The 55,197-nt window shown below is 37.2% G+C and overlaps 2 protein-coding genes across 5 annotated transcripts; both read left to right on the forward strand.

The window, feature by feature from the left end:
• The first annotated feature begins 2,173 nt into the window (after positions 1-2,173).
• Positions 2,174-45,942, forward strand: LOC117216319 (5-hydroxytryptamine receptor-like). Of its 3 annotated transcripts, none has more exons than XM_033462934.1 (6): positions 2,174-2,584; positions 14,941-15,074; positions 41,270-41,413; positions 42,547-42,702; positions 43,498-43,658; positions 44,755-45,942. In XM_033462934.1, exons 1-6 carry the CDS (start codon positions 2,467-2,469, stop codon positions 45,239-45,241), a joined length of 1,200 nt encoding a protein of 399 aa, XP_033318825.1. In that variant the 5' UTR covers positions 2,174-2,466; the 3' UTR covers positions 45,242-45,942. The 3 variants fall into 3 exon arrangements, with proteins under 3 accessions (XP_033318825.1, XP_033318829.1, XP_033318828.1); XM_033462938.1 differs by lacking the exon at positions 2,174-2,584 and adding an exon at positions 14,587-14,744; XM_033462937.1 differs by lacking the exon at positions 2,174-2,584 and adding an exon at positions 14,588-14,748.
• Positions 45,943-48,866: 2,924 nt separating this feature from the next.
• Positions 48,867-53,805, forward strand: LOC117216469 (neprilysin-1-like). Of its 2 annotated transcripts, XM_033463176.1 has the most exons (18): positions 48,868-49,044; positions 49,155-49,246; positions 49,325-49,486; positions 49,543-49,626; positions 50,117-50,325; positions 50,385-50,606; positions 50,681-50,773; positions 50,836-50,977; positions 51,053-51,164; positions 52,036-52,129; positions 52,244-52,420; positions 52,489-52,589; positions 52,695-52,753; positions 52,840-52,891; positions 52,964-53,031; positions 53,103-53,242; positions 53,344-53,511; positions 53,602-53,805. In XM_033463176.1, the coding sequence occupies exons 1-18, from the start codon at positions 49,025-49,027 to the stop codon at positions 53,782-53,784; spliced, it is 2,178 nt and encodes a 725-aa protein (XP_033319067.1). In that variant the 5' UTR covers positions 48,868-49,024; the 3' UTR covers positions 53,785-53,805. The 2 variants fall into 2 exon arrangements, with proteins under 2 accessions (XP_033319068.1, XP_033319067.1); XM_033463177.1 differs by lacking the exon at positions 52,244-52,420 and having other exon boundaries at positions 48,867-49,044.
• The last annotated feature ends 1,392 nt before the right edge of the window (positions 53,806-55,197 follow it).

Genomic DNA, 55,197 nt, shown 5'->3' on the forward strand with positions numbered 1-55,197 from the left:
AGTTAGAGGAAACTTCTCGACGCTGTTCCCCGTAAAATTGATGCGGGGAAATGGACGCCAACCATTTGATGAATTTCTTCGGAACGAATTTTAATTGAAATTACTTTTTCGCAGCGTTCATTACGCGCTGCGGATCGCGATAGTATTAGTTACGAATAGCACGCGCGCGTTAAAAAATTATTTCTTCAGCAGAATTTCGACATCGCTCGCACAATTTATGGTATATGGCTGTTTCGTTGCGTTATTTTAATCGGAACGTCACTGATTATTACGGGCGCTGGCGTGGTGGTTAATTCGCCGCTGTGGTACGGATGAAAATGAGAGAAAAGGAAAAAGTGGAAGGAAGGATGAACAAAGGCGAAGAAAGGCAAAATAAGGGAGGTGCGAGGGTAGAGAAGGAAGAATGGGAGGCATGATGAAGAAAAAGGAGGAGAGAACAAAGAAAGGAGGGAAGAGGATTGCAGATTTTTTGGGAATCGTAGCACGCAGGCGAGTTAATAACGGAAGAAGGAAAGGAAGGGAGGAAAAGAAAGGGAATCTGTAAAGAAAGAAAGGAAAATTGTGAGGAGAATGGGAAGAAAAGGAAGATAAAAATGTAAAAAGGATAGAGAATGTAAGAAAGGAAAACCGGATAGAGAAATATCAATAATCGAGACATACCAGCGAGAAAAATGAAGGAAATAAAAAAGAGAAAATCGGGAGAATTGAGACCGGTGAGAAAGAAGGAAAAGTGTAAGAAAGAGGGAAAATAGATGAATTTGCATCGGTAAAAAAAACGAACAGCAAAACGCGTCAACGCGTATTAAAGTAAAATGGAAATAACGAAGGGAAATAGCGAAGCGACGTTTCTCGCGCGGCGAATCGCCATAAAATTTATTTAATAACCCGCGAAAGTGGCTGTTTTATCTGGCGCATCTTTACGAGTACTTCTCTTCGTTCTCCTTCACCTTTTCTTACACCCCTTTTTAACTTTTTAATGGTCTCGAAGGAGTGGAAATTTCTTGACCTGAAACGATCCTCTTCCTCTCGTTTTGTACTCGCCTGGTGTCTCTCCAGTATCATCGATGTCACTTTGACCGGCGGTTAATTCGCAACGAAACTCGCGATGGAATTTTTCTGCGTGCAGTCCGACTACCAAATGGACGATGGATATCTGATGAAGTATTTAAAAGTGTCATCGCGCGGACACGGATCTATGAAACGGTAATTCACGGACCTGTCAATTTGATTCCGCGCAACAATTGAATCTAGACAGCGAGCCAGAATCGTTTCACTAGCTCCAGAGTTAATGAAACGTGTCTATCGAAAAATTAAATATAGCGCACGTGACCTCGGCAAGCAATTTTATGATGCTCGTTCATCGTGGACACACACCTCTTTGCCTCTCGTTCTTTTTTCTCTTTTTTTATTTTTCACTCCTCTATACTCTCTCCCTTTACCTCGTTTCTCTTTTGCCCATATTTATAACCGAACACGGTCTGCACCGGCAGTCAGCGTTTCAATTCCAATAATTGTCGATCGATTACTCCAATTTCGTTACTTCTGCGTACCACCGTGAAGGTGATACTACTCGTTCATTTCTTTCGATCGTTTTTCCCAAAGAGACTTCGTCTGAATAACGTGACTAATTCGATAAAAAAATAGATCCGCGTATGTATATTCAGTGAGCGGAAAGAAATTTGTAGTAGCGTAATTCTGAGCGATTGTGAAAGATTCGTGTGAAGCGACAGCGAACCGAGTGAATTTAGAATAACGTGCAGCTTAATACACGAGAAACTATAGGGCTTATGAGAAAGAAGTACGAGACTTTTCTAGAATATTCTGCTTTTTTATTACAAATGCCAACGCTTATGTAAAAAATTCACTGACATGAAATTCTCTGCATTTCCAATATTTAAATTGTATTAGTTAGAAGCGAAAGAAAGGTACAGCTTCCATATTCATAGGTGTAAAATTTTATTACTGCAGATACTAATTGATGGTTTTGTAGCACGTTTGAAAAAGCGATTTGATTTTGATCGATTCTCAGCTGGCTTACACAATTTATTCCTGTAAACCATAGTAAAACCTCTTCAATCTTCTTCCATCTGTTTTTCAAATTGATACACCAATTCTACCAATTAAAATTCATTTCTTTCTCTGTTGCAGAGCTCACCTCCGACTCGAAGGAAAAGACTTTAAGTCGTTGGGCAAAATTGTGACCATTGTCCGCGAAAAATGGATAACGGTGAAAATTCTGCGCGACGAATGAGGATATTAGCCGACGACATTCGTATTACAATTTCAACAAACAGACACTAACTTGGCGAACTCGAAGAAGTCGACTGGCCAAGATCGCCTTGAATAGAAGATTCATATCTCGCGGATCTCCTCGTACCGGTGGACCATGGTACGCTATTTAAGGAGATGATAACCGACATACATTGAAGAGCCTGCTGGAACTGAGAGGATTATATCTCGTACGTCATGGAGGAACACGTAAACCAGACTGCGAATTCGTCCACCGACGGGTTGGCGTTCACCGATGCCTCGATCATCCTCACGACTATGGTCCTTGGTCTCCTAATATCCGTCACCATTATTGGTAAGTTCTGCTTCTACTCTTGGATTCGACGCTTCGACCAAGAAATTTGATAAGTTGTTAAAAATGATCGGGGAAAGTTTTATTTGTTTCGTGGCCTCATTTATTGGCGAACTTCCAACTGGAAAAGTAAAAGCTGTTGAACGCAGGACGAGTCTCGAAGTAGGTGTGTACGTGTGTGTGTGTGTGTGTGTGTGTGCAGGGTGACACATTAAAAAGTATCGAGCATAGACGGGGCAACTTATTGACGATCTGATGGTCCAGTTCGCTCGGGTGTTCGATATTAATCTATCGCTGCGAATATTTTGGAAAGTACGTTCGGTAGAAGGAAATGGTTTTTGGAGTTGCTGGAGATTGAGAGAAACTTCGTAAGTGTTATATATAGAAACGAGTATACGTGTAAATAGGGAAAGTTTTTATACCGAATTCAATTCAATTTACGCTGCTCACCAAAAACGTAGCAACATTTTATATACGAAATCGCATCAAGGTGTTGCAATTTTTTTGTCGAACAGTGTATTAGTGGTATTATTACTCCACTTATTTTGTTTAGTTTGTAATTATTACCAGAAGATTGGAAACTATTGTATATTTATAGTATTTCAAAGTAGGTACAACGGCTACAAAATTATACCGATTATTGACTCACCCTATATTTATGGCATTTACGTGTTAATTGGGTCTAAGCGTAGTAAATCTGATATCATTTGGTAGTACCTTTGTAGTATCTCAATTGATACTATGGAAATGTCAAATGCATTAACTCCATTGACTGCCACGTGAATTTTATATATTTCTGGCATCCGCAACAGATTTAAACGTACTGTATCACACAGTTGAAATTTTGCAGGATATATTGTATTTTGCGTAATTCTGTCTGACAATGCTATCCAAGTCACTCATACTGTTAAACATCTTTCAATCCATGAAATTTATCGTATTTTAATCATTCTAAAAAAAATGTATTATCGTCGGTTATGTTGACAGTCAGCGTGTTAATTGTTTTTGAATTCCCTTTCACCAGACAGAGAACTGGCAAAATTAACCTTTCGATTAATTTAAATTGCCAAAGCAGGGGCGTTCGAGTGCGTTTGATTATCGGATGCAAATCGACGAAATGGGACATCAATTTTACAAAAACGGCTCAACATATACACGAGTGAGTGGAAACTTCGAATCTGGTTGTCGGTGTCTAATCAATTAATCGTTCTCCTTCCGCTTACTGTACAAGCAGCCTGCACGTGCAAGCTCTGTCTCTCTGTTGGTCGATGTAATGGTGTCTGTTGTTAACGTGTAGTTTCGCGGACGGCGTGAACGGTGCACCACACAAGTACAATGGGAGATTAATCTAAAGCTGACACGTTTCCGCGCCGCGTAATGTATTATCGGGAATGACGAGGGTAACCGTGTGACGCATCCACGCACGCATCTACGCGGATAGAATCGGTCGAAAGACTTGGAAAGTAGCGCACGGAGAGGAAATATCCGTTTCGACGGCGACGAAATGAGCTAGGAGAGCTATCAGGCGCCTCAGAGTTAATGGTTCGATTAGAATTTCATGAGACCTTCGTTCGGCATAGCGAACGCGTGTTTAATGTCTCTGAAAAAAGTGCCAATAAGAATCTATTATTCCTCTCCATAGACCTGTGCATACGATGGTCTCTAACATATTTGCAGAAACATTAATTCCATTTTTAAATGGATACTTGAGTTATATGTACAGTATGTACAAGCTTACGAAAGTATTCGAACACTCGTAGATATATTTTACGAATGTATTGTACGTGTTAAAGAGATGTTGGAGTTTCATTAGCTGCTGTGGAATTAGACTGGTTAAGCGGTTATATTGGAAAAGTTAGAAACGTGCCTGAAAATGTACGACATGGAAGTTAGGAAATATTTAGTGGAAGAATATATTAAAAATATTTAATATTAATCAATATATTCAGTGGGATCATATTTAATAATTATTATGTATTAAATTATTATATATTAAAGTACCTTAAAACAAACCTTTAAAAAAGGACAATAAATATCTTGTCATTTCTTCACCGTGGTACTAAAATCGTGGCACAAGTAAGGTCAGGGATATTCTATGTGTCAAGATGAAACAACAATCGAGAATAGCAAAATCGCCCCAGGGGCATCAATTTCCAGTTCCTCAAGATCATCTTATGATAAAATTTTAGCGTCCAATGGATTAATCAATATCGAGTCAACGATTGCCATTAAGAGATAACCTTTATCCCATCCGCCGTTATAAATTCAAGATGATCGTCCTTCTAGAAAAATAAACGATATGATCTTAAATAATTTAGAGAGTCGAAGAAACTAAGTTATAACGATTATATAGGGAGATAACGATTATATAGGGATTTAGATATCAGACCCTTCTTTTGCGACACAGGAACAGTTCGCTTCATAAACTGGAGATGCGATGCAGATTACTTAATTTCTGGCTGCTTCGAAGACGAATAGAATTTGCAAAATTTAAGACAGCCTCTCCTTGGGATGTGCCATTTCTGAGAATGGCTAACGGGATTCGGGCCATCTTGGAAGGATTGTTAATTACGTTTTTTGCTGACATCGGTAATTTTCTGATAGCCTTTCTGCTCTTGATCGAGAAAAGAAGAAAATAGATAGATAGAAGATAATAGATAGAATTGTATTGCGCCGAAATGGCATTATCAAAATTGGCCAAATATTGAGAAAAACTGAACCACTGAGCAATTCAGTGGTCAAATTGATCGAGTTGTTTTAAAATTCACTTTCATTCTGTCTCTCTGCTTCGCCCATCTTTAATGCGATTCGAAACAACCTTTTTCCAATCTGTGAGTCAGTCTTGCACCTTCGAATTCGAACGTCGGGGTCAATACTATGGAAATTTAATTATTGGCTGGACATTGCGAACACTTACGGATTTACGCAGTTTCCAGTTCATCATGTAAATCGAGCAGCTGTGTGAAAAAAAACTCTTTACGAACGTATTACGAACATTGTACAAAGCGTTTTAAATTTTCATTAATTTTAATTAGTTAATTTTCATAAGTGAGATACTACTGCTGAATTGCAAATAAGGAACGTCCGCTTTTGGCGTAGACTTTTTTACATAAAAGCTACAGGATATCTAGTTCGTTGGATAATTGCCAATTTCGTACAGTAACGATCGCGGGGGCATCGGCAATGATGATTGCTTCACCTAAATCTAAAGCGAGCATCGGCGTTACTAACGTGCACGAAGTTATCTACTAGTTCCGATTAATTAATTTCGTTAGCGAATTCCCCTCGCCATTAGTAGATTGTCATTAATCAAATGTTGAACGTAGGGCACGTAATTGAAACACGAGCCGACGATCGATGAATCGCCCAATTTTTGTCCTCATTACCGTGGAAACACCAGAGGAACCTAAAAATTTCATCGCCGGGCTTTGTCTGCCACAAAGTAGAATTTTTCTACTTTCAATCGGCGAATTCAATTGGAGCACGGCTCGCTGGTTTCCTCTAATTCGTGGAGTCGTTTCAAAGGGCGAAATGTTCTTTCGGCCATAATAGCAAAGAAATGACATTAACGTTTTAGTTGGGCGGATCGCAACGTAGCTTATCGTACGTGTCAATAAAAGCTCGTCCTGCTTCTTTAATCCTCCCGCAAATCGTAGAATTTTTGCTGCTTTCAAACGGCAGATTCGATTTCGCCGAGTCAGACACCGATATAGGCAAAATCACGATTTTTCTTTAATACGTATATATATATAGAGAGAGAGAGAGAGGATGTTCTTTGGAAAGGTAGGATGTCTTTTTCACGTCAAGGATAGCGAGAAGAGACGCTGTCTATATCGACCGCGTCTCCTTTATACGTCTACGATGACCAAATAGAAAGAAGGTAGTTTACTCGTCCAGGATGGTGAATGGCCTATTTAAGCTGTATAGAAAAGGTTCGTAAACCTTTATGCCTCCTCTGTACTACTTTGCCATCCCTTCGCGTAATATCATTCTATACTGAAGGATTCGAGCCTGTATCCGGTATCTTGATGATTCACGAATGTTACTGGTAGTTTCGTTTCGTTTGATGATGATTCGATGAACCATCTGCGTAACTCTTATTCGAGTCGTGGAAGTTGACAGGATTGTTTTACTATCGTCTCCTTCATTTTAGTGTCGAGCCTCCTTTGGATTTGAAGCTTTCGTATTTTATTACATTTTTCTTCTCCTTTATCTACTTCTTCTATAATTACTTTCGTTATCCATTTGTTAGTTTTGGCGATATTCTCTAGGATAGTTTATATCTTAAGATGTTTGTAATCTTTATATTTTTGGGACTATGGCTACCAATTATAAGTAGAATATTTTATTTTGTTAATCTTCAATAATACTGGCTGGAACTTTCAGGGATTATTTTATCTCTTTTAACCACTGCAGGCTATTACTTGGAATTGTACTTATTGTTCCTTCTTAATCCTTCCGTTTTCCTGCAGCGTCTTTTTGTGCAGCTTTTTGGAATAGTGGATTAAATTAGAATATTTAGATTTTTCATTTAAAATTCAGAATATTTAGATAAAATTATTAAATAAAATACTTTCATTTAATATAGTACTTTAAATAAGAATTTAATCTACTCAAGCATAAAATATTCTTCACGTATTATCAGGATTCTTAATTCGATAGATATCGTTTCAAAATGATAAATTTTTATTTAATCATACAAACGCCTATATCTCATCGCAAAATTCAAAATGTTTTTTAATATTATGGATATACTTAAAATACCAATTAAATCTGATTATAATTTTTTTCTATTGTCTCCAATAGTTCTTGTATAAAACTTTTTTTCTTACCATACCGTATTGTCCATTAATTCAAAACGCGTTCCATTATTCATTACTCTACCCCTAATACTAAATGCTTCCATTCTCATCGAAACAGATCTACCTTTCTCATCAATTTCCACGAGCAAGAAGAAGTTCTTGACCAACATCGTATTCTATATATTTTAACATAATTTAACTCGGTCCGAAGGATAACAGTAGCGAAGAAGGAGAGGGACAGTGGACGAAACGAAAGAGGATCGTGTAGGATATGGCGAAAACCCGGGGGAAACTAACGGGGGAAGAATAAGAAAAGTTTCTTTGGAAATATGAGTTGTGGCTAGTTGAATGCAACCACGAAGTAGTTTAATTAGAAAGAACAACGTGTTGGACGTTCGTCGGTCGACCGCAACTTCTTTAGAACTAAAGAAAAAGTTACATGAAATCAATGAGTTGTCTCAGAAAGAATTCGACATTCTCGAGCAGGAAGCATTTGCCGAGAAGTGGAAGATCTTTTTCTGGAACGTTTATTCAAACCGGAGGGGAGAGGGATTGTTCGAGAACCGTCGGCAAGAACAGCGAGAATTCAGCTACTTCAATCTGACTAGCGTGTTCGGGGTTGGAAAGTTGGAACGCGCCAGTGAACGTTCCACGGAGCCGGAAATAAATATGACAGTAAGTTTCCGGCTCGTAGTGCCGGCTAACGCTCGAACGCACATCGCGCACGCCGTTACTCTGCGTCCTGGATATTCACTTTAGCAAAATGTATCGCTGATTCGTGACGAAAATGCTCGTTGATTCTTGTATGAAAAATCTTCACTCAGGTGTTAATACCGTTAATCAGGCAAACCTCGTTTAAAGAATTATTCGTTGATTTTGTTCCGCGAAAATTAACGATTCAACGAAAAAAATATTTATTCTTCCATGTAGATTTTTCTCTTTATATAAGTACGTACACGATTGTTGTATTTGTAGAAATATTGAACAAATTTAACGAGCAACAGTATCATAATTGGAGACGGTTCCAATTCAAGATTAATTCGTGCATTAATACTTTTAATCAGACAAGCTACGTTTAAAGAAATATTTGTTAATTTTGCTCGCTGAAATATTTCGTTCGAGCTAAAATCGACGATTATTCAACGAAAACGTATTTATGCTTCCGTATTGATTTTATATTTTTTGCTTTAGATGAATGGACAGTTTATTAAAGAGCAGACAGAATGGTATCACGTTTGAAAACCACCTTATTCAAGATTAATTCATACGTTAATACCTTTAACGAAATAAGCTGCGTGTAAAGAAGTATTTGTTGATTTATTCGGTGGAAATTTTCTTTGATATTAAAATCGACAATGACTAAACGAAAACATATTTACATTTCAGTGTCGATATTATATTTGCCTTTTATGAAAGCGGAAAATTTGAATGGCGAACAAAACGGTATCACGGTTGAAAACTACCGTATTCAAGATTAATTCATATATTAATACTCTTAACGAAACAAGCGGTGCATAAAGAAACATTTGTTGATTTATTCGCTGAAAAATGTCATTGAAATTAATTTCGACAATGATTAAACAAAAGAGTATTTACATCTCAGTGTCGCTATTCTATTCTTCCTTTTTAAAAGCGAAAAATTTGACGGACAAACAAAATATACTATCACAGTTTGCAAACTATCTCGTTCAAGGTTGGCAGTGATTTATTCGAATTTCACCAGGCTCATCAAATTATCAAAACCAACTTACAGTTCGTTTATGTTCGAAAACTTGGTTGGTGAAGTTTCGTTATTTACAACCGGTGACGGTAATGCTTGCATTGCTAATGATCGCGTACCAATTGAATCGAATCGCAAAGACGAAGTTTGAGGACGAAGTTCCTATCTGAGCTAATTCGGAGAGCTCGTGCAGTGTGTCAGAAACATCAAATGCGATTAAGCTTGGGTAGAAAAGTACTTCGATTAGCAGTGACCAGCGCCTGAGGGGGACGATGTCAGTGTTTGACCGGCATACATATTCATACGTAGACCGAGGCTTCTCCTCCTTTCTCGGAGTTGTCTGACTGTAAATTCTGTTATTAGTACAGTTCGCTGCCTAACTAACGGCCCGTTGAACATTGCCCAGGTATCCATATCTGTGTCGAAATTAGAGTAATTTTACGGACGCTTGGCAACGACCAAAACGCTTCGCGTAATTATGTCACAATTTTCACATGTTGTCACATGACGTGTGATTATTGGCTTTCAAATAACACTTATCAAACCATAATATTAGTTATTGCGCATTGTGATTAAATGTCGCACAATGGAAAATGTCTAAATTGCTCTTATTATTTTGGGAGACCATTTAAGACAGAGGCGGTTGAGACTGTGAAAAAATGACGATTGTTTTTAATTGATAAACGATTATTTCAGACAGCCATTATTGTTTTGTAAAAATTCTTAGACGCTAAAGGCTGTACCAGAACCTATTGCTGAATAATATCAATCGTTTCTGAGCGAGTCCAACGAAACTCTAACGCACCGAGATGTTTATCGTTGATGCGCGGCTCGTTTCGACCACTTACGATGATTACGAGAATAAAAATTAATCGTCGACTAATCAGTCGAATATCAGCTGGATCGCGTAACAACGGAAAATCGTGTCAGTTTTTATTTCAGCCCGACTATTACGTCAATCTTTACACGTGAGTAATCGTCTATCAAAGTGCTTAAATCGTTGATCTAGAGCTATACTGGTTACTCGATGTCCATAAGCTCCGCGTTATTGCCCAATAAATATTGAGTTGGCTACTCAATACTTCATCGTATTGCTAGCGAATAACTACGCCTATGGTAATTGACAGCTATTTTCATTTCGCTCTCTGGGTCCATTAAAATATACTTACTGCTCTTCGTCTAAATTTAAATGACTTTCAACTCCATCCATTCAAAAGCAGAGAATAAAAGTCAAATTTTTCTCAACCCATCGACATTTACCATTCTTTTGGGACAAGTTCGACTTTCATCTTCTTTATTCCATGATCATTTCAATTGCACGATTCGCTTGTTGCTCTACTGTTCTAAGGAATATTCCCTCGGAACAATTACCAGAATGATTACTCAAAAAATAATGATTATAATCGATAAGTTGTTCTCTAGAATGAAATGTTCTTTGAATGGATTGAATCGCCGTTCTCGTATATAACGTTAGACATGCCGCTCTTATTCCACCTGAATTTGAATGACTTTTGACTCGTGCATCGAACAGGAGAAGATAAAACTCGAATTTCCTCCAGACAATCACCATTTGCCATTTCTTTAGTCAGCTTTCATCCCAGTTTCATCCCCTACCATCACTTCGACCGCGCGATTTCTCGAACGTTCTTTCCACTGTTTTACGATTACCATCTGGAACGTTGAGGTTTTCTCTTCGCTGATCCTGGCGCAATTTTATTTCGTGCCTCATAGTAATAGAATGATGGAGGAGGAGGGGAGGGGGGAAACAGCACGTACTGTAAGAGGTTGGTGAAAGTAGCCGTAAAGTGCAACAGCGACGTATCGTGAAGAGAAAAGAATTATTTCGCAATAGCAACCGCGTGGATCGAAAACGTTGATGCGTGCAGCCGCGTATCCCGTGGGAGAGAAATTGAATAATTTAAGAAGAATGGCTCTCGACCACAGGTGGTACCGGCTTACGTATTCCACCTGCGTTCGTACAGTTCGCCTTGAAAGCAGAAACACGAACATCCCGCTTAAGCCTGTGTGCATGTTGAGCTTTCGCGTCACGCATCTTGTATTCTCGAGTGAAAGCGGTGTGTCGTCTATTCATTTATAATAAAACGTTGTACTGCGATTAACGACCACGGTTCAATGCTTCTAACGAACGTTGGATACCGTCACGAATTCCTTGTTACAGAAAAGAGCTGTACGAAGCGAAGAGAAGCGTCGTTACGAATGAATGAATGCGGGATAAAAGATGGAAAGTGTATTTCCCTGGTTTATTTAGTAAGACGTAGAGGTTGGAGAGCAATGAGATCAAGAATGAATTCGTGATTGCGAGGAGACCTCTTTCAAACGACTAGTTTTAAGAATGAAACGGTGAAAGCGTGAAATTCTATTGAGCGGAGGTGATTTTTTTGCTCGCAAACGTGAATTAATATTTGAAAATCACTTTAACACTAGAATTATCTGTTCTTCTTTCATTTGGAATTACGCAACGAATTGGTACATGCTATTGATAGAGTTTTGAATCGAAATATGATTATGTGAGTTTTCTAGAAACGAAATTGATCAACTGCAATTATTCAGAGGGCTGTTCATAATTATTTCGCGTTATTTATACATTTCCATGACCGATAACGTGTCTATATAGATTGGGGTTAGGTAGAAACACTTTATTTCATATTCTAAAGGCAAAATGAATGATCGATGTCGAGTTCAGCTCGACGTAGAACTACAAACGAGGATAAAGTAAACTATAAACATATAAATGTTTCTTAACAGATGATGTAAATGAATACTTTTATTCCTTAATATACGATAAAAATTAATGTTTTTTAATATTAAACAAAAAAGTATTATGTGCCTAAGATTTCTCAAGCACGAAAGCTAATATTCCAGAAATTGTAATATTCATTGGATGATCTTCGATGGATTCTGAAAGGAGTTCGCGTTTACTAACTACGCCAAGCTCTCAACCTATTCTTTTTTTATTTTTACTTTTTTTCTATCGAATTCGTAACCTTAAAGAAGAATAAAGTACCGACTTAAAATCTCCAAGAGACTTTGACTTTGATCGTACGATCTTCCAACGATCTCTAGCTTGAGCCCTTAAACGAATTTCTCGTCGATGCTGCAATCCTCGCACGATCTTTCCCCGAAGCTTGCGACCTTTTACCGACTTTACTACCCAGCTTACGATCGCGCTACGGTTTAAAATAAGAAAGAAAATAGTCTCTCATCAGTCGAATTCGACTAAAATTCTGACGCGCACTGTACTATATCCACGAAACGAAGGATAAGTTTAACACCATCTTCAGGGCAAACGACCGGAACGCGACCGCTAATTTGAAAATGCTCCTCGCCAAGCACCGTTCATTTATTCGTATTAAACGCTTTACGCGGAGTCTGGAGTTTACGGTGCAGTAAAGTGCTTGTGACGGCTTCGAGGCTCGATTTTCTGTCGCTCGAACAATTTAGTTCGCGAAATCGGCGAGAGAAAAATGTGGGAGGGCGAAAAAAAGAAAAAGACAGCGTGTGCAGTGAAACTACGTTCCCTCTGATCCGCGGATTCAACGCGACTTTTCCGGTGTACACGTGTTACAAATCGACGATTCTCGTGATATAAACGTCGGTTTACTTTATACCCGCCCACCAACGTGAAAAAAGATCGGCCATCGTAAAAAGGATTCAAACGTGCAAATTACCGTGGAAAATTATTGCGTTAGGACGTGAAAACTACTCGCGCCGTTATTAACAAGCACGAGTGGTCGAAATGGAGTGAAAACCGTGTAACGCAAACCATGATGCCTATAACACGGGAAACTGTTAATTTCAACATTGATTCAAACTCCGTGGAAAGCGTAGAAACCAATCTACTCTGCAGCGATAATTGAGTCGAACTTCGATGAATTATAAAGAGTCTTCTGGATTTTTTGCGAATTCATATGTTCGAAAACATGATCGAAAAAGTAGAACGTTGGTAAAAAATTGTGTTATGTACCAATTGTATTATGAAAAATACTAGATACTGTTGATATTTTCTATATTTTTTCACGTTACGCGCGTTCTCTGCAATGTTGCGTTTCCAAATTTCCTAGAAATGCATAGATATATCCGCGATGTAATTATAAATACGGAACAAATATCTAACCATATTCGCGCGCGCGTGAATATCCTCGTGGCACGTGATTCGAGAGAAGAATGGAAGATCGATGAGGCGTGAAGTTTGGAAGAACGTGCCGTTTCAAATTCATCGTTTTATGGGACAATGTCCGATCTCTCGATTCTTCTCGGTTTGGCAAACGATAGATAAATTTACGAATTTTCCTGCAAAATATTCCAGACGTGTGCGTTTTGTATCGAATAAACGTTTCGCAGAGAGCGCGTGTTATTTATTCCGCTGCGAGTTTACGTCAATTGCTCGTTGTACGTTCGCTCTGACAGAGATCGACACGCGTCGTCCAACGTTGTAAATTAATTTTTCAAAAACCGTCACGTTAATAGGAAGACAGGCCGAAACTGGACGCGTTTGGCAAATCGTTTTCGCAAAACGATGGTGCTGGCGTGTCTGTTTCGTTTAAAGGCTCGCTACCTGGCCAACGAATAAACTGATTATACGATTGTCAAAACGTTTGCTAAGCCTTCAAAGCGACGACAGCGTCGAAAGACTAATTACAGAATGTAACAAGCTAGTTGCCTCTGCTTCAACGTCCACCGTTTGCTGACAAATGGATGCTACCTGCAATACCTTCGCCACTGACTGCGGATAATTAGCACGAGTGTAACCACTACTCGCTAGTGGAAGTGAAATTCAAAGGATAACGAAGATTGATGACGTTGACTAGGAATTTAGCTTGAAAATTGTCAAATTTTAGGTACTTTGTCTGTAGGGCGAGCAAGATGCCATATCATTATCCATGGAAAATGTTGGAGAGTTCCGTTAGGCCAGATTTATGATACGGTAAAATATAATTGTTATTTTATAAATAACTTTAATAGTTCGTTTCATGATACGTAAGTAGAAGTTTAGATTTGCCACTCAATAATAATTTAATTGACTTGTAACATTATTTGGATATATTTTTAGTTCATTCACATCACTAATTTCACACGACATAGTTAGGCTATAAATTTCAAAATTGAATTATAAAGAAAATTGAAAAATGTTGCGCCCAATTTTTATTCAAACCAGAGAATCGAATTTCAACTACAAGGTAGTACAACACACCAAGTTGATCAATTTTTATTGCACCTACTTGGAACTGTAATCGATCTTTTAACGCTTAAACAAATCAAAGTTAAACTATGCATAATTACCATATCTATCGGTGTATCTATTTATCAAAAATTTCCCCCACCCCCACTACTTTCGACATTAATCTACTCGAAGAGTTTACGCATCCGGAAAATCTGCTACCAGCGACCATCTTTTATCCGGAATTATTAACCGAAGAAAGTAATATGTGGAATTTTCATCGAAAATGAAACGAGAATCGTTCAGCTTCGTGCTTTTCGGGGTTCCTTGGTAATCAGCTTATGAATTATTTACGCGAGTTCCGAGGACCGTGCGCAACTAACCGGATGTATGATTAAAACGGCGACTCCCGGTGAACCTAAAAGTTGCAGCGAACCACCTCAAAGCACGCGCTAAAATCGTGTAGGTAGGGGATCTTGATAACGTCACCTATTTCAATGCTGATGAAACAGACTGTGAAATGTTTTGAAAGCATACGATTTAGAGTTTCCTACGAGTAATTATGCGGAAAGCTTAAGTCGCTGTTTTAGGGAATGTTTGCTCGATCTTCACGCGATGGAGTACTTGGGGGATTTTCTAAAACAAATTTTTGTTCCAGGGAACCTGTTCGTGATAGCAGCGATCCTGCTCGAGCGAAATCTACAGTCAGTGGCGAATTATTTGATCGTCAGTTTGGCTGTCGCTGATCTTATGGTCGCTTGCCTGGTCATGCCCCTTGGAGCAGTTTACGAGGTATCGAATTGTTGAATTTTTACCTGTTCATAAGTAAACCGCGGATGTGTAAACTCATATTTTCGTAAATACGAGTGAAGAAATATAATACGAGTGAACGAGTTAAATATTGCAAAGGATGTTATATTTTTATTATATGTATTTTTGCAGCACGAAATTTCCCAAAAATACATAAAATACATCCGCAGTCTATTTATAATTTATAACTGTAATATTTATAATAGAAAACAATTCCATCGCGAAAAAAAAAACTCGCGTGGTAACGATTTATGAACGATGCTTAATGTTTTATTTGTTGTATTATTAACTAACAAAGTTATTATGAAAGAAGAAAATTTTAATCGACCGATCTTTAAATTCCATGGTAATTTAGCGTATTGCAAGACAAACTGAATGAGTCCAAAAATCCCAAATTTCTCGTATTATACCGTTCGTGTGGTGAGTAGAATTTAATTTTAATTTCAACGTTGATGAACGCTTTTCGCCGAAAAGGGAGAAGGACGAGGCAACTCGGCTCGTTAATTTCTTCTCTGGTGGCTAAAATTTTTCAGAAATTCATTCGAAAATTCGGTTACCGCGTATCTTGTCAAGCTACGGGTAATTTAACGCATTCATTTTACAAATACGTACAGTGGCTCGGAAAAATATTTGAACTCTTAACATATGTATTATACGAGTATAAAACATTATGAAATTTTATTATCACCGTAATAAGACAAGACTGTCCGCATTATAAACTCTAACTCAATTTCTAACCCCTATATACATTTTCAAATTGGCTCCTTTGACCAATATGATCATGATAATCGTGTTTCATTATAGCGCTAATAGAATTTTAAATTGTTTCGTATAAGACACATAATATATATTCATAAGAGGTTTCTTCAAGTATTCGCATACTTTCCTAGGCAATTTCGTAGCAAATGTAGATCGATCATAAGGTTTCTTGCCTCTAAGTTTTACGACGGAACGGTATTCGTTCAAAGCCAGCTATCGAAGATCGTTTGCAGTTAGTGGCTTTAGCCGTTCGATACAATTTGCGCCGGATTAAATTCCATGATTTAACAGAGAATTAACCAAGTAGTTGGCCGAACTCTCGTCATCTCGAAGAAGTACTCATCTTGTGCACTGGTAATAGACCAGTTTAACTTTAATTGAGAAATTGAAAAAAGGATAAGAAAATAAATGGAAGAATGGACCAAGTTAATAGGAAGTTTTGGGAAAATTCGTCATTCTGAGAAAATAATCGCGGAACTCACTAGCACTGTTTTCAACAGTGAACGAGATTCAATTTCAATTTCATTCGTTTCCTCTTCCAGAGGAGCAGCAGGATTGTTTCGGTTTAATGTATTCCAATGGATTTACGAAATCTTAGAAGACTCGAGAGCTCCTGCAACTTGCAGACGATGATGTATAATTAAAACGGACTCCCCATTATGTAAGAAACTCGTTACGCCCGTCGTTCTATGAAAATTAATTACCGTTTTGAAGTTGTTAAGACGATTACCAGGCAACTTACACAATCGTTTACACCGGTCTCGAATAGTTGCCTCGTCGTTTCTATTGTCCCGAATTTCGCGTGATATGATTGAAGTTGCTTCGAAATCCTTGCATCGTGCAACTTGTTGTTCCGAAACCTATGAATCCAGAAAATAGGGAAATCGATTCTTTCGGTCGATGTTGCTGGAATTTAAGAATCTAAGAAATGAAAAAATTAATTATTCTTTCTGTCAACACGGTACTGTATTTAAATAACTTTTATGGGAAAATAACATTCCGTAGCTAGTTATTCGCTGGAGAGGATTTACGTGGGTCGTCGTTAAAGCTTTACTTTGACTTCTCGGATTTGTGACACAATATCTGAAACTTATGAATGTCCCAATCATTTATTTACCTCCACTCTGACCCGGCTCGTTGAACAGAGTACAGTTAAAGATTCTTAAGGATATAGAGAGAACCAAGAATTGAATAATAAAAAGTGGGGAATAATGGGATCTAGAAATGCAAAAATGTAGGGAAGTTAATAGCAAGGGAACGAACATTTCAGGGATTTGGAACTTGGGAAAGTAGAATAATTGGTTCTTTCTATCGGTATTACTTGATAATGAATATTTCAGGGATTCAGAAGCCAAATTGAAAATCTCATCTCATCATACTATAGGAGCTCACTACAGAACATTTAATCTAAATTAAACTGCAGCACTGAAGCAATTTAAGGAATTCGATCATCCAATTAATTATAAAGCCGCGAGATTAGTCGCTTCTGGAATAAAGTTTCGAAAATATCAATAGAATTATTGTATTAACAAAGTCAAGATTAGAATAGATTAGAATAAGAGGAAAAAATCAGTGAACGAAGATTATATTCTTGTAGCTCTGCTGTTGTCGACATATTTCCACGAGAACAGAATAATACTGCGCTCCGATTTCAATGAATTCACACCACATAGGAGCTCCGGAGTCTTCGTTTTATGTTCTTTTCGGAACTTCATCGTACCCGAGGGTCTCCCAATTCGAGCGTTCTGCGAGCAGAGTATCCAAGCGCACGTCTCTGCAAAGAGTTGCGAATGTATCTGCAACGTCTGCGTAACGCGTTCTGCATGTTACGAGAACACCGCTGGAGTTGGAGATCTTTACATTGTGTTCTCAATGCGTTTACTAAAAATGGACGATTTTTAACCGACAAATAGTAAGAAATGCAGAAGCTGTGCGTATGTATAGAAATTCGATAAGAATTCACGATTTATTACGAATTTATTACTACTAAATATAGAAATTAACTTGGTGCTGCTTTCAGATGAATTTACCATTTATTTATCAGCTTTTAGATTAATGCCTAATTCGTTGACACCAGTTTGTTTTTTTTCTATTATTGAAATCTTAAGAAATTGTTTTTTGTTTCTTAATTCACTGGAATCATAGGAGGATACATGAGAGAAATTTCTTCATCTAATAGCTATTAATTACACAGACTAATTAATTCGTCAAACTGACAAACTAGTATTTAATATTTAAACACCGATTACCATTTTATTCCTTTCCCTTTAAGCAGATGTTTTATAAAACTTTTTTCGTATGTAAATTCTACGAAATCCATCTAAGTGTAGAACACAATCTAGCTAAAGTAGGCGTCTACGTTTATCCATCAAAGGGGAGATATATCAGAGGAATTCCAGGGCCTGTAATCCTCCGAAGTGAAGGTGCTCGATCTCAATCTTCGAGCAATTCCTCATTCCGTAATGCACGTGACGGATATACAGCTTCCTAGCTAGACGTCGCAATGAGCAGCTTCTTATTAGCCAAAGAAACTTCTCTACGTTATATTGTCTTAGAAATTATAGACCGCGTTCAACGCTTTCAAGATGATTTACATACGGCCTCTTGACTGTTACTGCCATTCCAATGTTAAGTTAGGTTCCCGCTTAGTTAGACGGTTACTGAAATTCACGTTCTTCTTACCGGCAAACAGCGCCTTTAATGTGTTTCACCATTCTGACGTGTAGTCTTGCCTCTACTCTAAGCTTACGTGCACGCAGGCAAACCGTGATAGCGATTCTTCGCTTTAAACTCGTTTAAAACTGTGCAGCTACTCAAACAAAAAACGTGCGCTGCTGGTCAAAAGCATCTGAACACTTGGCTATTCCTGGCAGGGTGTAATTTAATTACAGAATCGCAAGTAAAAATTATACATTGACCAATGAATCACACAGAAACTGACCAATTCATCGATCGAACTTGATGAAATCGTAAATGGAAACGCAGAGGAAAGTGAAAATTACAAATATTATTTTGAAAAGTTCATCTCAAAATTCGCGATTGTTTATACTATCTCCGTAACGAATAAACTCATGAAAATAAACCCTACATCTGTTGAGATGTTGAATGCTAATTGCGTTCTTGACTAATAAAATTAGGGGAAATTAGTATGTAAAATGATGTTGATCATGGAGTTTGGCTTCTGAGAGGCTCAAATAATAACTACGTTCTGCATTTGTTATTTTATATTTTCTAGCTGTTAGTTGCTTATTAATTCATATATTTCACGTTCATGCATTGTTGCTATAAAATATACGTAAAATGTCCAGATACTTACAAACGGCAATGTAGCCGAATGTGAAAAGCAATTCTAGAAAAAATTCAGTCCAATTCCTGACATTGAATCTTTCGAGCTTTACGATAAATTAAAATCTCCGTTCTATTCATACGTTTAAATTTTTAAGTTTGAATTTGCACAAAGCACCCAACGCGCAACACAGAACCACTGTCACGTCCTTCTCGGAAACACATCGCAGCCCAGTCGGAACTAAAGCAAAGGCCCGCCGGTCACAGACTACACGCCGAGGATTGAATATTTTTGGGAAGCTTTGACAACGTCAGTCGACTCAGTACAAACAAGGCAAGTTGGTCAAAGGTTGAGCGAGCAAGTATTTGTATCTGTTTCTCGGAAGGTGGGAAAGCTGTCTGAACAATTTCCTGTTTCTGCACTTACCAACCGGATTCTGCAAGCTCCTAATTAGAACAAACTATCTTGCCGAACCCGCGCCTTCCTTCCGTCTTTAAATGTTCTCCATTCGATCCTTATTCGCCGCCTTTCCTCTAATCGTTCCCTCGTATATTTGCCTTTCGCCTAATCGTATTACTTCAACTGAACGCCACTCTTGATATCATTCGCCGTCTATACACGTTCACCTTGGTACGTAGCAACAATCCATTCTCTGCTTTTCGCCAATTTATCTCAACTGCCTCGTTGCGACGAGGGCAAGAGAATCGCACCGACACATAGACTCGTTCAATTTTCTATTTCTTACTCGCGAGGATACGGCCGCGTTTAAAGCACATGGCGTGGAAACGCAGTCGCCTTTCTTGCTTCCGCCACTTTTCCCCTCTTCTCCTACTTTCTATCCGACGGTTCTCCGTCGTCTTTCCGCTTGATGGCCGCTCTGCCCTGTGTGGTAATGTAATTGGAAAGCTTGGCCAGTCAAGCCCGGGTGTCGAGCACGCAGCGGTTTCCCGTTCTGTTTTTCCCTGTAGCAGCGTGAGCCGCGTTTGGTTACACGGCGAATTCCTGATGTCCGCGAATTCCTGATGCGCGTTCCACTGCATACCTCGAAACGCTAGCTGTTACTCTACTTATCTAGCTCGTTTCGTTTCAATTTTATTAAGGATGCCGGCAGAATGTTCTTTGAGGATGTAGTCAAATCGTATTAAATGAATGAAATTGTTGGATTTATTTAAGAAGTGTGGTGAACGCCGCAACATGTCGCAACATATATGCGGTTATACTACTAGTTTACACACTTTTGCTTCTACACGTGGTCATTATAATTTAGGCTACAATTTTGTAACTTTTCAAGTGGATATTACGGTAATATACATCACATACTGTGTTGTATTAAGATATTCGTTCGTATGGTGCTTTCATTTTACGTTTATATCACTAGCGTCTGTATTTTCACTCGTGCAGATCCCCACGGCGATTTTCTCCTACGCTCTTACTTTTTTCAATAAATATCAAGGCAGTATGTAGTGTTCAGGATATAACACAGTACTATGAAGGTTCTAAACGTGTTAGAGAAGTCTGTACGCTCCATAATGTGTCGATAAAATGTTTTCTAGTTTGCCACTTTAATTTTATACTACTGGTTTCTACAGTTTCATTCGCGTGTGTTCTCGGCATGGTTTTAGCTCCAACTTTTTAATTTTTTTAAAGAAGTGTCTCGGTAATATTTAATATTGTGTATAGTATATATATGTAGCGAAAAAGATTCTAACACTGTGCTGTAAAAGTAGTTAGCTATTTTTAATCATTGTTCGTTTTCCAAGAATAACAAAATTTTCCGCCGGAAAGTTTTGTCGTGTATTTAAATTGCAAGACGAAGGCTGCTCGTCGTGGCAATAAAAGCTAAGTTAAAAAACGCTACGCTGAAGGAATATTCGTAGTATAAGAATGCTACGAATTTTCTGTTCGACTTCAGGCAGTTCCATAAATGAACGTGTATCCATAACATTCCGTTCGTTCTGAAATTTAATTTCATAGTTCCAGAACTTATATTGTTTGTGCTCTCGTATCGAATAACTAGTTTGCTGGCCGAGTTTTCGCGACTCAAAAGTTTCATTTTTATCGCCCTGTGCTCGGCCTATCTTCTCAAATTCTTTTCTCTTTTCTCCCGTTGTTAGCCAAATTTACGTTGCCTCCTTCCAATTTCCTTCAATTTCCTTTTACCTCCGTTTCTTTGTCCTTCAGCTCATGTCCCTTTTATGCTCTCTTTCTCTTTCATTTCACAGACCAAGAAAATTTTACCTTCTGCATACAGTATATTTTTTTCATGCTTCCTAATGCCACTTTCCCTCGTTCCGAAATTCTTTTCATAATCTTATTTATCTCTTCTTCCATCACCGAATCGTTTATCTTCTGTATCTTCCATAATTCTCTTTAATCGATACTATTATCCGTCAGAATTTAAAACGTTATATTTATCCTTTATTTTATTTCGGATCGTATACGTAGGATTTATCAGATTTTCGTCCTCCTTCAATAAACGTTTGATGAAAGGTATCGATAAAGTAAGAATGGAACGAAATTATGGGAGACAAAGCGCGGGTTAATCGCGCATCTCATCGGATAGTCGATAGAAAATTTCGCGGAATTAATCGGGAATGCGTTCGATTTGGACGGACGATCTAAATTGCCATGTTATTGTAATAACGTTACAAATCGTTGGAATCGCGTTCGCATGACAAAGATTAATTTTATCCTCAGAGATATGAAATAGCAGAGATTTACAAGGGGATTCACACTATGGCGAAATTTATCGGTTCGGCAGACTGCGAATCTATTTAATTTAGTCATCTGTAACTTTACATTGAAGTATGTATTCCCTTTCGTTTTGTGCAGCTTTACATTATTTTAAAATACATACGTCGAATATTCGCACGATGACATTTTCAACGAAGAACGATGGACGAATCAAAGGTAATCAATGGACGAGGCAAAGAATGTCACTCGTCAAACATATGATATTTCATCGACGAGGCGACATGGAGAAGTCTGGCTGGCACAAATTTAATGGAATATTGAGAATAAATCGGCGCTCGCGTAACTTATTGCTCGCCACGACGAATGTATCATTACGGACAGATATATCATACATGCAGAGAACCGAAATTTACAACACTTTCTATCCATTTCCACTAATTCTCGATTGAAAACCATCAAAATGCATTGTGAAGGCAACGTTCCATTTAGGAAATTCTATCTCACAAAAAGGAAAATACTCGTACACTTGTCGTAGAAAACTTTTATATATTGCGTGTCTGACACATTTTCAAATTTCCTTAGCATTGTATTAAAAAATTAGTATATATTAGGTTGTCCGGAAATTGTCTTTCTTTCGCAAACGTGTTTTTTATAACAGTGCACCTTCGTACAAACGTGAAGCCAAATCTGTGAAATGTCACGGTGTTTATGTCAACAGAACAAAATGGATCGTACGTAATTCCACAAAATGATATAAAACGGAAAACGTTGTGCGTCTATTATTTCTTCATAAAACAAAAGATACTTTTCGGACAACCTAATAACACGAATAATATTCTTAAACGTATAATTGGTGTTAAAGATGGACTGAATAAATATCGTGATTTATACTATAATTTATAATTGACTTGTTAAATGCTTCGATGATTGTTGTAAAACGTACATTTGTGATAAATATCTTCTAACTTCTATATACATTTTCTGATTCGTTTCAACTCTCACCAATATCATCGTGATATTGGTTTCTCGTTGCGATTCTAAAGAAATTTCAAAACATTTTCTACAAGACGCATAATACAGTCGTAACATATTCCTGTAAGTGCCTGGATATCTTTACCTTAATTTACGTAAAAATCCAAGACGTTAATTTGTCTGCAGACATAAGCTATCCATTGAAAAAATTGAAGCGAAACGAGCGCGCAGAATTAGACGAAGTAAGAAGGGTCGAAAGAAAACGAGAAACTGCTGAGAAACATTGCTATGCTTCTCAAGGTAAATGCACTTATTTGAAAGCTCGTGATATTGCGAGCTGCTCTTAGTGTGTTCCAAGGATGCGATGTTCATGCTGAGGAGCAAGCTTAACCCCGTGTAAAGAATCTGTGTCTGTGTCTTGAGAACGTGGCAAGCTTATTTGTCGCGACTCGTCTCGTCTACAATTTTCCTTAGCTATTTCCTTTCCCATTTCGCGTCGACTCCGTGTATCGGATGATCCAACGAAGCTTGACTGTATCCTTCGCCGCGGCTCCCTCCATTTCGAACGGTATTAATACACTGATTGGAATTGCTGGTCTTTCCATCCGCGAAGATGGGAGCTTGGATTAACCTTATCTTCTTCCATTTCAAGAACTGTGAATTATATTGTGAATCAGTGCACTGGTAGTTTTTATAAAATAGTTATGATATACTGTATTTATAATTACAGCGTATTTAATTCTAGCATTTACGTACTAATTAATTAGGTCCAATATATATTCGTGTGATATGGTGGAACTTGCGTACAAAATTGCCTAGAAAAATTTGATAATACGAAATGGAGACGTATGAAGTGTAAGAATAAAACGCTTCGTTGCGAAATAAGGGTACGTGTCAGTTCAAAAATTAGTTACGTTTTTCCAACTTGTAAGAGCATTTCGTTGCAGAGGATGGAGTTGTTAATTAATCATGAAACTAAAAAGATGATACGTTTCAAGGTTAACATACAATTCTCAAAATCTCGGCCCACATCGCTATGATCTTCAATTCACCATTCAGTCTTCTTACATGAAAAGTAAGAAAGATTCTAAGTGGAGGCGTCTGTATATTTGATCGTCTTAACATATTCTTCGGACGACAATTCATCACGACACGCATCTGGTGTAGCCATAATCTAACATTCTCATTTTAAATATGGAGTTCTGTGACTACAAAGTCTACTGCAAATTAAATGGTTCTTGTGTTGTAAATGTGTATAGGTTTCCACGCTTTGTCGGCTAGAGCAGATATTAAATTCGATGCAAAGTCAAAAAGCATTCCCCGCGATACTACAGGAACGTTTACTTCCAGCATCTTCACCTTTCTGCACGAAGCTGTTCCATTTGTTTGTCGAAGAGTTTAGCTCCCTTTGGTGGGCGTGCCAGTGCACACATTGTGCCAGCATTTCCACTGAAGTATGCTTCTGCGCATAAAAGTAGCTGGAATGACTGCTTTTCTTTCCCCTCTTTCTTTTCTCTTTACCTTCCTTCTTTTTATAATCCTTTTTATTTTACGTTCTCCTTCTTATGATTATTTCGGAGCGTGGTGCTTGTGAAATTTAAAGGTGCATCGGTGGCCTCGTTGTCTCGTTTTTCCACGCCTCGATCAGAACTGTCGAGAAATCTACTCCGAGACTCGAGATAGTTGTCTTTAAATTGCAACACGGGGATCGACCCGTTCCTCGATAATGATCCCGTTGTGGCGTCATTATCCGGAGAAACGAGTTTCGCGTGTTATTCGCGAATTATCGATACGTGACTGTCATCGCTGACTGTGTTTTAACCGTTGAGAATTCGCGGCCAGCACGGTTCATCGATGAAAGGTCGCGACAGATGTACGATAATAAAATACAATTCTATCGAAATTTCTAGATGATTTAATATTGTGAATTCTATTATTTTCGATCAGATACCTGACATCTATATAATTTTCACTTAAAATTTCCAAATTTCCGGATTGTCTGAAATTGTGATAAATTATGGCCCTGTGTTATCAAAAAGATGCTTGGGAATGCTACAATTTCACTGTTTTATGAAACTCATATCTGCTTTTGTTCGGCGCGAAATTAAATTCTTCATAACTTGAGAAATGAGACTTAGACAATATTTTTGTGCATGAAATTTCTTCATTATCTCGATGTGTAAAATCATATAAAAATGTCGCTCGTTTTTCTTAACATATTGTATGGTTTCTTACGAGTAGAATAAAAAAAAAAAAATGATTCCGAACCTTTACGTAATAACGTACATCACTTAACGTCATTTTCTGCATTTACTATTTGAAATCTTTAAACGGAAGAAGCTCAGTCTCTTTCAGAATATTTCTCCCTTTCACAGATATTTTTCAATTTTGTCGCTAATTACTCGCCTCCTGTTTAATGAATTTTTAATTTAGCTGAAATTCCTATCAAAGGAGAGTCACAGATAAAGCCGTGCTTCGACCAATGATTCATGAGTCTTTCAAATATTAAATTCAACCAATCGAGTGAATCGGTTTAACGAACGATACCGAACTGTACATAACGTGGCACGTTGCTATTTGACGTTAACAAACAAATACGCAAACGGCAGCGAAATGATAAATTCAAAATCAAACAGAACGAAATACACCGTGTGTTCGACCTGTCGACTTACATTTCGTCTTCAGAATATAGAGACGATGATTTCTTCCTACTTGCAAGATTTTCAAACGAGTTATTCGCACTGTCTCGTTACGTATGAATTGCGTTTGATAGAGTTTGATTCGATGATGGAAGTTCGAAAAACGATAGACACGTACAGCGTCTGGAAAAATTCATTCCATCAGGATTCGCGATGGTGATGCCCCTTGAGAGTTAATAAACGCTCGTGCGAGAAGTTACCATTGAAATATTTACGAGGCAACCATATTTTCGCGGTGAAACATGATTCGTTGGATTCTACTTTACTCGAACGATCTGTAGGAAAGTTGTTTTTTCCTAATACGATATTTAAAAATATTGCTAAGAATTATTCTTTAGAATTTTAGAATTACTCCTCCTTGGTTTATAATTGCGTGCAAAGTTATAAAAAATTGTAAAAAAATTAAGTAGATGACCTACAAAAATAATAGAAGAATAATACTTACCTTTGAGACAAGGAAGAAGGCGCGCCCGTGAAGTCGGCAATAAAATCAAGACGGACACGTTTTGGATTATCGTCGTGTTTACGAGGATTTTAAAACGAGGCTGCCTAATAGGTTTACCCTGACGAGGTCGCCGTAAAGCTTCGTAAAACACGGTTAAACCCGCGGGATCCTTTCAACGCGAAATCGTCATAAGGACTCTTTACGTTAGCCATCACGAGAAAGCTCCGGCTAGTACGAAAATATTATCCAGCCTTCTTGTCACATAAACGACCGAGACATAATCTCAAAGAAGAGAAGCATATCGATCCAACAGTGCATCTGCTTCATAGAATTTTCAAACTCTTTGCCGTAATTGAAGTATTAAAATCCAACGGGACGTTCGACGCTTGGAATAGAATTCCAAATTTTCCGTGAATTTGAAAAGTTTGCTACGAAGATCTTGCAATAAAAAGCAGAGAAGTTTCCGAGTAAAACAGTGTACACACGTTGAAGTAGAATATCAAAGAAGCGGTTTAACGGACGTTGTCAGAGGAGCTAGAATTTATCTAAACGATGATAAAACGTGGAAGCTGACTGTTAGCGCTGTGAAAGGAACAGAACTTGCAATCGTTAGAATCTTCTGTATCGTAAAAATCCAACGAAGATATCGTCAACTGTAAATGCTCTTGGATCCTCTTGAATGTGGACACGTCGAACTACGGAGTATTTGTCGAGAGCTCCCAAAGAATGAGAAACTTATCCTAAGGGAACGACGCGACAGGTCGCGTTCGAAATTCACGGCTGAAGTTGAAAGTTCGAAGTCTCGAAGTGGTGAAAATTTCGCCAACGTGTTACTCCAATACGCTATGAGAGCTCTCTATCAGTGATAGCAACATCTTTGTCGTGTTAGAGCACATGTAGATGATGTAGGTGAATTTGCAGGTTGTGGAGATTACGACTACTCGTTGATCGTGGGTTTACGAGTCATTCGTTTGTAAGTTTTATTCTCTATGGGACGATACAGAACGTGTGCAAGTGATCTATCGATTTTCATAGCGAGGAATATTAGCGTTTAATTCGGATAAAAGTAGTATTTTCTTGGAATATTCTTCTTACAATTTTTAGTATTCATCTTCTCATCTAACTTCAATCTGAAATTTTGGATAAAAGAAGATTCGCTTTATCATTTGTATAATCGTAACTATCGTTCGTTGATGAATTTCATTCCTTGTACAATAAAATTGTACGAAACGACATGCATGGAAATGATCTTGATTCTAATGCATTGATTTTAATAATAAGGATAATTTTAATAATATGATTATAATATTTATATTATTTATATTTATATTTGATTTAATAATATGAATAATATGATTTTAATAATAAAATTCGCGCTTCAAACACTGAAGGTGCCATTTTCTTCAAGTGTGTTCTTCTTTTAAAAGCCGTTTTTCTTTACAAGCTACGCATTCCTCTCAACTTGTAGCATTTATCACCGTCACCGAGATTTTTAGATATTAAAGTGAAAGAGTATTTTCTGTCATTCGTAAACGTGCGAACGAGGATGCAATATCGTCGACTTTTTCTGGTCGGATAGCAACGCGATCAATGAGAAATCACGCGCGCAGCGTCAAGGGAAACCGTAACGAATTGAGAGAAAATAAAATCGGGACAACTGGTTCGACGGGAGAAAGGTTTATGTACACATGGAAAGAGAATGGCCGACTTGGAGCAAGAAAAGCAAGCGAACGTTCCACGTGTGCGAAAAGCTTTCAAAGGATCCGACGCTTATCCGTGAATCCAGCTGGAAGCCATAGAAGGATGCAATTGAAATTGAAGGTCCTATGCAGTCTTCGAAGGTTTCGATACAGACGCACGTAAAACTTTTACATTCGAATCAAGGACGCTCTGACTAAGGGAATGCGGATCATATGGGCTGGCAGCTAAGGAAATGCGGATTTTGTCGATACCGACTAATCCGCATTCCTTAGTTGCGAAACCATTCAAATGTACATAAAATACATAAAGACGTACGAAGATACGTAAAGATTCGTAATACGTCGAGTATACTCGTCGAGCATTTGCTAGCATTTCATCCCCCGCATTCTACCCGAAATTTCTTCTTTTGTCTTGTGTCACATATTACTCTCGATATAATCGGCTGACGAATTCTTCGAAGAAAAGATCGCAAACGATCCGACTCTGAGTTGAATGAAACACTGTAGCGTAAAGAACAGCGAAAAATAGTAGATTGTAGATAATATTTAATATAAATGTCATGAAAGCTGTCTTGAACAAATAATAACAAGTGTTAAAAATGATAGATAATAATAGATCATAATGGGATATAATGAATAAATGGCTGCTGGAATATCTTTTTCATCAAGTGTTTTGCAGTTTCAATGTACATCTTCGTTTCGTATTTTATAATTATATTCATGACAGTCGTGTCTCATTATAACGCTAATAAAATTTCAGTACATTTCTCATAACTAAATGGCAAACTTTTATGGGAAATTCAAAGCTAGAAAAATGCACAGAATGCAAATAATATGGAAAAATCTATAAAATATGGAAAACGTAGCTGCCGTTCATAATATTTCACTGATTTTTGATTCTTTCATGAAATTTTGCATAAATATCTGTCTACTTATAACGCATGATATATTGACAACAGATTTTTATAAATAGCCAAATATTGCCAAGCATCGTACTTTCGAACTATTACCACGCTATCGTTTTATTATTAATGCTGACGCATATTTTCGAAAATCGAACGATGCCAGTAAAAAAGTAGACACGCGTGACTTATCGTTCCTCCTTTTCGTTCTGCCCGATTTCCTTTTTACGCGGAGTAAGCAAGCGAGAGGTGAATGCGCGAATTCTTATAAATAGTCGTGGAAACCCGATTTATTTTTCTCCTCCGAACACGACAAAGCACCGTGGCCTCTCCTTACTTATTTTTCAACCAAGCCACCCTTTATCTACCCGTCTTGACGTTTCTATTCTCGATGCATCCTTCGTCCCATCCCGGAACGTCTGCTTATTGAAAGGTTCTCGTACCGATTGCATGACATCCTTCCGCTTCGTCGCGTGTCATATTTCTTTCCTGCATGCAACTGGAAGACACGCTTGACCGTTCGCCGCTTCTCCTGGAAAATTGCTCGTTTCTATAAAATCGTTTGTCTGGATGCAACGAACCGAGCTTCGATAGGCGGGCCATGGCTGGAACGTGACTGAAATTTTTGTAAAAGTTTCTTCGAGAAGATTGACCTCTTTTTCTGCCCTGAAATTGATCTTCAAATTGAATGGAAGATGAAACTGAGGTGGTGTCTGCATCAAAATTGACATCGAGAAAGATCTGCCAGAATTTCAAAAAGTTATTTCGTTAATTTGGAAACCTGCAATCGACATTTCAATCTTTTTCATTACGTTTTCTTGGAATTATGGGAATTTCAAGATACCGGTCGGTGTATACATATGTCGAAGTTGTACGTGAAACGTTAAATGCATTTTCGTCGGTACCATATTCTGCGGATTGATTGTTGATTTCCTAATAATTGCAACAATGAAACACGAAACGTTTTAAATATTATCTCGAGTAAAGATTACACTGTGTTTTCCTGATATATAACCAAACACACGTGGCAAGTTTTCAGCCCCTTACGCTATAATAATCCAATAATTTTTCCTCCTAAGGACGACACCTGTAAATAGAACTACCCTTGGAAGAATTTCAAGAAGGTTTCGAAAATCCAAGATCGTCTTTCACCCAATTTAATATCGCTCAGAATCGTGTCAGTTGTTACGTGCGTTTAAAGAACTTCTTCGTCGGAAAAATTCGATTCGAACGTTTCTCGAATTTCGCGAAGCGTAGTTGATACCCGTGTCCTCTTGGTAAAATTGTTAGGAAAGCTTAATCGTCGAATTGAATCGTTCTTCGGAACTTTATTTCGACCAAAAACTGACTTTCTGAGCTGTCGATTCCATCCGGATGGATTGATCCAATTTTTAAGTTATCTCGCGATTGCGTGCGATAGACGAGGAACTTTCATTGGCAGTCAGCCTCGGGGCGGAAGTAGAAGATTATTGATCGAAGTTGAACGAAGAAATGTGCTCCAGAGGGGCTGGTTCATCGGCTGATTGCACGCATGTACAAAGTATTGCGGGGAGGAAAGGGGCAAAAGGGCGAAAGAAGCTCGCGATAAAATAAAGCTTAAGTAGTATTTAGCGCGACATCCTGCGTTTATTCAATAATTGCCGGTCTCTTTATACTTAGTACTTAAAACAATTACGGGAGGAGCGACACCCTAAAGCTTTACTGAGTCTGAGAAAATTATTTACTCGTTGATAATTTAATCGTATTCTAAATTGAGCGCATTGTAAACAAGCTGTAAGAGCGATAAAGGGGTGCGAAAGGGCAAGTCAGGGGTTGAATCAGACGCTTTAATCTCTCTTGCATGTCATTTTGACGAACGATAAAAAAAGCACTACGTGTATATTTGAAATTATTATTTTATCGTCCTTTGCTTCGCTCGAAAGTGAGGAAAATTAAGAACTTGGACTTCCACGATAGAATTATCAGCGGAGTCTATGGATGTTGGATTTTTCAGGAGAAGAAAAATAATCATTTTATTTATCTCTGTGGGGCGTGAAAGAATTTCGCCGTTTCAAAGGTTGCGTTCAACGGTTTTGTTAAACGTGTCCTAAATGCGACTGCATTCTGCTACTTCCGGTTTTCTTCACTCGAAAGAATCGCCCGATGCGCATGGTAAAAAGGACGCAGTTTCTTTCTATAGCGTCCTCCGTATCTCGGGATGCCTGTGTACCGTTCGTTATTGTTCAGCCGTTCCATTTCTGCTGATCTCGGCCCCGAATATATATGTATATACACCCTTATTCCGTCTCTCTCCACTGCATCGCATTTTTCTCAATTATTTTCTTCTCGTTTTCAAAACGTTTTGAGACCGTTCGAGAACGTATTGTAAAACAAACGTCGTTGAATTTTTTCGCCCAGGAATTAACATTTTTATTTGATAAAAATAAAATGATCAATTACTCTTTTTTTCTGGGACTGATATAGCGATTTACAAAGATATTTCGACAGTTATTATAGAAAACTTTTATCAATATATTGTACATGTTGTATAAAGAATTTTGAAATTTTATCAGCACCGCATCGAAACATGGCCGTTCCAACTACTAGGTTGTCCGAAAAGTTTCTTTCGTTCTATGAGGAAATAATAGACGCACAACGTTTTTTATTTTATACTATTTTGTGACATTTCACAGACTTGGTTTCACGTTTGTATGAAGGTGCACTGTTGTAAAAAACACAAATTTGAAAGTAATCTGATTATGCGTACAGAAGTTACGAAATTTTTACTGTAATCCTGTATTTGAAAAAAGATTGATATACGCCACGAATAGTTCAATTAAATAAATAGAAAGTCGCACTAATTATTTCGGTTCGTTAACCTAATGGATAATTGATTGTTTAAATATTTTTGTGACCTCTGGAAAATGTATGTTTGCACTAAATATTTCGTGGTTTTGAAATTTTTAAATTATTCTATAACACGCATAACAATATATATCTATAATAGGTTTCTACAAATGTTCGAGTATATTCGTGAGCATTTGTAGATTCTCCAGAAGCGTCGATAGATTTTCTAGAACAAATTGTTCAGCAGAAGAGGAAGAGAAAAATGTGGAAAGGCGAAGCGCGATAGGAGTCACTGGCAAAGACAAAAGTCGATTGGCTTTCGGAGCTAGATTCCAATACCATGAATGGACTTTTAAGCAGGCGTGCGTCACTCTTTCCTATATATCTTCTCCTCTCTTATCAGTCGAGCTCTTCCTTCCTTCCAATCTTTTGCCCCTTGTCTTGGGGATTCTTTGAACCGACCTCGCTCTGATTTCACGCGAAATGCGCCAGAATAACAGAAAAAACGCTAATTACTGCAAGGAAGCCTTTCGTTCGAAGTTTGATTGTTAAGGCTTCCTGAAAATTTGTAGTGCGGGGTATTTTAGCAATAAGCAAAACTTATTTGTTAACGTCAAATGTGTTTTTTCAAACGTTTATAAAAATTCGTAAAACTTCATCAATTCATTAACTTTCTAAAAGATTTGTATCCTCGCGTCTAATAAATTATCTTTATTCTCAATTATGTCGTATTAAAGTTCTTCCATTTAATCATGGACTGACACAAAAGTCAGAAAATCGAGAAAAATATATTATCAAGTTTCTCTCCCGATCTTCATATTAAAACTCCAACAATTGAAAGTACAAAGTTTAAGAGTTGCTCAAAGTAGAAAGATCCAGGAAGTCTAAATAGTTGAAAATGCCCGCGTAATTGTCAACATCAGCTAAATATTCGGCAGTTTCCTTGACTATGAAATGCATGCGTCCAAACCAAATAAATATTCAACTCTTAAAACCAGTTCAGAAGACTAAAATATTCTCGTGCGTATCATAAACTTTAAAATGTTTTATTCCAAAGATTCCACCTTTCAAAACAATTTTCTAAATAATACTCGTATTTTTTGGAAATTTAATGACTCTCTGTCAGACAGTCTGTAACAACGTCTTTACGGCCGACAGCTAGGGAAAGGGGATGCTGGTTAGTAAAAATAGAAAGTGAAGACTCTCGACAAAGGATGGAGGTTTTTTGCAAGGTGTGTAGCTGAATTTTTCAAGGAGCGAAGCAAAGGACGATATTCCGTCGAGTGGTTCTTCGGGGACGTGGAAAAATGTTCTCACATGAATTGTATCCTTTGTGAAGTGTCATTAATTTCCCACCCTGGTCATCTCCCTTGGTAACTTTCAGTTCTATACCCTGCCTCATTTAACCGGCAGTTCTCGATTCAACGAGCCTGGCCTGATTTCGTTTATCCGAGATAACCGAGGTCCCCGAATGTAAGTGGAAATTGAGTTCGCCTGAGTCATTTCACGTAATACTTAAGGCCTTATTTCGATGTCGTTTTCCTCGTCTACATTTAGGTTCCGTCCCTTCAGGGTTCCATATTAATTATTCGGCTGAGCTTGTTTAGGGGCCGTACAAAGGGCCGTAGAGACGAATTTAATACAGGTTTTGTGATTTATTGTTCTCGTAATTGATTAGGGTTCAGGATATACGGTTTCCTTTACAACATACTCTTGGGTTTCATGGACAGTGATGAACATTACAAAGGAGTTGAAAGTCTTTAGCTTGTTAATCGAGGATGAGAAGTTGCCAATCTCCTGGATGTAATAGTTCCTTTATTGAGAAACATTACAAGCGAACTGGAAGTCTTTAACTTGTTAATTGAGAAAGAGAAATTGACAGTCTCTTGGGCGTAATAATTTCTTTAATTGAGAATTATCTATAGTTTTTATCCTTATTAAAAGTAGATTAAACCAACTACAAATGTATTTCGCAAGAACTAAAATCGACATAAATAAAACTCGTTGCTCTCTATTGAATTTCAATTTCGTGATCGTAGAAACCTTTGCCTAAGTTATAACTCGATTGTCAGGTGCAATATATTTAGGAATAGTAATCGATTTAATACATTGAAACATAGATAAAAAAAATGATGACTACGAACGTGACTTTTTAAAATTTATCTGAAGGATTATGCGTGAAAATATGTGAGTCATCTATTCTTTGAAATATTCAATAGGTACATATACTATGCAAATATCTGTATAATGAAGTTGGAAAATTTATAAACAAGCGACGTCGATGAATACTGAGTCGCACTCGTTCGACTCCGTTTATCTATTAACGATAAGCATTCGACTGACAATCGTTTCACTGTAAGACAATATTCCTCGAATTGGTTCGACTAACAATAGGAAGTTTTCCAAGTGATATATACTAGTGAGTTTACCAGGTGATATATAATATAAGGATTGACGTCAAGGAAGTTTGACACTTCGCTCATTAAATGTTCCATCTGCAACTCGTATTTTGAGCACTGCATTTCGAACCAGGCGTTATGACAGTTTTGGCACTTGTTGCTCGGAATTGGGGGCATTAATTTCGCTGGATCTCGATTGGAATCGATTTGTCTTCGAGTTACTGCGGCGTCGACCGATTTAGAAAGATCGAACAAATACCTGCCAACGCTGCTTTCAATCAAATTCGGTCTGATCTTGTGTAATTTATTGAGAATTCAGTTACATCTTGCGCAAATTTAATAATCAAAATATTTCATTCACAAACTACTAAGCCGATTATTTCCAACTTTTTTATTTCATTATGTATTTTGTTGTTATATTTTCTCAGACTACTTGCTTTCTACAAATTTGTGCGCCTCTAAGCTTCACGTAGACGCATAGATAAGACATACAGAATACATAATGTAAAGATACATAGAACATACAGGAAAATATGTATAAATATATATAGAATATAAATGTGTAAGTAGAGAGAAATGCCTACAGAGCACAGTACTATTTTATTGTAACTTATACATTAATAAAATTCTTCCAGCCAAAATATTCTCAAAATTCCTAAAAGTAATAGTTGCGCCACAGATGTTTACCTTCAGAAATTTTTTATCTCAACAACGTAATAAAATTCCACTTTCAGCAAAAAGTTTCTAACCGCCACTGCACTTAGTTAACCCTTTAACAGTACAATAATATATCAAGAAATTTAGAACGAACAATTTAAAAAATAATTATATACAAAGCTTCTTCTTATCCTCAAAATTCCTTGTATTTCTAGTATCGAACATAAGAGATAAATCCCTTCAACTTTTTATAGTAAAAAATTATCAATAATTATCTTACATATAATAACATTTAAGATATCAAATTTATAATACTCTATTTGACGATTTGCGCGAGTCTTTTTCGTGCCACACACTCAGAGAGTCAAAGTACTCCATATTTAATGCGATTATAATATATAAACGATAACTTCTCGTAATATAATTTGTAATCGTTATAATTATCCACAAAGGTAAAAATTTATTACGGTGAATTATTAATACTACCAGAAATTTAATCACACGAAGCATTAATCTTCATTTGGAATGTCTGAAAAGTTGCACCAAAACTGGTTAATTATTAAAAAGCAATCAGAGTAAGCCAAAAATCAATATCGTATTCATACCCACTGACCAAACCGTTTCTGCTTTAGAATTTACAGCATCATACAGTATATCGTGTAACACATTCAGGCATCGACCTATGGCAAATATCGAGAGACCCCGAAATCCACGTGACAGTTGATAATTAGAGAAACGTACATAGTCACGATCTCTCGAAGCAGAAAAAATTTCGAAAATATCAGAGGCATGGGCGGTCTGCTGGAATACTGATACCGATGTATCGATCCTAATCTCCTTACGAATATGTTGCGCACTGACACGAGCAGATGATTTACGAGACCGGTGCGTTGTGGCAGCCGAGCCAGAGTTTCTATTGTATGCGAACAAACGCTTTCCAACCCATCTACCGATGCCCAGTCTCGTGATATTCAGATAGTTGTTGTTCAACACATCGGCGAACAACGTTGCGATTACGTTCACGGGTGCGCCGATCGTCTTGCTTCTCCGTGTAATGGATCACGGACGAGAAGAAAAAAAAAAGAAGAAAGAAAGAAAACATGCACATCCTGAAAATTAAATTCTGTTTCCAGAGAAAATATCTTCCATCGATGCGGTACGATACGACTCCTCCAGACTTTTTCCTTTCCACATACTTGACAAATTTTACTTGTCGACGATTGAATTCGTCGCCTTTCCGCGTTCTTTTTCAACGTGTACATATACGGTAAGGCAAGGTTGTTTCAACTATCTAAACTTTGATGTGTCAAAACCACAAAAACAACTTCGTGTAGATTAACTTCGTGTTGTTGTGTATTATAAGACGCTGTTAGTTTTTAATACACTAACGAAAGAGTAAGAAAACATCGTGTACTTTAGATATAGCAAGAGAAAATATCGGAAACGAGGAAATGATTTGAATATCGCAGAGAACAACGATCGTCGATGACTGTCGATATAAGTAGATGATATATTTCACTCTATGTATCGCGTTATCGATATCGAGTTTAAACATAGATCGCATGAAAATTGTTGGTAACCAAATTTGACAGATAACAAAGCACATTACTTATCTGGCCTCGAGTATCCTTCTCGATAAAACAGCCATGTCTCACTGCAATTTATTTTTAAGTTCATTCGGTTAATCACACAAGACCAAATAGTTAAGAGGCTTTTATCGATCGATAAGCAGGTTGCGTAATCGAACAACAATTGTAAACGTGTTCCGCGGCGGTTTAAGGCGGAAACAAATTGAATGGAAATTAGAGAGCGGTGGCCTCGTTTCGTTACGTAAATGCTCGAATAGAGGAACAAAGGAGGATGAAAAAAATGTCGACTTTATCAAACCAAGGAAGCTGTCTTCTGCAACTTTGACAGAAGCGGAAGAAGCTTTATTTAGAAACACGCTCGGTAAGCGACACCGAACGCTCTTCAGGGATTCGAAAAATGGGACAACGTATTAAATCAATCGTCGCTCCTATTTTACCACTCGCATCAGCTTTGTTTTTCTTTCCACCTTCTCGTGATTTAGGATTTCTGTGCACGAACGCCTTTGAATAGAAGACTCGCACTCCGGTTTGCTTTCATATCGGACACAATCGCCATTTTTATTACTTTAGAAAATTATTAATAAATAGTGATAAATTATTAATAGTTTATTAAACATCATGATAATGAACGACGCTGAATATAAAGACCATGGACGAGGGTCATCCGATATTTGTAATTAACGAGCCACGCATATTTATCGAATCAATTTTCGATACATTCGCGCTCGAAGAACAACAAAACTACATCGATACGAGAGAATTTTGATCGACATGGAGTACGATAGTTTCGTTCAATTAACTTTCTACGCGTAGGTTTTGATATGTACATTTCCTGCTAGGAGAAGATTAGAAAAATTGTTTCAAAAATATAGCACGAAAAAATGTACTCCTTTCTTCTTCCTATTAAGATAAGCTTCCTCCTACGTACGAGTTAACGCGCGTACTTTCATTAACATTTAATTAACTGCGTGATTCTTTTAATATGGAAAGTTTCACGAGGGGAAAAAGCTAGAATGGAGGAAGGTTGAGACGACAAATTTTTATTCGTTCTCGTTTATGCGAGGTATAAGAGAGATACACAAGGGAAGGCAAAGAAAGGATCCTCGCTCTTTTCTAACGCAAAGGGTCCTTCATAAAGTACGCTGCTTTTCCTTTTATTTACCTCCTATTCTTTGTTCTCTGCGTCGGCAAAACTCATAACTTCGAGAACTATACATTCAAGCATACGTGTCTTCTAGTAGGAAGAAGCAATTCCCCGAGCACATGTTACGAGCTTACACGAAACATCAGAGAAATGAGCGATCGCTACTAACAACAGCAACATTATGAGTAAATTTTTGCAACTCGCCAGACTTTCAGTACACGTACAGAGTTACTGTCGTCTCATTCCTGAATCAACAAGTAAATATAACTCATAAAACTGCTACATCAATCAACGTGAATAAACAATAAACAAAATTAATCAACTCACTTTATGCAGAGTACATGTAGTAAATTCCAAACCAATTTAGAATCTTCGTTCCACTGCTAACAAACTTGTCGTAAGCAAACTTTCCACAGAAATTAACATATTTATCATAAAATTCATGCAGAAAGTCGATTGAGCCGAATTGAAATTAGCAAAACTTTGAACCGCTGTAACTTTGAAGATAGTAACTTCTGATCAATGAGTGAACGATTAGCGGAAGCGTGGAAGCTTCACCTTTAAAATACTTTCTCATTTATCACGATACAACTTCCGGTTCCGGAGATATCACCGTGTAAAGACGATGGTAATTTTCAGCCGTTTATTGTCTCTGTCCTTGTCGCCTGCTCGCGCTTTTCTCTCGCGACTCGTCACTGTCTTATCATAAGCTCGCGTCAAACGCGCTGGTCAGCGATAGACGCTAACTGGACGGTTTCTTCTACTGTTCCTGGGAACGATATAGGGCGATGGCAAGGTCGTCCGACGTCCTTGCATTATCTTAGGGGACATAAGGACACTATGAACGCTTATATCTCGAAAACCGTTTGAGATATCGGGATGAAACAAAAACGGGATTAAAAGGCATGCGTTTCTCCATCTACTCAGTAGATTTTAGTAACAAAATGTTGACTTTCTGTGGACAATTTTTATGGTCAAAGTTGAAGTCTTTCCGTGACTATGAGGATTTGTATCAATTTACTGTGATCATTTGATCTGTGCGTGGATAATCAAAATGGTTCTAGTTGTTCGGCAAGCGTATAAATGAGTTGGAGTACTAATATTTAGAAGTTTTGCATGAATTTGGAGTATCAGTAAAAATATCCGAAGAATGGGGATCAGGAAAGGTATAGTAAGTAAACAAATTTTTGAATAGAAATGTAGGAATAGGAAATATGAAATAGGATAGAAATGTGCAAGTGTAGAAATATACAGGGTGGTTGGTAACTGGTGGTACAAGCGGAAAGGGCGTGATTGTACGTGAAAAAAGAAGTCGAAAATATAGAATAAAAAAATTTTTTTTTAATTCTTTTTTAATTTTTTTTTTTTTAATTTTTCCATCGAGACAACGATCTACAGAGAGATTTGTTATAACGTACCGCACGCGTATCGAGCGAAAATTCAAAGTCGATTTTCTCAAAAACAAAGCCTCGAACGAAAAATTTTTATTCCATATTTTCGACTTCTTTTTTCGCGTAGAATCACCCCCTTTCCGCTTGTACCGCCAGTTACCGACCACCCTCTAGAACTAATGTAAAGAATCTGAAGAATGTAAATCGTTTCCGGTTACCAGGTTGCTCGCACTAGATTTATCAAACCGCACGATAACTGAAATGCATTTAATCTCATTGTTTCACATTTACGGTATCAGCAACAATAAACGCATGAATCGCGTGGGCCGTTTTTATCGAAAGCGCCGTGACTACACCACTGTAGGTCGTATTTTATGTCGGCCTCTCTGTTGGTTATGTGTTAATGATTGCTTTTAAACATTCAAGATAAACACGTTGCGCCAATCTCGCGAATATACACATATAACTGTCTGAATGTTTTATTTAGCGTATTCGGTTAGAAACCACGTTCATGGAACGTACATGTACCATTAAAGCTGGTATTTTCGCAATGGTGCTCTTCCCCGTATTTTTTCCCCCCGCTGTTCTTTATTTTCTTTTTCTCGCCGAATGGGATACGAAGAAAAACGGACACGCGTGCAATTTTTTGCACTTTTATACAACGCGGAAGGCGAATAGCGGGTATAACGAAATTGAGGGAAAGTTTTCAAGTTTGTAACGAGACGCGTGTTATTTAGTATCGACAGTTTCAGTGTTTGCGCGTGTGGCAAATTGGAAATGAGCGTTCAACGTAGTTCGCGCTTGTCACCGATAAAAGCGGCAGAATTTTCATGTCCATGAAGTACCATTGAAGACTACGATAGCTGCTTCTACGCGGAGTTTTCCCGGTAGTTGCTGAGAATTTCTGCAGCCGAGGGTCCACCACTGCAGTAATTTTCATTATGTCGCCTGTTATTACTGTAGTTTCGCGTCGCAGCAAACTGATATTACAATTTCAAGCCGTCGAGATCCTTCTCTGTTTTTGTTAGACATATTTTCTCCTATAAGAGACGTTGTAATTAGACTCCTCCATCAAATGCAACGAAATGATGCTCCGGCAAAACTGGAATGACATTTCGTTAATGACTTTACGTTCGTTTTGAATATTATTCGAGAAACAGGCTAATGCACACGGAGGCAGCTAGCAGATGATTAGCTAGGTGGGACGTAGCGAAAGAGAAGAGATTCCGTCTCGGTAATAAAAGCGAAAAATCAATTCCTCGCGCATCTACCTAGGAAACAAATAGAAATTTTATCTACGGTCGCAGACTTTGAACAACCACATGGAAAATGGTAAACAATCTACGTTTTAATAATCCTGAAGTGAAGAAGATATCTTTGTTAGCATATCCTTTCACTTCCATGTACATTTTTATCGTTTGCCGAATATTAATATTAGAAAATATTTTATGACTGGGACGAGAACGTTACATATCGTTATTGTGCGAGTAATTGAATAAATTGTTTGAAAATTTTCTTCCTTCTGTCATTAAAAAAATGACACTTTAATATAATGGATTTTCATTTCAGTTCCATTTCTTCAGTCGCTCTGATAAATGTACCTATGAATTTGCAATACGCTAACTGTTCTCAGTCTTCCTAACAATTAATTAAAGAACAAAGTGAGTATTTCATGTCGCTAGCACCTTCTCCATTCATAACTTCTACAGCTGCGCTTCTTGAAACTTTTCCATTCGTGACCCCTGTTTCGGCCCTGAAAATTTTACGCAACTCTAATTTATCGGTTATGTACATAAAACCGTACATAAAATAAATACAAATAAAACAGTAATGGATAATAAGCGATAGAAGTTGGATTTTAAATAATTCATTGTTACATTTATAATTCGATCACTTATTGCTGCTGATTAGGATAAAATTAAATTTTTATATGTTAATATTTAATATTTATTTTTATTTATTTATATTGACGAGACAAATGTGCTTGTTTATTCTTGTATAAAGAATTAAATCCAGACTAAATATTTCACATGTCACAGCATCTACGATGTTTTTCATAGTTAATCGATATTTCGAGTTTACTGTACGTATTTATACGTACATTTCATTAATTTTTGTCTGTTGGTTTCGAAATAAGATTAATTTATACAAATTTCTCGTTCACACTAATTCAATCTCGATGTGTATAGGCAATAGATGTTTATAAAAAGTTAGAAGCGTGTTTAAGACCATTTTAAAAACTGCTGGGAATTCTGTGCTACTTCTGAATTAAAATCCATATAAACGATTTCTTCAAAAGCTGGTGTTTTATACTTAATGTCGATTAATAACTCGATAAATTTTCCTGAATTCTTTAACGGTAGATAGTTGACATTTTGCATAGCGATTGTAAAAAATATCCGCGTCCCATAATTTAAGAAACTCTAATCTAGAGGGTGAGACAAATTGTTATCCATTCGTTTCTTATTATGTATATCGTAAGAACACGAATCTCCATAAACGCGTACAGTCTACATATGATAATGAATCTACTTATCCTTCAAACAACACAGCTTGAATAAGACATAATACGTATGGTACGATATCGATGACACGTGACAATGAACTTGTTCAGGCCGACCCTTAAGATTCTCATTCACGTGGTGATCGATCGAACGACATCACGACGACACATCGACGTATACCCCTTTAACAGATAATTCTGTTTATTGCAGATAAACGCGGGATGGTCGTTGGGACCTGGGCTTTGCGACATGTGGACCAGCAGCGACGTCCTCTGCTGCACTGCCTCGATATTGCATCTGGTGGCTATCGCGGTCGACAGATATTGGGCAGTCACCGATCTCAATTATATACAGGTTAATTAACACTGTCGCGGTCTGCAGGTAGTTCGTGAGACTAGAACGGTAACGAATGACGAACTTACGTCACGATCGCGTGGACCCCGGAGGGATGACAGTATCGAGAAGGAGATTAGGATATGCTGGGACGTGGAAACGCTCGTGTATATTGATCGTAGAATGCGACTCGATAATCGAGCTCGGTGTCCTGCTTCCCTTTGTACGACCAGAGATCATTAAAACGGAGGATGTAATTAGTAGGATTATTGCATGTACGCTCATAGAATGTTTAGTCTGTTTTTACACGAAAACATTGCATTGTTTCATGCGCCGTATCGTGAAATAACTCGTGATTTCTTTTATAGTAAAATTGCCGGACAAATTGGAAATTTGAGTCGCTATACCCGACTAACGTCCAGTTAGATGTGGAACCGCGATTTTCAAACAATTAAGAATTTTTCATATTTGGTCAAAACCAACCAATCAATTTTTCCTTACATTGTCTATTAGATTGAATATATTTTTTGCATTTTTTAACGTGCCGCAGAATCTTTTTTAATTAATCTGTGTGTAATTTATCTTAATTTCAATCGTTTTGGTAACGTACAGTTTGAATTTTAATTAGGTTATCCGTGCCATAAGATGATAATCGTCGGTATAGCGCGCGATAAAACAACCTTACGTAGGTTATCCACGCGTTATTATCCGAAGGTTAAATTTCTACATGGAAATTCTGTTTGAGAATCGACGAGTATATCGAAATTTCCTACTCGTATCTAGTAATCAATCCACCGTCCTATCCCTAACAGTCAATAGCTAATCGAATCTGAATCCCACGATATCCCATCGCATGTTGGAGATAGTTGCTGCTATGGAATCCGAGATTTATGATCGCGTGATACTGTTGCAATCGACTAAGCTGATTATCTCGAACCAATGAGGTGAAAACGTTTCAGGCCACTTTGAAAACGGTTTTACTATTTTAATCCTGCAAATATCATCGATATGCAGTCTTCTTTGGCCTCGATCTGAATATTAATTTCGAACGGGTCATTATAAAAATATTTTGAAGAGAAAAGGGAATCCTCGAGTTACGAGGACTCGTCAATTCTCGAGTGTGATAGCCGGTGAAAGAATTTCTTTACTTTCAGGCAAGGAATCCACGACGGATCGGTATGTTGATCGTCGCCGTCTGGTTGGTGTCCTTAGGAATCTCGTTGGCGCCTCAACTTGGCTGGAAGGATCCTGATTATTTGGACCGTATAGCGGATGGGACGTGTCTCGTGTCGCAGGACCCTGCATACCAGGTACCTGCCCCTTGATAAATCAGAATCTTCCTCGAGTTATTTCGAAATTACATCTCTACACCTTTATTAATCCGTTATAAATCGAATCTGGTGACAGCGGTCTACAAATTAATTTTTTTTCGTCGCGTATAAGGTTCAATTGTCTTTGTGCTGAATACAGAAATAAAAATCACACACGAAACATACGACAAGTGTATCTTTGTTGATTTTCTGACGTTTATATCATTTGCTAGGTAAACAGGAGTATAATATGAAATGCTGGAAGAAGGACTATTTGCCAGATAGTCGAAGAATATGATAGATACGATGTTTATTTAGAAAACAAATGAAAAGTTTATTTTGTAGGGAGCGATATATTTTTGAAAATATGTTGGAAATATCGAGCAAGGCGACAGAAACACATATTATATACAAGGATCAAATGAAAAGAAAGTTTCGATATAGAATTGGTTGGCAACATATTGAATTCTAAAATTACTCTTCCATAAATAATAAAAACTCTGCGTGATTGAAAAAAATCTGATCACAGATTGGAATTCAGCGAAAAAAAATACACGAAGACCAATGCAAATATTCACTGTGACAAACACCAGTGTTTGTTAACCGGAGTAATCTTCCTGTGAAATTGAAATTCATTCAATTGAAACTCGTTACGTAACGATATTACTCGCCCGTTATTGCATAACGATATCATTTCTTCTTTTTTTTTTTTTTTTAGGAACGTATGACCTTTCCTATATATATAAGAAATACTTACTATTCGATTGTGTGAAATTTTCTTAAATATATTTGCAGATTTTTGCCACGTGCACCACTTTCTACCTGCCGCTGCTCGTTATTCTATTCCTGTACTGGAGGATATTTCAGGCGGCACGAAAGCGAATCAGAAAGAGACCAGGAACTATCGTGCAACCACCTCGTGAAAGAAGAGGCATCCTTAGACTCGTCACAAGAAGGTTCCGCTTCTCCCCCACGAATCTGAATAGATACACGGTTGCGAGGCTCGTTAGCGGCGTGCCTTAACTATCCTTCCCCATTCGTGATTTTCACGAGGCCGGTTTCTTGCGCGCCACAGACTAATTACGTTGCTGAATCGCTGAGAATACTTATACGTAACAGCTTGTTAACGTTACGTTGCATTACGTGGCATTTCTAGCAGAAATCTTGTTAAACGTACGCTGTTGCTCATAAATGTGTGGACGTTTTGGTCTATTTGCATAAAAAATACTTGAACGTGATAGCAAAACGTATGAATTAATGGAAAACTTAGGATTCCAGGGAAACATTTACTATCTTCTTGGAGAATCGATAAATTCATTGAACTACTAAGATATCAAACTGATAAATTCCATTTTCTGGATATTGTCTAATTTTAGTAATGGAACAAAGTGAATGGGGTGGGATTTTTCAGAAACCAAACGACTAGTCTCGAAATGTGTCCATACATCGCACGAAATACAAATTCATTGAAAGACTTATCGATATTTATATTAAAATTAAATATATAATTTATCGAAGCATCATTGGTTTTTTAAATATTACTGCCAGGATTATAGTCTATCAATTTGAACGAATCTTATGCATTTTATGTAAGTATAGTTTGACAACCAAATGAATCGACAACTCTTTAAAAACAACAAAATTGCTTCATAACGTTTGACACTTGCAAATACCAATCTTTTTATTGCGCGTTAATATTTAGCATCATTATTTAACTATATTTTATACTTTGCGACAGCTCCAATAGAGGATGAAATCCTACCAAATTCAAATAATCCACATGATTTACAAATGTCTATCGCAAATAACCAAATGTCCACATACTTTTAGGCAAACATAGAATATTTCTGTCGAGCCAATACTGCAGAATCGATATTAATTCTCATTCGATTAACACAGGCGTATTGCTAATTTTCTAATGAAATTTACGTTCTATGAAACACAATGAAACATCCCTGTACTTTTGTATGACAGTATAAAATATCTCTATCCACCTAAGGAGATCAAAAATAATTTTAATCGCAGCTTGATTAAAACTGACGTACATTTCAGACCGAGGGAGGAGTCAACAGCGTTCACCATAACAAGATCCACGCCGGACCATTCGTCGATCTCGCCGGAGAAGTCGTCGTCGTACAACGGCGCGAACGCGACGCAGTCGACCACCGTCACACCGTCAACAGTGTCAACGACAACGACTACCACGACGACTACCGTCACCAATCCTTCTAGCAGCCATTCGACCTCCTCGAGCAAGAAAACACGCGAGACGATCGAGTCGAAACGCGAGAGGAAAGCTGCGAAAACGCTTGCGATAATCACCGGGGCGTTCGTCGCGTGTTGGTTGCCTTTCTTCTTGGTCGCGTTGCTTCGTGCCACGTGCGAGGCCTGCGAGCCACCGGAGCTAATAGCGAGCGTCTTCCTGTGGCTGGGCTACTTCAACAGCACCCTGAACCCTGTGATATACACGGTATTTTCACCAGAGTTCAGGCAAGCCTTCAAGAGGATACTTTGCGGTGGTTCCAGGATAATTCGCTGACAGTGGATTTAAATTCGATGAAAAATGGAACGCGACAAGAGAATGAGCAGTGAGTGAAATTGAACAGATGCATGGATGAATGATGAACGATCATCTTGTACATAAAAGAGTTATTATTAATTCCTTCCTCTCCTTTGGAATAGTTCAAATGCTACGTTCAAATGCCGTATCGTACTTAGGCAAACCTTAGAGATACCGTAGAAATTTGTCCCCTGAAAGATTTCGTTCGAACGACGAGTTTATCGGCCATTTGGATGCTGATCGAGGCTAACACTTTCGCTGCTATTGACGTATATTGTGTGCCGATTTAATTATCTAAGGATTAGCGATCCCGTCGACGCACACGGTACGTTGCTCTGATTATTTCACAGTAGGAGGCTCTACTGGCGCAATTGTTGAGCTTTCGCGTGTTATAGAATGACCTAAAAAGACTAGAAGAAAGCGTGGAATAAAGAAATAATTGTTACTCAAGATAAAGACGCTTTCGACGAAGAAAAATTTGCAATTCCAGAAATGGACAAGTAATATTTAAATACATAGCAGCGAATGTGTTCAAAATTTACACGTAGTCGACGTTGCCCGGAAGAGTTTCCCGTGCAACGACGCGATTTTTAGAAATTAAAAGACATTTTGCGTGGCCGATTCGACGGCTGTTTCCATCGAAACGACTGTTTCTAATATAACGCTGCATCTTACGCGAAGAATCCCGTCTTTAAAATAGCTCTGTATTCCTCGGATATGTCTAACAATAAAATAAAGATACTTTATCTACTAACGTTTAATTAACGACTGGAAGGACCGCCAAAATACTTTCGAACAGAATGGGGCGGATCAAAAGCGGAGAAACGAGAGAGCGATTGAAATCTCGGATTGGTGGATTACCAGTGACCCAGTTGACGCCTTTACGATAGTTCCGATCGATTATTTCAAGATTTCAATGAAGGGAACGTCGTCTGAATAGAATTGTCTAGTAACTTATGCTTTACGATTAACGTACGATGAAACAGGAAAATTTCATTCGATTTACTGTAATTCCTAGATCCACAGAAATTGCTGGTGATTTAATTAGACGATACGTCAACGATCTATTATGTGATCGATATATTATGTAAATTAGAACTATCGTATATTTACCGAGGCACGTCGAGAGGAAAGGTAATTAAAATCGATTAATTTCTCCTGATTGCTCGAATCGTTCGAAATATTGGCGTCACGAATAACGTATACGCAACAACTATCGCGTACATATGTATAAACGTTCATTTTTTTCGTTGCTGCTCACAAAATCGTTCTGAGATCGTCTTAAAAAAAAAACAAAAAAAAAAAATAATATCGATTAAAGATAACATAGAGTTAGGCCATCGACGATGAAAATAGATCGTCGATTTCTCTTCATCAAAAAAGAAAAAGAAGTAAAAAAAAAAATGATATCGTAGTTTCCACTGATGTTCCATTGAATTCGTGAATCGGAACGACGCGTTAACGTCGTCCTGTTGTAAATACTATGGCGTTTCTATAGCAAATAATCTTCCTTCCCTAAGGTATTTAAATGAATCGGTGATAAAGAAAAAGGCGGCCAGGTCGATCAGCTTGCGCCAGCTAGTTCGCATCGTTGTTCTCGAATAGCAGGTGATCGAAATTTTGCGCTTCCGTGTCGCGTTCGATTGCTCACGATTTCGATTTGGTGCGGGACACGTCGGAAGAGACCGCCTTCCACGCTCTGTTAATGTTCCACGATCGTGCATACACATCTGAATCGTGTTTTCTTCGAAGAAGGGAACACTTTTTATAAGCTGGTTGATTTAAAAAAAATGTTTCATCGAATAATTGGTTCCTTCCTTCTTTCCAATTTCTTTGATATCTCAGTCGTGATTTTTAATAATTCACTGCAGCTTTAGCTTTAATCAAATCTTTTATTAAATGCCTCTTCCTTTCCTTCTGGATATTTTCATTAATATTTCGATCGATCGCGCTCTTTGTGTAATTCTTTGCACCTTTAATTTTATCCTTAATATGTTTAAACGTTTATATGATTTTCCAATGAATAAGTTTCTTTCTGAATATTTGCGTTAATATTAAATTATAACATATATTCGTCTCGTTTCCTCCATATGGTGATATAATAAAAACTAGACGAATCAATGTTTCATTTGATTTTACATTTTTTTTTTTTTTTTTTTGTAATTCCCTGTCCTTTCAGTCTTTTATCGTAATTTTATAGCACAACTATTTACCGAACACTTTTTCCTTCTCCTCTGAATATTAATTATAATATTTCAATCGACTCTGCATCTGTTTATTTTAATTCCATGCACTCTTTGCTTTTCCCTCCCATTTCAACGACGTAATTATTCTACTTATTTTTACATCATTTTTCTTTTATCAAGTTTCCAAAATCTTATATCCAGACACGTAAAGCGACAAGCTACGTGCTCGTAAATCGTCAGAAGATTGTATCAACGATCGTCCAATAACGCCTTACTATGTACGAATGCATACTCTATCTACTAGCGAGTTATCGTCGTTATATCAGCGTTCGGTGGTAGACCCTTCGAACTCTGTAGAGCAATGCGAAGATCGAAATAAAATAAGAAACAGCGAGATGAACGAAGAAAACGTATACTAAGCGACTGTAGTACAGAAATGTGTACTATTTGTCCAGCGATTTAATTAGCTTAAGATTGCGCCCTTTTTCGATGATGCAATATTAAAATAAACGAGGTCGAGGAGAAGTCCCATGGTGTTCGAATGTGGCGTAAAAACGTAGGAAACATAAATACGTTTTAAAAAAGAGAGGCGAGGAAACACGAGACGAGAAACGAAAAAATACCAGAACGTTTACAACGATGCTTCGTATGTATATTATTTCTTTGCAATCACTGATGTAAATAAATGCAACAGTTTGAAAAACCGTTGGCTAAATCGTTCGGCTGACGTCAACTTGATATTCCGTTCTTTGCTTCCTATCAGCTTGTCCGCTTTCTCTCTCTCTCTCTCTCTCCCTCCCTCTCCCTCTCTCTTTTTTCGTTATTTTCTCAAAAAAGAAAGCTGTTTATCAACCGCGTTGTTGCATCGTGAGAAAACGAGAGAAAATTTCCACTCGGGCTTTATCAGAGGTTCTTGCTCGTCGACGTGAGAATTTTTGTTGATTTAACGAATGAATTGTTCGACGGTTACCATGCCATATTTCACCGTCGAACATACTGATGAGCGATAATTATTAGCGGCGACACATCGATCGAATAATATAACGAATGTTCCCTCTCGTAATTGGACAATATGTCTTTATTATTTTCGACGACAGTGGAACATTACCAAAGCAAACAGAGTCTAATGAAACATTACAGTCGCGATATATGCAGAAATGTTCGAGTCACTGGCCAGGAAATACTGATACTATTACTCCTAATCAGCAATTCGCGATATTAACAATCGATGTTTCGTTTAAAAGCTGACAGAGGCGCTAAACGTTTCTGAAATATCTTTTTAGAGGCACCGATAGATAGAAATGAAATACGTTGTACGATTTGATTTTCTGATAATACAATGAGAAGAAATTATTTTCGAAATTCTGTCTGGCGAGTGTGCAACGAATTGCACGGCGACAAATGTACGGGGAAATGTCGATGCAAAAATCATTCGAGTGACCAATTAATAGAGATATCGTATAACGCCTCCGTGATATAAAATTATTATCGGCTATTTGGCTCTGTAATAAACGCTGGAAATTCAGATTCGATAATTAGTATTGTCGTGAACATTAACGGTATTATTTCGCAGACGATGTTGCTTGAAATTTGCCTGTACGTAACAATTCAATTTATTTTCCTTTTTATTCAAATTATTTCATTTCAATTACACTATTACGACAATTATGTAGAATCAGACAAAATCATTCTCAGTTGTTATACAGATCCTCTTTGATAATTTTCATCGATGCAAGAGCGACCGATGTAACAAACGATGGGCGTTCCGTGTGTTTAACTGAGGAGTGTAAAAGATTCGGTAAAGTTTTATTCAAAATAGAAAACAGCTGGGAGAAAATAATAAGGGAACGTTTTCTTTGACGATCGTATAAAACAGCTACGAGGATACTAACGAACATGAACGCATCCGCGGATCCCTGCGTGGACTTCTATGAATATGCATGCGGCAACTGGCCAACGATACATTCGCTTCCACTTGGAGAGAATTCCTGGCAATTGCGAGCCATTTCTGACAACGAGAACAAAAGAAGAATCGAGGGTAAGTTTCACCCGTTTCGTAAATTCCCTTTGGGGATGACGAACAGAATTTTGCAGAAATGATGAAGATGAAGCTGCGAGGCGACGAAACCTCACCGGTAAAGGTTGCGAAACAATGGTACAAAACTTGTATGAACACAGGTAGTGATCTAATTAAATTACTAATTTATAAACGATTGGCCACTACACGATAGACAATAATTAATTCGAAATTAATACTGGTGACTTAAATATAAAATACCAGAGAAATTGAAATGAAATCTAATTGAAGAAACGCATAAAAAATACAAAATACATAAATGTTAACGTTTTGCAAATTTATGAAATTTCTATGGAAAAAATGGGAAATCATAAGACTTGTACGCTGTAAAATTTCTATCCAAAGTAGAAATTGTTGTAAATTTTGTAAAGTTATAAAACATCTAGAAGAAGTTAAGATTTCATGAAAGTTATAATAATTATCCATAAAAGTTCTATAAAAAAGTAGACATCGCTAATTTTGACCGTTCTGGTACTTTGCCCCGGTTTTGTAGGATATTATACTTTAACGATTGGAAATGTTGTTAAATTTCATTATAAAGAGATTATCCATGAAAATTGTATCGGTTCGATAATTTTCCACTGCTCGTAGAGGATATGAATAAGCGAGGTATGGAACCGATACTCTTCATATTGAATGAAATCGGTGGATGGCCGATAATAATAGGAAAAAACAAGTGGAACGACAGTGAACAGAAATGGCAGAATATCGACGATTATTATGCTCATTTAAGAGGATCTAATTTGTTGCATGATGTCCGAGTCACGGCGTATGGTGATACCAAAGAGGAGACTGTGGTTGTGAGTAATCGATTCTGTTCGTACGTAACAATTTTGCAAATTCCTTCAAACATTTCTAGTTAGACGTTCCCGACATGCCAGCGTATTCGTGGATGCTCGAAGAATTTTTCGAAGCTGACAACGTGACACTTACAATCACTGATAAAAGAGATTTTAGTTATTGGAAGTACATTGTGAAGATAATTTCGAAAACAGCTGAGGCTGGAGGATTTAATACAACAAGCAGCCAGTTAGAAGAGGAAATTGAAGATATATTTAATTTCGAATGGAAATTGTTGAAGGTTTCATTAGTTTAGAAAACAGTTGCTTTACTATGGACTCTGTCACCGACTAAAATTATAACAATAATTTACAGATAAGTAGTATGGTAAATGATTATGTAAATATGACTGTGGCAGGCTTCCAAAAATGGTACGATAATTTAAAGCCACGTACACAGAAATCCATGGTAAATATTTTATTTTTAATGGTTTTCAGTGAATCGTTAATTGACAAAAGTATTTCTTACAGGTAAATTGGATAGATAAGATAATGAGGATTTTTAATGAATCGGGTATCGATATCTCTGAAGACACGATGTTAAAAGTAACCTCACCTGATTACTACGAGAAATTAATCCCCTTACTCGATGAAACTCCAAGCAGAACCATAGGTAAAATCATAATGATTTAAGACGAATATAATTGTTCACAATACTTGTTCCATGCACTTATTATTTGTCAAACAGTGAATTACCTTCATTGGAGCTTCGTTTCATCGATGATCACAGAGACTACCGACGAAATGAGGGAATTGGATGAGAAAATGACTGGAAATGATTCAAACGTGCAAGAAAACAGGTTCGTATAACAGATTATAGAACTTTTATAAAATAGAATCAACATAGAAGTTAATGTAGAGTTTGAGTATTGATCGAAATGAATTACAATTGACTTATGCTGAATAGACTGCGAATGTTTATGAATTTGTGTGAAATTTAATGCTTTCAAAAGCAAATCTTTTTTAGCTTGTAGGAGAAACTAATTTTTGTTAATTATTGATAATAGATATACATCTACTCGAATGATTTTGTTTTATAGAGAAGAAGAAATTTTAATGCACGTAATACACTAAAATTTGAGAGTAGTTTCACTCGAAATTTATTTATCGTATTAAATTGATTAATTAACAATTTACTAAAGTATACGTAGCGTGGAAAGATTAAAAGTGCAAGAATGCGCAGAACGTACATAATGTACGCTGATGTATAAAATAAACACGGTGCAGTGCTCTTTATAATATTCAGCGAGTGAAGCAAACTTCTTTCTACGTTCTTTAATTATAATTTTTCTATGTTTTTTATAGGAATTTCATAACTGAAAAACTTCTAAATTTGGAATTTTTCATAGAAATTTTGTAATTTACAAATTTACAAATACCCGATTTCTTGTATGAATTTTAAAAACTTGTTTCTTCGATTGTACGAAGTTGCATAAACGTTCGTAGTCCAATGACATAGAATCTAGAAAGCACTAAGTAATCAGAAAATATCTCACGTTAAATTTGAAGCATCTGTGGAAAGTAGAACAGCGACTCGAGTAAAATACGAATATGGCGCAATTAAGATTATGACGTGCACGTATGTAGCTGCACGTGGCGGTGATTTAATTTAAATTAGCCGTTCGAATTACCTGGTTGCTGGTGGCGCGATTATTTTCGAATTATTCGTAGGTCGGACTGGTGCATCAAGAAGATGGAATTAACGAAAGTCGTAGCGCACGTGGAATACGTAAGAAGATATTTCTCCGACGACATGATAGAAACGGTAAAATTCTCGTACCATTTACATGGATAGAATAAGGGCGCAAATTAAGAATTATATAAGTTAGGTCGACAGATTAAATTATACAGATAAGACTTTTGTTTTCTGATAAATCAGGCATTGAATGCGTTGGATGACATAGAAGAGGAAATGAAGATACAAATTAAAGAATCGAATTGGGCGAACAAGAAGATAAAAGATTTGGCTTTAAGAAGAATTAAGTTTATAAAAAAAAATATTGGTTACCCGGATTGGTATAATAACGCGACTATCATGGAAAATTATTCTGCAAATGTTTGTCAATCTTTTATTTATAATAATCTTGAGAATGGAAAGTTTCATGGTTTAACTTTAATTTACAGCTTACAATGGGACCGAAGTATTTTGAAAATGCATTGGAGGTTCAGAGATATTATAAATTCAAGGAATTGCGTCTTTTGAAGTATAAAGATGTAGCGGAACCGTAAATATTCGTATTTAAAATTAATTTAATCTGAACTTATAATTTGCATTAATTATGTATTGTTATAATTTAATGCTTAGCATTTATTTGTCTTTTTATGTATAGATGGATTATCGATCCTTTGACTCTCAATGCAATTTATTTGAGCCAATCGAATTCAATTAGTAAGTGCCATTTATTTTGCTATATGTATATATTAAACACACGTAATGTATCAAGCCACTAAGGTTTGATTTTTCTAATTGTACAGCTGTACCCTTGGTGAATTTACAGGAACCATTTTTCAGCAGAAATCAACCAAAGTACGTAAAAAAATTTCCCTTTAAATTCTCATTCGGTCACTGAATCTTTAATTACGATATCTTTTCCTTCAGTACGATTAATTACGCGTTGACTGGGTTTTTATTAGCACACGAATTGCATCATCCATTTGACGAGCTAAGTAAGTAGCTCTATTTCATCAAAATTTATATCATTTTTATGACTGTTTTATTAACTTACAGATATTTTCAGGGCGTCTTTTCAATGAACGTGGCGAGGAAATAAACTGGCCAGATGAAATGACGAAGCAATACTATAAAAGTGCTCAGTGTTTCGTTGATCAGTACGACAACTATACTTTAGATGGGACATCTTCTGGTCCAAAAATCAAGGTAATGATTTATCTCATTCACGACGGTATCATTGCGATAAATATTTATCAAGAATTTTACAATCAAACATAAGTATTACTGATATGTCAATTATCGAACAGAATTATGGCAATCAGACTTTCGACGAAAATATGCCAGATACCATGGGATTAAAAACTGCGTTTAAAGCGTACAAACGAAGAGAAATAATAAACGGCAAACCAGAATCAACACTGCCTGGCTTGGAAATGTTCAACAATGATCAAATTTTCTTCCTATCGTCTGCTAATGTACGCATTTTAATAAAAAATAAAACATTTCTTCGATGTATTTTATGTTTTAGTTTGTTTTTCATTTGATTTTTCTTCTTTTTCTTTAAGTTATGGTGTGAAACCAGAGATTCCCAAACGTTAGTCACAGATGCCAAATTAGACATACATAGTATTGGACGATTAAGATCTATAGGGGCTCTTTCGAACAATGAGGATTTCGCAGCTACATTTTCCTGTCCTCTGGGCAGCCCTATGAGTCCTAAGAAGAAATGCAACATATGGAAGATATAGCAGGTACATTTCAATTAAATGTTCAATCATTCGATTCAATTTAACATACCATTGCAGCAATAAAATAGAAAAATGAAACGAAGTTAAAAGTGTGCGTCTATTTTCATCTTTGTGCTCTCAAATCGGTTATTAATTATATGTTATCGGACGTAGATAGTGCGATAGATACAACTATTACAAATCTTATATAATCTTTTACTAATACAATGCGATGGTAACGCTAAAAATTGATAACGCAGTGGAGATAGTAACGCACGAATTGAAGGGAGTTTGGCGTACGCGGAGGTGCAACTTTCCCTTTGATGGCTGTTGGTATCAAAAGTGAGAACAAGGCGCGCATTCGCGTACCTTGGGTTTCGAATATGGAGCAGCGATAGATACAAAAATCCTTAGTAATTGTATCGGTAAAACAGCAAAACATCAGTAGTCGGCCATCACAAATGTCACGCTTATTCTGTATCTCGTCGGTAAGACTATCAGTGATAACTGTGATAATTCCTATATTCACAGAGAGCGCAAGAAACACTGATTTTTTGACAGATCGGTATTTCGCAATCTAAAACGCGAAGTTCCATTTAATGTCACGTCTATCGTGTCCTTAATAAATTTTCTTAGTCAATGGTATATACCATCTGTGTTGTCGATATAGAAATTTCCTTTTTACCATCGGCCAGTACGACGCTTTCCCGAAAAATGTTTGAAAGCGAATTTCTCAGGAACCGGTGGAGATTTTTGGATAAAATGTGGTGATTTGTTTCGGGAGAATATCTATGCGTGGTATTTTTACCACGAATAAGATTTTGTGATTCTATTAAGAAAATAAAGCGTGAATGGTTCGGACTTTTATTAAAAGTTTTTAACTAAAACGAGAGCGTATTTCAATAACAAATTAAGGGAAGAGAATAGAGTTGGTAGGTTTGGCTTGCAAGTCAGTGTCCGACAGAACCGGAATGATATCTAGGTTTTCGCTTTCATCGACGCTCGGTTTCCTGAAGAATAGCTCTCTCAATAACGTTCCCTCTGTGGTAGGTTCGTCCAGGTCGTTTTTACCCTTGATACGTACATTTTGCGGAGGACACGAGATGATCTCCTTATCCGATTCCTTCTGGATGCCGCTGTCGAAATAATATTGCGGTAAAATTCGAAACTACAGCTAATCCTTTCAAATGAAATAAAAGTGAACGTGTGAAACTCGTCTGAACTGGTGTGATGCGAGTTAAATCATTGACAAATCAGTAGATATTTAAGCATTTAACAGCGATCGAAGTATATAGAATACACATAATATTCGAAAATATAGAAAATATTCAAAATAGAGTGCTAATTATAACATTTGAAAGATAGAATAATTCTCTTTATAGGTTGCAATCCTTTACTTAATAAATAAAACATTATATTGTAAAAAAAGTTTGA

This window comes from Bombus bifarius, unplaced genomic scaffold (genome assembly GCF_011952205.1).
Source record: "Bombus bifarius isolate JDL3187 unplaced genomic scaffold, Bbif_JDL3187 scf7180000010271, whole genome shotgun sequence".
NCBI classification, from domain to species: Eukaryota; Metazoa; Arthropoda; class Insecta; order Hymenoptera; family Apidae; genus Bombus; species Bombus bifarius.

What these genes read in the sequence shown, in the direction of transcription:
- LOC117216319 (XM_033462934.1), top strand. Translation starts at nt 2,467, where the DNA reads ATGGAGGAACACGTAAACCAGACTGCGAATTCGTCCACCGACGGGTTG. An exon ending in CCCTTGGAGCAGTTTACGAG is followed by an intron (nt 15,075 to 41,269) that starts GTATCGAATTGT and finishes TGTTTATTGCAG; the next exon opens with ATAAACGCGGGATGGTCGTT. An exon ending in CGCAGGACCCTGCATACCAG is followed by an intron (nt 42,703 to 43,497) that starts GTACCTGCCCCT and finishes ATATATTTGCAG; the next exon opens with ATTTTTGCCACGTGCACCAC.
- LOC117216469 (XM_033463176.1), top strand. Translation starts at nt 49,025, where the DNA reads ATGTTGCTTGAAATTTGCCT. An exon ending in TCGAATGGAAATTGTTGAAG is followed by an intron (nt 50,607 to 50,680) that starts GTTTCATTAGTT and finishes AATAATTTACAG; the next exon opens with ATAAGTAGTATGGTAAATGA. An exon ending in GAGCCAATCGAATTCAATTA is followed by an intron (nt 52,754 to 52,839) that starts GTAAGTGCCATT and finishes CTAATTGTACAG; the next exon opens with CTGTACCCTTGGTGAATTTA.